Source organism: Vigna unguiculata, chromosome 9 (assembly GCF_004118075.2).
Source record: "Vigna unguiculata cultivar IT97K-499-35 chromosome 9, ASM411807v1, whole genome shotgun sequence".
Taxonomy (NCBI): domain Eukaryota; kingdom Viridiplantae; phylum Streptophyta; class Magnoliopsida; order Fabales; family Fabaceae; genus Vigna; species Vigna unguiculata.
In genome coordinates this window covers 33306183-33377258 of record NC_040287.1, presented here as the reverse complement: position 1 = coordinate 33377258, position 71076 = coordinate 33306183, and the positions used below count along the sequence as shown (strand labels likewise).

The 71076-nt window shown below is 29.9% G+C and overlaps 10 protein-coding genes across 13 annotated transcripts; 6 read left to right on the top strand and 4 right to left on the bottom strand.

Annotated features, from left to right (window-relative positions):
- Nucleotides 1–1400: 1400 nt before the first annotated feature.
- On the bottom strand, nucleotides 1401–3119 carry LOC114196203 (uncharacterized protein At4g08330, chloroplastic-like). The gene is made up of 2 exons (XM_028086769.1): nucleotides 2901–3119; nucleotides 1401–2062 (listed from the first exon to the last, which is right to left on the bottom strand). Exons 1-2 carry the CDS (start codon nucleotides 2999–3001, stop codon nucleotides 1666–1668), a joined length of 498 nt encoding a protein of 165 aa, XP_027942570.1. The 5' UTR covers nucleotides 3002–3119; the 3' UTR covers nucleotides 1401–1665.
- An 885-nt stretch (nucleotides 3120–4004) lies between these two features.
- On the bottom strand, nucleotides 4005–5354 carry LOC114196000 (photosystem II 22 kDa protein, chloroplastic). 2 transcript variants are annotated; one of them, XM_028086472.1, is made up of 4 exons: nucleotides 5005–5354; nucleotides 4808–4912; nucleotides 4474–4711; nucleotides 4005–4380 (listed from the first exon to the last, which is right to left on the bottom strand). In XM_028086472.1, exons 1-4 carry the CDS (start codon nucleotides 5212–5214, stop codon nucleotides 4133–4135), a joined length of 801 nt encoding a protein of 266 aa, XP_027942273.1. In that variant the 5' UTR covers nucleotides 5215–5354; the 3' UTR covers nucleotides 4005–4132. The 2 variants fall into 2 exon arrangements, with proteins under 2 accessions (XP_027942273.1, XP_027942272.1); XM_028086471.1 differs by having other exon boundaries at nucleotides 4808–4921; nucleotides 5005–5347.
- A 6761-nt stretch (nucleotides 5355–12115) lies between these two features.
- LOC114162437 (filament-like plant protein) lies at nucleotides 12116–16502 on the top strand. Of its 3 annotated transcripts, XM_028046327.1 has the most exons (6): nucleotides 12116–12391; nucleotides 12593–12671; nucleotides 12986–13137; nucleotides 13956–14280; nucleotides 14676–15937; nucleotides 16028–16502. In XM_028046327.1, the coding sequence occupies exons 3-6, from the start codon at nucleotides 13036–13038 to the stop codon at nucleotides 16379–16381; spliced, it is 2043 nt and encodes a 680-aa protein (XP_027902128.1). In that variant the 5' UTR covers nucleotides 12116–12391; nucleotides 12593–12671; nucleotides 12986–13035; the 3' UTR covers nucleotides 16382–16502. The 3 variants fall into 3 exon arrangements, with proteins under 3 accessions (XP_027902128.1, XP_027902129.1, XP_027902127.1); XM_028046326.1 differs by lacking the exon at nucleotides 12593–12671 and having other exon boundaries at nucleotides 12117–12391; XM_028046328.1 differs by lacking the exons at nucleotides 12593–12671; nucleotides 12986–13137.
- Nucleotides 16503–17930: 1428 nt separating this feature from the next.
- Nucleotides 17931–20492, bottom strand: LOC114196145 (TLC domain-containing protein 2). The gene is made up of 3 exons (XM_028086696.1): nucleotides 20071–20492; nucleotides 19206–19486; nucleotides 17931–18575 (listed from the first exon to the last, which is right to left on the bottom strand). The coding sequence occupies exons 1-3, from the start codon at nucleotides 20318–20320 to the stop codon at nucleotides 18258–18260; spliced, it is 849 nt and encodes a 282-aa protein (XP_027942497.1). The 5' UTR covers nucleotides 20321–20492; the 3' UTR covers nucleotides 17931–18257.
- Nucleotides 20493–28600: 8108 nt separating this feature from the next.
- LOC114162150 (proteasome subunit beta type-3-A) lies at nucleotides 28601–33205 on the top strand. The gene is made up of 5 exons (XM_028045938.1): nucleotides 28601–28984; nucleotides 29894–29983; nucleotides 30708–30792; nucleotides 32219–32313; nucleotides 32863–33205. Exons 1-5 carry the CDS (start codon nucleotides 28689–28691, stop codon nucleotides 32909–32911), a joined length of 615 nt encoding a protein of 204 aa, XP_027901739.1. The 5' UTR covers nucleotides 28601–28688; the 3' UTR covers nucleotides 32912–33205.
- A 4212-nt stretch (nucleotides 33206–37417) lies between these two features.
- On the bottom strand, nucleotides 37418–39710 carry LOC114164541 (40S ribosomal protein S3a-like). Its single transcript, XM_028049251.1, has 6 exons — nucleotides 39500–39710; nucleotides 39309–39414; nucleotides 38765–38902; nucleotides 38485–38670; nucleotides 37906–38106; nucleotides 37418–37680 (listed from the first exon to the last, which is right to left on the bottom strand). Exons 1-6 carry the CDS (start codon nucleotides 39556–39558, stop codon nucleotides 37585–37587), a joined length of 786 nt encoding a protein of 261 aa, XP_027905052.1. The 5' UTR covers nucleotides 39559–39710; the 3' UTR covers nucleotides 37418–37584.
- Nucleotides 39711–39865: 155 nt separating this feature from the next.
- On the top strand, nucleotides 39866–41280 carry LOC114164636. Its single transcript, XM_028049374.1, has 2 exons — nucleotides 39866–40215; nucleotides 41096–41280. Exons 1-2 carry the CDS (start codon nucleotides 40064–40066, stop codon nucleotides 41163–41165), a joined length of 222 nt encoding a protein of 73 aa, XP_027905175.1. The 5' UTR covers nucleotides 39866–40063; the 3' UTR covers nucleotides 41166–41280.
- Nucleotides 41281–47597: 6317 nt separating this feature from the next.
- Nucleotides 47598–48847, top strand: LOC114195988. Its single transcript, XM_028086453.1, has 2 exons — nucleotides 47598–47696; nucleotides 48097–48847. Exon 2 carries the CDS (start codon nucleotides 48105–48107, stop codon nucleotides 48765–48767), a length of 663 nt encoding a protein of 220 aa, XP_027942254.1. The 5' UTR covers nucleotides 47598–47696; nucleotides 48097–48104; the 3' UTR covers nucleotides 48768–48847.
- A 5744-nt stretch (nucleotides 48848–54591) lies between these two features.
- Nucleotides 54592–55770, top strand: LOC114196018. Its single transcript, XM_028086504.1, has 2 exons — nucleotides 54592–54698; nucleotides 54997–55770. The coding sequence occupies exon 2, from the start codon at nucleotides 55005–55007 to the stop codon at nucleotides 55704–55706; it is 702 nt and encodes a 233-aa protein (XP_027942305.1). The 5' UTR covers nucleotides 54592–54698; nucleotides 54997–55004; the 3' UTR covers nucleotides 55707–55770.
- A 3178-nt stretch (nucleotides 55771–58948) lies between these two features.
- Nucleotides 58949–59810, top strand: LOC114164517 (E3 ubiquitin ligase BIG BROTHER-related-like). The gene has a single exon (XM_028049228.1). The coding sequence runs from the start codon at nucleotides 58971–58973 to the stop codon at nucleotides 59664–59666; it is 696 nt and encodes a 231-aa protein (XP_027905029.1). The 5' UTR covers nucleotides 58949–58970; the 3' UTR covers nucleotides 59667–59810.
- The last annotated feature ends 11266 nt before the right edge of the window (nucleotides 59811–71076 follow it).

The window sequence follows — 71076 nt, the reverse complement described above, 5'->3', positions numbered from 1 at the left end:
TATATCCAAAAAGACTTAAAAAAAAACATTATCACTTAAGTGTAATTTTTTGAACAAAAATTGCAAACCTTTGTACTATTTTTTATAAACCAAAATGGCAAACTCATTATAGTGTAATTTTTTTGACAAAAATTATAAATCTTTCAGTGACACACAACTTTCCAAGTTCCCATACATCCAGAAGACATATTGAGTTGTGGTAACAATTCCAGAAGCAATTTTTATTTTTATAATATTTTTGGACTGCTCTATTTTCTTCATATTACTCGATGTGGAGACTTTGATAAATACCTAACTGAGAACCAACACAACTACATTCTTAAAGAGGTGCAGGAAGAAAACTGTGGGGGTGTAGGAAGAAGCACCCAGCTAAGTTATAGTTTTAATTCAAGCATGGGTCCATAAAGTCAATCCACTTTCACTTCTCATTTTGTTGAATACGTCTTTTAGGTCCAAAAACATATAGTTTTGGATTCAAATCTATAATTGTCTCCCGATAACATCAATCAACCTAAGATATTCGAACGTTTCAATTTCACTCAGAAATGCTTGTCATCTCTCTTTATCACTAACCCATACACAATATGCACAGACACCAAGAGGTGTGTGTCAAGGAGAGTAAATATGCATGAATAGTTGATTGAAGGGTGAGAAAGGAGCATCACCCAAAATCACTTTGAAAAAAAATATATCATTGTACTTTACTTTTTCTTCAAAATTCACTGTAGTATTTGTTAGTAATCTAAATATAAATTGAAAGTCTCGTAGAAAAAAAAAGTAAAATTGTATATTAAAAAGAAACAAGTCCCACAAATATTAAACTTTAAGGTTTTATGTTAAGAACATGATTAAGTTTCTTACATAACTCATATCTCAGCAGTGATTAATCTTTCTCTGATTTATTTTGGTATCCAACTCAAATAGAGATAAGTATGTCTCCTTGTAGTAAGACCAACCACAATTAGTATTAGTGAAAATGTGTTGGTAAAACCTAACTCACTTGTGAGAGAGACAGATAAGAAGAATTCAAATATGAGTTAGAAAGTTCTAGGAAGATTAACCCTTAAAAGTTTGAAAGTAATGTCAGATTTTTTACATGAACAATTTATACTTGGAAAAAAAAAATAAAAAAGTGAATGTGGCTGACCCCAGCGTCTAAATGTCTAAATTGATATGAATATGATATCATTCTTCAAACTATCTTTATATTGATTTTTACTTTTGGCGTTTACCCAAGACATGCATACATTTATGGACATTGAAATGAAAGTTTGCTAAAATAATACTATACTATACGATTGTATATCAACATTATATTCATAGTCTACAATATAAAATATAATAAAATGCGAGGACCACCAGAGTAGGAATCATCAACTTTGAAATCTGATAATTCAATGTTAGATAATAACTTCTGATTTACCAGGTATCACACCAATTGATGCTATGTCTCAGTTTTTTCCAATTGAATTTCACATTCCAAAATCCAACAGCTACAACTTTTATATACAAACACACTGGAACAGGGCAAAGACAGAACTTTACGTATATGAATAATGAGTTCACACCTTAAAAAGAAAAAAAAAATCACAAACTTCTTGTAGTCAGTGATCATTATTACTATGTGGTAAGGAATGGAACAATTTTTGCTAGGTAATTAAAATGTCAAGCTGACACGGTGATTCCATATTCTTGAGATGAAGGTTGCAAGGCACGAATGCGAATGTCATATTTCATTCGAGTTGAGGCTTCGGTGGCAGGTGATGGTTGGGCTCCGTTTGAAAGGAGGGGAAAAGACGATGAAGTGTGATCATTGTAGGAATATCCAACATGGTTGCAACATTTGCGACAGAGAAGCTTGGTTTTTTTGCGGAACAAACCCCACGAGTGCTTAGAAAAAAATGGCGCACATTCAATTTCATCAGCACGGGTGAATCTGCTGTCATCAACGTTGAAGAATGATATAATACCTCGCCTTATGGATTTCCCATATTTTGAACCGATGGAGGATATGCTCCGGTTAGAGGATGATAGGTTAAGCTCATACCCACAAGTGCCACAACTGCAAAAACAAGAATTTGAAAATTCATTCGCATTGGATTTGGACCATCCCAATCATCACCCACCAAGTATTTGTGAAATGGTCAAAAAGAAAGAAAAGTAGAAGAGGCAAATTTGACCATAGCATACTGTTACAACACAAGGCAAAATTTTGCGACGGTTTACTGAGAAGTTGGTCTCGTTGTTTTTTAGTGAAACACATAATCAGTTTTTTTTTAATAATTTAGGATGCGTTTGATTTTGAAGATCGATTTGAGAAATTAATTTGAGTGGAATTAAGGGAAAAAGAAAGGTAAAGAACATGGGTAGTCGTGTTCAAATTGTATAGAGATGCCAAATAAACAATTCGACTAACATGGAAGATAATTATGTTTCTCAAGTTTGTGATGATCATGAGTTTAATCTTTGTGTGTGTCACGAAGAACATCTATTAAGATAAGTCAACCCTTTTAGATGGTAGTATTTGACTATCCCCGGAAATACTCTGGCCACTCAAAACATGTTAACAACCAAAACCTTTTCCATGAAAAAGGCGAATTAGATACCATGTTATGTTACTCTTTCATAGCAACAATCCCAAAAAAGAGAAACAAATTGAACCACACTTAAAGGAAAGAAACATTAACCCTAAAGAATCCGAAAACATGTGATGGATAGAGCATAGAGGAGGGAATATAAGTGAAAGGAGAATCAAGTAGCCACTGCTTTTCAGTCATTCAGACTTGAAAAATGACCTACCAGGTATATTTATTAGGAAAGAAGCAAACATGATATTGCAATTATTGTGAAAGAAAAAACAGAAGAAGAAAAAGAAAAGCAAAAAGAGATGGAGAAAGAACCTGTAGTGGACATCCCTCTGAGAAGAGCAGGAATAGGTGTAGGAGGAGGAAATTGGATTGTGATGAACTTGTGATTTTTTGTTAAACACGGAATTCTCCATTTTGAGATGAATCGAGTGAGCGAATGAGAAAGATAAAGAGAAAGAAAAGTTAATAATAACAAGAGGAAGAAGGAAAGAAACTGCCTTATTGGAAGTTATGGTTGTGCAGGTTCGTGTCCCTTATAGAGTCCACCACCACTTTGACTCTACCCAAACCAATTCACACGTCCTTCTAATTTCTAAACATTCCTTAAGACTTTTAATTTTTTATATACTATATTTATTTATTTACTACTTACACAATCAAATGGTCGTTTTTTACAATTTTACAAATCATATTTAGAATATATTTAACATTTTTTTTATATTTACAATTCATACCACTATGCCCGTAATTGTGTCCATTATAATTAATTAGGGTCACCAATTACTTCCCGAGTTAATTACACATTTGCTTAGTCATTGTAGCAATTGACGGGATTAAGAAAGACCTTTCATGTCATACGTTTAAATTAGAAAATTTGTGATGTAATAGACATTTTTACGTTTTTTTAAATAAATAAAGTATTTAAGCCATTGCAATATACATTTATTCACTTACTTTTATGATTAATATTGCTGACTATTTGTTAATTTAAAATTAAATTCGTAATTAGACTAAAATAAGACGCGGGACCAATCTCGTTAAGTTATTTCTTATCGTAAGACAGGGTTTCTTTTTGTAGTTGCTTTTGTTAAGTACATGTTAACGAAGGTGAGAAAATGTATGAAATTTAACGTGTTCGTGACATTTTTCGCTTTCTAATCTTCTTTGTTTTATAATAAATTTATCATAGAAATTTTATATGCTACCGCCCATGATGCAAGTGATTTTGTTTTATTTATGGAGGCGTCGACCAAGCATTATTAATATCTACCACGTATGTCAAAACAAACAAACAAAACAAATTATTTATATTTTCTTAGTTTACGTGTTGCGCCGACACCAAGCAATGGTTAATTCCCACACCGGTAAGCTTGTTCGGTGACACGTGTAACGTGTGTATGAGGAAGTAGGATATAATAGGGTAAAACAGATCAGAAAAGTGTGATGATTTTTTTTTTGTTGTTGTTGTGAACTGAATGCATTGATGATAGATAAGGAAGGAAGTATTGTTTAAACAGAGATAAAGAAAGAAAAAGAGCTATTCTCTATTCATCATCCCCCTCATCTGTAACGAATTTGCCAGTTCCAGGATTCAAAGCTGCAACGAAGAAGAAAAGAACGTTGAACAAGACAAGGGGTTCGATTTCGTTGATCGGTACACCGGTCTCAATGTTGAGCTGGGCGAGTGCTCCCTTCCCAGTAACAATTTCTCCAATCAGAGAGAAAACGAATCCCAATTGAGCCAATCTTCCCACAAATAGCTCGTTAGCTTTCGTGAATCCAAACAAAGGACCTGAAAAATAACCCAACAAATGTTACTCTTCTATAAATGTTACTATAAGAACTCCGAAATTGAACAACATTGTTTGTTTCGAAAGTGAGGTACCTGAACCGAGACCAAGTGCTTCTCTGAAGCCTTTGCCTCCGGGAATAACACCTCCGGTGTTGGGTTCCTCATCGTCAACAAATTTCCCACGGTCACCTAAACCTCCGATAGCTCCCAGCAGCGTGAAAAGGATGAAAAACAGAAGAAGTGGCTCTGCTTCATAAATGGGAATTCCAGTTTCCAGATTCAATTGTGCAAGAATCCCTTTCCCAGTTACTCCTTCACCCAACAATGATGCCTACACAAATGTTTTTATAAATCTTCCTGACTCACAATAAAATATGACGTCATGCCACTGTTTATTAAATTACAAGGTAAGATTTATTTTACTAACCGCAAAACCAAGCATGGCAACACGACCCACAAAGAGCTCGTTCTGCTTAGTAAAACCAAACCCTCCAGAAGTACCAAAGATACCATCTTCAACCTTTTGCTTTGGCTTTACAACCTCAATTAATGAATACACAACGTAAATCTCGTAATTTTCTGAGACACAGGTTTCATTTACATAAAAGAATGGAAAATGAGTACCTTGGTCTTGGCAGGAGGGGCCTTGGTCTTTGATTTGAAGAGGGCGAGAGTTGTGAATGTACGAGGTGAAGAAGGGAAAGGAGTTGAAGATGGAAGAGGGTTGAAGGAGAGTTGAGAGAATTTAGGCCTCAATTGGAGGAAAAGATCCTTCTTCAAACCCAGGGAGTGGCTGCTAGAGACACTGGACATGAGCAACATGGTTTGCGCCATTGGTGGAGTATGAAACGAAGTGTTACCTTACCTCGGTGGTTTGGTTCAGAATGTTGGGAATGGTAGTGTTGAATATGTTAAGGTAGGGTTTACCAAAATGATGATAGAAGAGGAACACCATCTATAATTTAACAAGGGTGTGGATGTGGTGTAATAGTTGATGACAGGCAACAAGAGTGACCACGTCTCCAACACTATTTGTGGTATGGTGATAATGTTTTCATTTCAGGTTTTGCAAAAAATAATATTCATCTCCTTTCGTTTCCTGCCTCAAACTTAGTACACTCACTCACTTTAGTTCATTTCGCTCTCTGTATTTTATTTTCTTGGTTCAATTTTATTAACGTACAAAATAATTGAAGTTGAAGTTTTTGAAAAGCAATGTGTCTAGATTCTTCCAAATTCTAAGTTGGGTTTTATTGCGGTCCAGAATCTGAAGAAAGAAGTTAGTCAGTTGTAGCTATGAGGATTGGACAAGGAAATCTCAACTCCACAAATCCTCTTTTGACACGTTAACAACCACCGCTGGATATTCCTAGTACACAGTTTTTGTTATCTTACCATCAAAAAAATACTTCTCTAAAATAACGGTTTAATAATTAACGCACGTGAAAATGTATCCACAACCTTCATTCATAACTTCACCATACTTTGTAAACTATTTTTAGTGGAGATTTTTTCCTCTCTTTACTTATTGGAAACATCTCTTAGTAAACAAAAAAGAAATTTGTTGTTTTATATAACTAAATAGATTTGGTAATTGTATGATGTACGATTTGTAAAAGATTTTATAACATGTTTTACATTGTTTTTAGGTAAATTTTTACATTATTATTATTCATTTATTTTTAATACAGATAATTTTGTTTATTTCCCTTTTTCCTGGCTTTTTTCATCTTTCCTTCTTCTTCTTCTCAGTCCCTTTCTATCCTCCTAACAAACAAAGAATGAGTGCAAAAATGATAAAGTTAGTGAAACCACCCACGTGGCACAAACAAATATGGAGATTTCTTCCTACACCTTCAAAATTTCTTCTACAACTCCAAAAAAAAAAATTAAATTCCAAAAATACTCTTTGATTATTTAATTAGACTAACTCAAATTTCATTTCCAAATTACTTCCAAATATCGACTTTCAATAAAGAATACCTATGACTGTTAACATCCGGTGAAAATGACAGACTTTCAAATGTCAAAAATATATATAAATATATATCGAAAGTCGACTTCCATATATATATATATATATATATATATATATTATAGATATCGATGTTCGATATTATATAAATATATATGTTCAATTAATATTTGGAAGTACAAAATTTTCACTGATATTGATATGCAAAAGCATCTTTCATCGTAAGTCTAACATCCAAAAATAATTTTGAAAGTGAGATCTGCTCTACCTTGATTAGGGATGTCAAAAATATTCATATCCGTGGCAGATAAAACCCGCAATGGGTAAGAAATTGATATTAAAAATGGATACCTGCTATTCGTGGGTACGGGTATTTTTGATACCCGCATGTTAACGAGGCGGGTACAGGTATCATAGTATCCGTACCCGTGGATACCCGTACCCGCTAAACTTTAATTCACAAAAATACCCTTATATATATATATATATATATATATATATATATATATATATATATATATATATTAGTAAAAAACATTTTGTCCTAATTTTTTATAAGCTGCACATTTTGTCTTTTGTCTTCATTAGGGATGGCAACGGGGCGGGGCGGGGACGGGTTTCGCTATCCCATACCCATCCCCGCATAAAAAATTCATCCCCATCCCCATACCCAAACCCAACGGGTATCAAACTTTTTTCCCATCCCCATCCCCACCGGGTAACGGGTATAATCTCGTACCCATACCCGTACCCGTGTTCTAACTACTTCAATATTAATTTTTATAAAAGAAAAAAAATTACGGTAAAGAAAACATAATATTATGAAATATTCAATATTAGGAGGATTTTCTTCGATGCCAAATACCTTAAAATAAATTATAATTGTTTACATTTTATATTAGAATACCAAATAAAATTTCATGTGAACCAAAACATTTGTTAAATTTGCAAACTACAACATTGATGAACTTAGTTGATAAAATTAAAAAATATTTCAAAAAATATAAAAGGAAAACAAATATTTAAATTAAAATATATTTTAAATGTTTGTTTACTTCAATTTTTTAAATTCTAATGAATATCTTTTTTATACACTAATAAAAGTTATAATATATCACTTGATCAAAATGACACAAAGAATAAATAATAAACATAATAATAAAAGGAAAACAAATATTCAAATTAAAATATATTTTAAATGTTTGTTTACTTCAATTTTTTAAATTATAATGAATCTCTTTTTTATACACTAATAAAAGTTATAATACATCACTTGATCAAAATGACACAAAGAACAAATAATAAACATAATAATAAAATTTTGACATAGATTTTGTATCTTTTGAACTTCAATATATGTTGGATAGTGACAAAAAAATATTCATAGCAATTACATTAAATTTTTATATTGTAGTAAATAAAAGTTATTTATACAATTAAAGTGGAAAAAATTACAGTATGATTAATAGTGAGTTATAAAATAACAAATAATTAGATAGAATATATCGAAATATTATTCTACATGATGAAAATAAACAATAAATAAAAATATTAAAAGACTAACAAATGTGTGTTTTAGAAATAAGTTGAGAGACTATCGAAAGAAATCGCACAAAGGAAATCAAATGTATAATTAAGGTATGATAAAATGAAAAATACCTTACAGAACTAATTATTAAATTATGTTTGAAGTGGTTAAAATTAAATAGAAATATCATTAGTGACCAAAAAATTTGTCATTAAATTACATATAAATTAGTAATTAAATTGGTCACTAAATCAAGTACAGATTCGATCATTGAATCGGTCACTAATTTAGTCATTGATTCAGACAATAAATCAACTACTACCACCAATGACGAAAAATAGTGACTGATATGGGTTACTGACTAAATCAGTCACCATTTCATGTTTTTCTTGTAGTGAATTATCATATACTATTCCTAAATATCATTATATATATATATATATATATATATATATATATATATATATATATATATATATATATATATATATATATAAAATTTTAACCACTTCAAACAGAATTTAAAGTGAAAAAATTACATTATGATTAATAATGAGTTATAAAATAAAAAATAATTAGATAGAATATATCGAAATATTATTCTACATGATGAAAATAAAAAAAATAAATAAAAATATTAAAAAACTAACAAATGTGTGTTTTAGAAATAATTTGAGAGACTATCGAAAAAAATCACACAAAGGAAATCAAATGTATAACTAAGGTATGATAAGACGAAAAATATCTTAGAGAATTAAGAAAACTTTTCAAATATTAACATATAATTAATGGTTGAAAAATAACGAAAATTATTTTAATGAAACAAAAGAGTTCTTCAAATTAAACAAAAATTAATAATAATAATAAGTAAAGAATTTTTTTTATATTATCTTAAATTGAGAGTATAAACATTCTCATGTGAAAGAAAAATTTATAATAAATAAAAATATTAAAAAATAATATAAATATTCAAATGTGAGGCATAATTTTTTTTTTAATTAACATACATCATTTTAACATAATTACATAAAGGTTATGATAAGATAAAAAATATATTGGAGATGAGAATGAGTTTCATGACAAATGAAATAATTAAAAGAAATAAAAAATAGAAAAAAAAATATATATATATATATATAGGGGTTACTTGATTAATTGTGAATATTTTAATAATTTAAACGAGAATGGAGATATGGCGGGGACGGGTATTATGGCGGGTATATGTACATCCCCATACCCATCCCCATACCCAACTGAAAAAGTCGGGGATTCCCCATACCCATACCCATACCCAGTCAATGCGGGGCTTCCCCGTCAAAACGGGGACGGGTTCGGGCAATACCCATGGGGACGGGTTTATTTGCCATCTCTAGTCTTCATTCTTCCAACTTCAAGTATTGGTACGTTGTCTTCTTTCAAGTACATCCCTTTACATTTTTCTCTTTCCCTTCTTTGAAATTGGGCATATACATCAAACTACCATATATAGATAGTGACATTTATGATATGCTTGTTGTCAAATGATGAAATCAAAATAAAATATTTGACACGTGACAGTTGAAGTTTATTATTTGATTATTTCAGGAATCAATCGGAGAAAGTGGACTTGTTGATCAAAACACTAATTAAAGAATTTTCATGAACGTCATTTTATATTTATTTTTATAATTATTTGGATTTGTATGGACTTGAGTTAGTTTGAAATTTATTTAAAATTTATGACAGTGATGTATTTTATTTTATTTTATTTGAATTTATGATTAAATATTTATTTTTTAAATAATTTTGTAAATACCTGCGGGTACCCGTGGATATCCGTGGGTATGAAAAAAATAGATGGGTACCCGCATATAACGGATATCCGACGGATATGAGTACGGGTACGGGGCGAATATTTATCCAGCGGATATTGTACGGGGGAGCTACTACCCGTACCTTACCCGCCCCGTTGACATCCCTAACCTTGATCAAATAGTCAACGAATATTTTTAAAATTTGAAAAATGTTTGGGCCACAGAAAACATTTTGGAGACGCAAAAAGAAATCCCCATAACTATTGGTTATGAACTTCTCCATATCCAACTTGTAGCCTTCTATAAATTTTCTGGACATAAAAAAAAAGTATTACATGTAGGTCTTTGAAGATGGACCAAGCTCAGTTCAAATGTTGATGGGCCTGTGGTCGATTCAATTGTTAAAGGGTTCTTTCTTCCTGCACCGCCATTTCCTTTCTGCACTCCCATGAAAGTTGGAATGCCATGGGACACTCTCGGTCAATAAAATATAAAAAAAGAATTTGAATTAATTATTTTAAAAGGTATTTTTGAATTTATAAATATACCCAAAATAAAATTTTTAGAGTATAAAAAAATTTGAAATAACTGTTTGTAATATATTTTCATATCAGAACAATTATAATGATTTTTGTATAATAATTACTATAATCATTGTATATATTTTTTTTCTAAATCATGTTTTCCAATAAAGACCCATTCCAATAAAGATCCGTTGAAATAATATAAGTATGTACGTGAATTGTGAGAAAAGTTGTGTTGACTAGTTAGTCAAGCATGAATCCTCCCATTCTCATCTTTATTTTTCATGAATTAAATGTTTTTATATTGTAAGGATGAACAATAATTCATAATAAAAAATATGTGGAATAGGTTGAACATTTGACTCTAGCATAGATCAATTTCCCATAACAGGTAAAAATGTGAACGTATCCTTTTTATACTATCCTGCAATTTGCATTAGTTTTTTTTTTATTATGTAATATTGTACATGTTAAATATGATTAACCATTTTTATTCATTAATATCATATTTATAAATATAAATGTATATTTTATTTCATGATTTATTTTAATATTTGTTATCACAATAATATGTTTCATTTGTTTATTTATAGTAAATAATAAATTATTAATATTTTAGTATTTTTAATAGTAATATTTGTAATAAATTCTTTTTTTTAATATATTTTAATTAGAGATTAATAAATTGTAAAAGATTTTTAATTTATGCGGGTCGATTTTCAAATCTACATTTATGTGAACTAGACCATATTTTTAATTCACAAATCTCATGTGAATCAACTCTCCTCCATTTATTTTTGTGGGCTAAATGGGAGGATCAAAATGAGTGAGTCACCCTTCTTATTACTCTTTGTTGATGTTAATTTCATATACAATATAAAGAAGCAAGAAACCAAAAATATTTAAACTTCGTGTAAGTCAAAATCAAATTATTTATTTGTTACAATCAAAACACAAAACACTATACTTTGTTTTCTCAATCTTAAAATCATTTCAAGGCCCCTTAGAGGTAGTACAAAGTCATTTTCATCACAAAGCTACTCCTTATGCTACACATTTTGCATTTCAACTTCTCTTAATCATAGCCTAATTCATATTGAAAAGCATATATATAGAACAAGAGTGAAAGAGTTTTATAAAATAGGTTAAAATAGAGATCGTTGCCATATTTTAAAAGAAAATGAATATAACCTTTTTAAGTTAACAAAATTATTGGTTTAAGCTTTTGAGTTAAAATTTTCAAACGTATTTGACACATAAAAAAATTAATGCAATTGAAATATGAAAATTATATTTATTCATTTTTAAAATATAAATATTAAATTAATAAATAAATAAATTATTTAAAGATTAAAAATATATTTCACTTTTATAAAAATTAAAACTATATTTGATTTTAATTTAAAGACTAAATTTTATCCGGTCTTTTTTTTCTTATGGTAGTGCTTATAGGAATATTTGCCTATGATTTTATTGTATGTTTAGCTTGGAAAAAAATTAAAAGTAAAGAGAAAAAAAAATAAAGTAAGACAATTTATAAACTGTTTGCCAGAAGAAATATACAAAAGCAATAGGCAAACAAGAACAAAAATCAAAATATGATTAATTAATGAAAACTTATTTTATGAAAACTGATCTTTAAAAATTTAAACTTTTTCAGTGACACATAACTGCAACGGAAAATAAACAGAGCAGGTAGATGTTAGGGTTTTAGACAGATTATTAAGAAGGGAAATGGACAGTGACCTGCATTAATGTTTTTTCTTATTCGGAATCCCCCATTTATAGTCCTCATCCATGGCGGGAATAAGAGAAGCAAATTTTCAAATATGAAATTAGATTAAAAAAATTTCTCAAAAAGCTGAAAAAAGTGATCTTGGTCTTTCTTGTCATACACACCTTGACCTTGAATTTCACAACTGGACACGAACAGTCACGTGCCCCTCCAATATTTTATTCGAAGAGAGAAGAAAAGGGCAATCATAAAAACAAAAATTAGAAACTCCCATTACATGCTTCTTGTTTTGTTTCTCAGTAGCAGTTATCATTTTGTATGTTTCTATGAGGTTACTATTGGCCATTCTACAGATTTTTTGTCCACAGATTCTGAACTGTTCATGTTTACAATTTCATAATTTTTTGGGTTCCAGCTACCGTTTAACCTGTCATTCACACAGTGAAAGACTCAAAGGTACTTGATCTCTTGTTTCCTCAACATTTTTCATTCATGTTTTAAAGTTCCGCTTTGAAAGAAGTAATTTTTTTATCCAATTGTTTTGTTTATGGGAATGTTGGAGGCAGTTTGTGTTCTGTGGCAGAAAAACTCTCTCGTCTTGCGATATTTTGCATTGCCTGTCATATCATTTACTGTTTCATTACCTTCAATCTGTAGATTTGAGGCGAAATGCTACGAAATATATGTGAATACGAATCTCAATAATGCTTCAAGAACTGCGTATTTTTAAATTAAGGTTCATTCTTTAGTCATATACCTCGTGAATTTATTGTCGGTGTGTTATGAATTATACACAAAGATGGTCAGAAGAAAGAAATGTTAAGCCATGTAATCCTGTTTTCTTTGTAAACAATTGAGAATGTTGAAGAAGAAATGTGTTTTTGAGTTTGACTTTCCACTTTCTCATGTATAACTGAAGAGTCTGTTCTCTAACAAGGTGAAACGTTAGCGAAGTTTGTTTATAAATCTCTTCATTATAATCTTGATCCTTGAGAAAGTTTTTTGTTCTTCGTTTTGGGCAAGCTTCTAACATCTGGGTTTTTCCCGCAGATGAAATGCTTGCAGTTTTCAAGTTAATTTCAGGTTATTAGTTAGAGGGGATGATGGGGGAGAATAGAGGGTTATGGGAGAGGAAATCTTGTGGTGAAACTGAAAATTCAAGCTCTGCATCATCCCTTTCTGAGGAGCAATTAGATGAAGAGGTAAGCAGTTTACTACTGTCATTTTAGCTAACTGAAACAAAAGATAAAACCTCCAGAAGCCTGGTACATTTGCTGTTTTCGAAATCATTCTACTAAGCTGGGGTTACAGTGATATCAGAAATGTTCAGTCTTTGTTCCTTCTTGAAAATCTGGGGTCTTGTTGATATGATATTTAACATTCACAAGTCAAAAGTTTTAAATTATAATTTGATTACTGTTCTGTACTAAACTTAGAATTCATCAATTAATGGATGAATTTTACCAATCAATTACTGCTATTAAGATGACATTCACTTGTTTTACTCCCCCGTTATCTATCGTTTTCTGTACTTAAATGTCATTACATAAGATAAATAATAATATAGACAAATGTCATAATGCTTGTAACACGAGTAAACCTGGAAGATTGAAAGAGTTGTCAAAATAACGAGTTCATCCAATTGAGCCAGGTTTCACATATTGCTGATATTGGTCCCTTAATTTATTTGCAGAGGTAATTACTGTCTTGATTAGAAGGTGATACTTACAGAGTCTGTCTCCAAAAAGAAAAAAGAACAACTTTGTTTCCTGTTACATTGATAGCAATTGTTTGAACAAATGAACTAAGACAAGGCTAACTATGACTCGTACATGTCTTTTCGGATGTATGTAAGTTCAGTACAATGAAGGATGTATATATTACCAACTTCACTGCCATACATTAATGTAAATGAAGCATAATTATCATTTCTTTTGAGCTGTTCATCGACTGAAGGTTGATATTTTATCTTGTTACTTTCTTCTACTTTATGCTGAGTATATTTTTCTTGTTTCTGCAGGATGAGGCATTGAATGAATCTCCTATTGAGCATAACCAGTCACCCGAGGTCACCTCAAAAATTGCGGTTATACCTGAAGATATTAATGATATGTCATTTATCAAACCACAATCACCTGAAGTCACCTCACATGCAACAGAGAATGTAAATGATGGCTCAACAGATGAAGATGTAAATGGAGCAATGATAAGTATATCAAAGGATAGAGATGTACCTGATGGATTGAGGAATATGTCAGAAAAGCTGTCTGCAGCGCTCGTGAATGTAAGTGCCAAAGAAGATTTGGTTAAGCAACATGCCAAAGTCGCTGAAGAAGCTATTTCAGGTACATTTATTTCTAATGATCAGTAGTTACCTCTCTATTCTTACTTGGATATGCTTGCTGTAGCGGAACTTGTGTCTAAACAATTCATCCGTTAAACAAGTAATAGCAAACCGAAGGATTTCCCAGTCCCCATATTTTTACTCTATAATTCTAGTCCATAACTTTTTACTTAGTTTATAGCATTCATCTCCGTTTTCCCACAAGTGCCTCATTATAGGCTGTGGTATCCCTAACTCCCAGTACCCCATAACTACATAAGTTGTGTCCATAGTATTTTGGTATCAATGGCTTAGATATGATCAGCAGAATGCTAATGTTAAATGATTGCTGAATATGTATTTCTTTTCTTCTGTTTCTCATTGTCTCTTAACTGGATAATTTCCATGAACTTATAGGCTGGGAAAAGGCTGAAAATGAAGTGACAAGTTTAAAGAAACAAGTCGAGGCACTGACTCTCAGAAATTCAACATTGGAAGATCGAGTCACACATCTAGACAGTGCACTTAGGGAATGTGTTAGGCAGCTTAGACAAACAAGGGAGGAGCAGGAGAAAAACATTCATGATGCTGTACTAAAGAAAACACATGAGCTGGAATCTTCCAAAGCTACACTAGAGAAGCAGCTCATGGAGGTGCAGAGCAAATCAGATTTTTCGAATGCTAGTTCTTCGACATCAATTGATTTTGACAAGTACCAGAAGGTCGAATATTTGGAGAAAGAGAACACGGTTCTCAGACATGAGCTCCAAGCTCTATCTGAAAAACTGGAACTCAGGACAATAGAGTGGAATTTAAGTACTCAAACAGCTGAGATGGCTAGCAAGCAACATTTAGAAAGCATCAATAAAGTGGCCAGGCTTGAGGCTGAGTGCCGGAGACTGACAAACATGGCCTGTAGAGCTTCCACTACATCATCCTTGTGTTGTGTTGAATCTCTCAAAGATGGTCAATCAAACACTGGAGAGAGGACTACAGTGGAGATTGATACCACAAAGAAGAGTGGCTCAGAACCAGACATAGATGAATTAAGTTGTTCTGATTCATGGGCATCTGCACTAATTGCTGAGCTTGATCAGTTCAAGAATGAAAAGTACAAACAAATTTCATCCAGTTCCATTAACATTGATCTCATGGATGATTTTCTTGAAATGGAACGACTCGCAGCACTCCCAGATACTAAGAATGAGAGCTTTATCAAAGAGTCAGCTGTTGCCAATGATTGCATTCACGAAGAAAGCTCCACCAGAGAAGAGTTTGACGCTAGCAATCGGCAAATTGATGAACTAAAAGAGAAGCTAGAGAAGGCCAAAGAAGAGAAAGAGGAAGTGAAGGCATGTTTAGTAAAAAGTGAGTGTGTCATTGAGATATCACAGCTTAAAATGAGGGAGGCAGAAACAAAATTGGAGGAGTTGCAAAGAGAGTTAGAGAACGCCTACAAATCAAAGCAAGTGTTAGAAAATGAACTAGCAACCATGCAATCTGAGGCTAAATCAATAACTGCAAAAGTTCACCTAATAGAAGCAGAAGTTGATAAGGAAAAGGCTATATCAGTCGAAATTGAAAACAGGTATAAGGAATTAGAGGAAGAACTAGAAAGGAAGAAGCAGGAAGAGAAATTCGGGTCAATAACCTCATTCAGTGAAATGAAGCTCAAGCAGGTTGGTAATCATGAACATGAACATTAACATCTATATTAAATTTTCCTAACATGAAAACTCATTTAATACTTTTTACATGTTCTACGCCAGGAGGACCTAGCATTAGCTGCAGGAAAGCTTGCTGAGTGCCAGAAAACAATAGCGTCTTTGGGGAATCAATTAAGTTCACTAGCAACACTGGAAGATTTCCTGATTGACACTACCAGCATTCCAGAACTTTCTGCAACTCCATCACTCATTGCTAGAGACGGTGCAGTCATGTTGAAGTCGAATTCAAATGGCACATACTCAACAAAAAGAGATTCTGGTTCTTCAAGTAAAAATGAAGAAAGCTCACCGCCACCCTCATCAACTAACTTGCCAAAGCATGATTCTGAGAAGAGCATAAATGGTTTTGTAAATTTGTTCTCTCAAACCGAGATTGGACTCCAACTAGAAATTTAGTGGGGACTAAAACTATAATGATGGAACGCCTTCATTTACTGCTATCTATCATATAATATGACAATCAATTTTTTCGTATTCTTGTGTTGAACCATGGATTACATTCTTTATGGTTTTGCTACGTAAAACTATTTCTGTATTCCCTTAGTAATCGTAACAAAAAACTAACAATAACCGAAAACTAAAATACATTTGGGGTGAGAGAGGCTCGAACTCTCGACCTCAGGATTACTCAGAAGCTATGAGACCTACGCGCTAGCCAACTGCGCCACCACCCCTTTGTTCAAGGCTTTCTCATTCAAACGATCTGACCTCATCTTTTCAGAAGTTAATATTGACACTTTTGCTGCCTAAATATAATTTTTAATCAAGATAGTGGTTGATTGTAATTAAATTATAAAATCATGTTTTTATTTTAATTATTAGTGTTACATAGTTATATAATATTATTATTTCTGTTGTTAATGCTAGTTAGATTGAATTATTTAACATCAGTTCGCTCTATAATTGTTTTCCCCTAGAATATGTTTTTCTTTTTTATGTCCCATAGTTGTAGTTATTTAAGGAACGGAACATTAATTGTACTTCTGTGCTATGAAAAGCACGCAACCGAATATTAAGGTGTTGCCTCTGCAGTAAAACAAAGTATTTAAATTAAAAGAAAATGAAGAAAACATAGATACTTGATACAGAGAGAGAGCAAGAAAGATAGAAAATAAAAGGCTAGGAGGAAAGTACTCAAATTTGTTATGAATTTACAATTTAAACGAGTTTATTTGTTTTTCTAATTAACTTATTTAAATTCGTACCAAATTTAGTCAATGAATCATTAAGTTTAAACTCAAATGTAATTCTTTTCCAGCTTTATTCAATAATGATAATATTTTATTAAACTTCAAGTATTATTTTTTAGATTGTTCACCGTAAAGTTACGTTTTTATGAATTTATATATAATTATATCATGTATGTAATTTCAACTTATTCGGCACCACTAGGGTATTATTACATTTTATGATTGTGATTTGGTAGTTTTTTTTTTATGATGCGGAAATATTGAATTATATTACAGTAGTAAGAGTATTATGTTATGGATACACATTATAAATACAATTTTTGATATTTATTTTTATATTATATATTTTTACTAGTTAAATCTGAGTCGAGTTTATGATATGATGACTGCTCTCAAAAAAGCTAAGTACTACTTTTAATAATTAATGGCATGGTATTTATGCGTTTTAATACATTAAGTTTTCAAAGTCTCAATGTGACATGTTATATTTTTTAAGAGAATTTATTTTGGTCATTTTAAACAAAAATGTTAATAAGCTAATCGAACCCCTCGGCGTGTTAAAAAATTGAATGATCTTAAAGATAGACAGCAGAAACAAATCACTTTTAAAAACATAAACCATCGTATTAAACTTTTAGAAAATTATATTTACGGACACGTCAACTATCATATTAAGACTTAAAATTAAATGTACCAAAACAAAAAGGACAAAAATAACATTAGACATTACACAAATTTTCAGAAAAAAAAAAATATATACTATTCTAAACTCGTGTGTCTAAATCCAAGTTATTTCAACCCGAAACGTTATTCTTGGTTTGGAATAACCAAGGAGGAGTTGGTAAATGGCAACTTACCAGGATACAACATGCTGGAACTTGATGCTTCGAAATAATTCTTAGAAGAAATTACAGATAATCTATCTGTGTTGTATTTAAAAAACTAAGAGGCTGAACATATTCATACACAATCACTCTCCATGCATGCTGCATCGTTTCCCTTTGTTTTTTCCCATTAGCTGAAGATTAAATATTGTTGTACATACACCAAAAAGAGTACAGTATTGTACTTTTTCTCTTTTGTCACTCACGGTGGTCATGAAGATTTCGCTGTTGGGACTTCCTTTCTCTCTTAAAAGCTTTGAGAAGATCCATGCCAAGACCAATGTTGAGCAAATTCATCCCAGCCATGCCCAACAGAGCCAGTGGTAGCTCTACACCCTTTTGAAATTTGTGAGCATCCTTCATGAGCTTGGCTGTGATGAGAATGTGAGGTACAGATCTTGCCACACAGAAGGTGACCCAATTCAGAAACCATTCTAACTTAACAAGAATGCTCTTTGCATCCCGAATACCGGCCATTCGTCTCACTTTTCTCACATGCAGAAAGATGGAATGCAGCTGAGCCATACATCACAAATAAGTAAGTATTCCTTAGTTTCTACATTGACCATTGAGTATTATGTAGTCAGGGCTTAACAACACACTCATACAAATGAGAAATTATAACATCATTTGAGATGAGATAATCTCTGTCCAAACTAATCTTTAAATAATATGTAATCATGAGTTACTAATTCTTACTTACTAAAATGCTCGACTATGTCACATAAAAATTAAGAACGATGATATTTTAACTATTCAATTTTAACAATTTTCTCTTGCAAAATGAGGTGTCATCTTCTATGTGGATTTAGAATATTGAGAATGAAAAAATAGAAAACTAGTGAACTGCTTAAAATCTAACACCTAAAGTTGTAAGAGAAAGTTGTCAAAATTTAGTAGTTAAAAAATTATTTTCCAAAAATTAATGGGGATCATGTGGTTCACAACAATCTAACAATTTTTCTCATGGACACGGTGCTTTACCAAAATACCACCATCTAGCAATATCTTTCTACGAACATCACATACACATACAACTTAGAAAGGGGGGAAAACTTAGTGCCAAAATTCTAGTCTTTTGAAGAAAAAAATAAATAAACATTAGATATAAACAAGGGCAAGAGTTTCAAAGGAAGTGTGGCTTACCTCACAGATGAGAGTGAGAATAAGGTAGTTGATGGTAACATTTCGATACAAAGCAAGAGTGAAGCAAATAAGGAGAACCAGATGATGCACAAGGATAGAGGGGATCCAACCATTATACAAGCGATAATGAAGCATATCCCACTGATCATACGCAAAGTAACCACATGAGAAGCTCAATGCTTCAAAGGCCCAAGGCCAAGTATGTTCAACCAACTGTGAGTGGTCAAACATTCCACTTGGCCCATTATTACTTAACAACTCTCTGAACAAGATGAGGATCACTGCAAAAGAAAAGGCAATAACAGCAAGAACCCGATGAGAAGAGAAAGGAGAAAAGGTATTAAAAACCACAACATCTATACGGAATTCTCATCGATCCAACAGAAAGAATTTTAGCAAAGAACCACCAACAGAAATGCAGGAAAGTAGATTGAGGTCTTGTTTGGTAAGAAAAATGAAGAAAAATCGAAATAAGATCATTTCATAAACATAACCTAGGCTACGCATAACTTAAAATCAGCTCTCTATAAATGCTTCTACGGACAAACTTATTCAAACATGACCTAAATGAAAAACGAGAGGATTTTGGAGATTCACGGTAGAAAACAAGACTCGTAGAATGCTTGATTAATGGATATTATTGAAACACTCTCCCTCAACCGAGTTTCAATTCAAGCAAAAGTTTGTTGAAGCTGGTAGCACTCAGCTGTAATTCATATAATTATCATTTCTCTTTTACAACAAAATCAGTCGAATATCCCTAGAACTCTGCTTTCTGGTTATGGAAATTGGGTGGCCCGAAAAGCATCTAAACAAAGTCATAATAAAAAAAGAAGCGAAGTTATAAGAGAATTAGAGAAATGACCTGAAGCGGAAGTGACGAAAGAGTGGAGAAGAGAGACGGAAGTGTTAACGAAGAGAGGATCTTTATCTGCGGGGGAGAAGAATCGGATGATGCAATTAGATGTCTGATAGAAGATTGAACCTGCTACGACGGAGAGAAGCTCCCACCGCTGATTCAACAAAATCTGAAAACAAACGGAGCCTAACCAGAGAAGTAGAGTGCCAAAAAAGAACTTCTCCACCGCATTCCGCTTTCCTTCACCCATTGCCATTGCTGCTTTTGCTTCTTCTTCTTTTTCTTCTTCTTATTCCATCCAATCCAAACAAGCCCCTACTTTTATTTGGTGCTCTTCTCCACTCCAATCTTCAGTCTTCTCATGTCAACTGCAACAATAAATTTGTCTTAATTGCTTGAATCGAAGGGAATGGTATCGTACCTGCTCTAATTTTTTTTTTTTTATCTTAATTCCTTTTATCATATTCTCACACCTAAATTTTAAATAATATCTCAATATGGATAATTATATAAATTATTAACAGATTTATATTATTTTTTAAATATTTAATGGATATGCATGTACTTTTTTATAAAAGAATTAAAAACTATTTGATAAAAACAAATTAAGATATTTTAATATTTTTTTAAAGTATATATACTTCGAGAGAGAAGAGTATTAGAAGAGTAAAATATTGCAACAACTAGTATGGTGAAAAAACACCAAAAATATGTTTTTAAAAAGTAGACACAGAAATAATGATCTATTAATTTCAATAAATGTTTAAAGATAGAGTTTCAATTGACACATAATAGTAGTAATTTCAATTTTTTACTTTTAGTTGTTGGTAAACCGTGACTATTTATATTTTATATTTTGAAGTAGAATCGTCAATTTAATCCAGTTTAAGTTTGGTCTTAGTTCATATGGGATGGAGTCAAAAAGTTTATATGACAAAAAATTCTCTAATTAAAAAAACTTACAAGACTAAAAAGTTCACAAAAGTTATGTGAGTCAAAACCACTTTATAGGTTTTTATTTTAAACATGAAAAATATATTATTATTTTTAAAAATACCATTAAACTTTTGATTTGTGTATCCGGACCTACTTGGTCATGGACTCGAGCCATACTGTCTCGACTGTCACCACGGACTAGACCGTCTTAGCCTGTCTTAATCGTTGGCATATGTCGACTCATCTCGATCGTGGAATTGGACCGACTGGTCTTAGCAGTGGGCCCAAACCGACCCATCTCGGTTGTCGGGTCGGATCGGTCCATACTGGCCCATCTTGTTTGTGGATTTAGGCCAACCCGTCTCAGCCTTTAGCTCGAACTGACCTGTTTCAGTCTTTGGTCTGACCTGGTCCGATCATTCAGTCTCAATCTTCGATCTAGGTCAGTCTGAGATGAATTGACTTCATTTCTGACTCAAAAACTCAAAATATTATTTTTTAAAATTAATTAAAGTATTTTAGTGAGTCAAATCCACCTTATCCCTAATCCTAACCTACTTGAAAGGGATGTTTAAAATTGAAGGTTTTTTTAGCACTCTCATTTGAGAGTCCCCTCAAAAGGGGTTTAGGAAGAAATGAGTCAGAACTCACCCATCAGTCATTGACCAAATAGATATGTTTACTTTTAAGTGAAGTTTAAATTTTAATTTCTTGTTTTAGAAAGATATGTGAAACCTTTGCTCATTTACCATTTAACCTAACCGTCTGAACTTTCATGATCTGATTCAGTTTACAAAGAAAAGGATAATTTGATAAACTAAAGAGAAATTATAAAAACTAAATTCAAGAAGCAATACCCATATTAATATTTGTTAACGATCGATCCACACCTTTCAACAGAATGACAATATATCCAACCCTCAAATAACAGTACGGTATTGATTTTAGGTTAAAATACTCTGTTGGTCCTCGTTTTTGTCGCAGAATCTCAATTTGATCTTCGTATTTTTATTAGTCTCAATTAGGTCTTCATTTTTATAAGTTAGTATCAATTAGGTCCTTTCCGTTAGTAAAGAACTAACACCGTTAAATAGATGCCACGTGTCATCTCCTCGTTTTTTTGAATTTTTGAATTTTTTTTTGAATTTTTTGAATTATTTTTTAAAAAATATTTATGCCACGTGTCAGGTTTGTAGTGTATCACGTGTCAATCTAATATGGTGACACATGTCAAATTATTGTATGAATCTCAATTTGGTCCTCATTTTTGTTAATTTGATTTGATTTTAGTCCCAAATTTTTTTAAAAAATTTTAATTTCATGTGCTCCAAATTTAGAACAATTTTAATTTTTTTATAAATATAATGATGATACTTTTATTACAAGTGATATTTCTATTACATATTTTTAACAATATTTAATTTATTTAAATTTATATTTTACGTTAAACTTTATTTAAATTTTATTTTAAAATTATAAATATATAGATTAATAAATTTATATTCAAAATATTTGTATAATATTCAATATCAACAATATTTTAAAGTTCGTTTAAAAATAACAATTTTATAAATTCAAATGTAAAATTTTAAAATAATTTTATAACAAATTAAAATAAATATATTTAAAATTTTAATATTAAATACAATTAATATTATTAAAATATTTAATAAAAGTATCAATTTTAATAAAAATAATCATAACATTATATAAAAGTAAAATTTGGTCTAAATTTGGAGTGCGTGAAATTGAAAATTTTTAAAAAAATTTGGGACTCAAATTAAATCAAATTAACAAATATGAGGACCAAATTGATATTCATATAATAATTTGACACGTGTCACCATATTAGATTGACACGTGGCATATTATAGACGTGACACGTGGCATAAATATTTTTTTAAAAAAATTAAAAATTCAAAAAAAATTCAAAAAAATTCAAAAAATTCAAAAAAACGAGGAGTTAACACGTGGTACCTACTTACTGTGTTAGTTCTCTACTAACGGAAATTACCTAATTGATACTAATTTACAAAAATGAGGAGCTAATTGAGACTAATAAAAATATGATGACCAAATTGAGATTTTGCGACAAAAACGAGGACTACAAGAATATTTTAACCATGATTTTAATATTTTAAAAAGTAGGAAGTTGCAAATGGGTATTACTATGGGGTTTTGAATTTCATTCAAAATGTTTATTTTATTACGGTGAAGTTCTACCAGGTCACAGCATTCCCACCGGAAACATACCTATTATTCCAAAGCGAATCTAAACCATTCATTGCATACGTGAAGGGAATATGCTTTATTTGATAAGGATAATCCGTTTATGAAGTTATAACATATATTTCTTTTTTCCTTATTAATAAATTTGACTGCAATTTTATTTTTTAAATAACACAATGTTATTTTTATTTACATTACTCCAATTATGCTAAATTGATTTTTCTGGCACTTAAATATATACTTTTATTCTCAATTTTCAATATCACTGTATTTCTCTTTCTCCTAATGTATTTGTGTCGATATATTTAATAATTTATCTTGTTTAAAATTTGAGAACAACTTAAATATAATTTTTTTATTTAACTTTCAAAATACATTCTAATGAAAAACATAATAAAGTTTAAAATAGATAATAGGTAACATTTCATTTTAGTTCAAATTAATAAAATAGAACACTTGATCATAATATTCAAAACAAATAACACAAAATATAAAGTATATTAATATAATCTTAAAATGATATATGAATGTTAAATATAACATTTATACACTCAAACTAGATTAGCAAGCTCTATAAAAAATTAAATAGAAACTAAAGCTTCCTCGAGACATGTCACTACTCTGAGTGATGGTTCTTCATCCTCTATATGTACCTCTAAACCTTCAATTTTATCCGCTACTACCAAATAGGTGATTATTGCAAGAGAAAGAGATGGGCAACACATGAGAACACAAAACACACAAAATGGTAAGCTAGTGTACAAAAAATGTTATACTACACAACTAAAGCAATATTAAATACTATTGAGCATGGTTAACATACGAGAATACATATATACACAAATAGTTGACACTAACTCAATTATCCAAATACATGTCAATGACGTCGAACCCATTGTAGGTGTACACCTATGGTGGTTCCTAGACTCTGCAAAGCTTGGCCTTAAGGGGTTATCACCCAACCACCTACAAGGTAAGTCCCTTTCGCACCTATAACCAATCTAGTCACTAAGATCTCCTACTACTCCCACCGCATAACCTATTTTGTTATACTTGAGTATGAATACTTATTAGAGTTCAAGATATCTCTTTAGTGGCCTCTTTACGTCAAGGCATACGCTAAAATTACCACCACCAATAGTTTCTCCTTTAAATTCCTTAATCTCCATCATGATCATACATGTCCACAACATCATACTTATATCGATTATCAATCATTAAACCAATAAACAAAATAAACTAAGCCAAATAGCACCATCACAATGCATGAAAAGTAAAACACGGCCAACAAAGAAAATTGGCGCAGTGGTGCTTAATGCTATTTGCCTTGCAAAATTTGACGCTCAACTGCATCATGTCATCACTCAACACCAGACCATTCAGGAAAACTAGCACTCAACGCCCTAGAGCAAAAAAGGCTCCCAAATATACAATGCACAATAGCGCTCAGTGCCCCTTTGATACCACTCAACGTTGCACCAAATGACAACAACTTTATTTTGTGATGTTAAGTGAAATTGAACCTAATCAGTCGTTCAAATTTATACACATTCCTCAATACATTGATTCAAGGCAATTTTAACACATAAAAGCGAGTATCAACTTCTTCAATTGCTCATATTCTAATTTTGCCTCGATCAACATAAATTCAAACAAGCTCATTCAAACATCAATTAACACCCATGACACACCATTTACATAGGGGTGGCAAAACGGGTTGGGCCCAACGGGCCAGCCCGTCAGCCCGTGCTAAAAGGAACGGGCTGGGTTGAAGATTTCAATCCGTTAGCCTGTTCTGGCCCGTCCCGTTCAGCCCGTCAACTTGACGGGCCAAAGTACGGGCCAGCCCGTCCTAACCCATTGGCCTGTTGGCCCGTTTTAAAAAAATAAAATAAAATAAAAATAATTAAAAAGATTAATTTTTGAGATTATATATTTTAAATGTATAAATATATAATAGTATTGTAATTTAAATCATTAACACCTACAAATTAAGTTTGAATTATTAGTTATAATTGAATAATTTAATATGTAAATTTAATAATTATTTTAACTTATCTAATTAAAAACATTAACTAATCAATTAAAAGTTAAAATAATATTTTATTTAATTAAATATGACTTTAATAATAATTTATATGTATATATAAACAAATTTAAAAAATAAAACAAATTAAAAAATTTGAAAACTAATTAAAAAACAAAATATAATAAAAAATAAATAAAAAAACTAGACGGGCCAGCCCGGCCCGGCCCGTTAGCCCGTCCTATACGGGACGGGTTATGACTATTGGCCCGTTTCTGTTTGACGGGTCAGCCCGACCCGGCCCGTTTTTTGACGGGCCACATACGGGCCGGGCCAAAACGGGTTGGGCTGGCCCGTTTGTCACCCCTAATATTACATAAAAAGACACACAATCAAATTCATAAGAAAATCCTCAATTGCAATCAATTTGATAAACTCACACACCTTGATAGTAACTAGCTCCCCTTGCCTAACAAAGCGACTCAAAAGACCCAAACAATTATAAGAATACTAAAATACTTTTAGCTCCACATGATGCTCTATCTATACCTATGAACAACATAATAACGATTGACATACAGTTTTAATCACTAATCAACAGAGACTCATAGGGAAGGTTAAAACCTCACATGCAACCAAATGAGAGTCACATGCAAGCCAGAAAAGAGAAGACTTGCAGGAAAACGAGTGAAGGTTCAATTTACATGGTTGAAGAAACTTATCATATATAAAGGAAGAGTAGGCAAAGAGAATTACCTTAGCGTTTCCGATATTCAAATAGACAAAAAGAAGACGAAAACTCCTATAGAACAATTAGAGAACTAAATAGGTGGTTTCTAAAAAGATGATGTGTTTTAAAATAATGAAACTCTTTTATAACAAAACTATTTATATTAAAACATTTTAATATTACAATAATCAAGTTTCTATATTTGTAAATCATTATCACTTCTAAAATGTTATTTTCTAGATTATTTTCATAAGACATGCTCCATAAGTTTAAAAATATTTATTTTAAAATAAAAGTAAAAAAAATGTTTTTTTAATGTATGTAAAATAACATATATGAAAATAAGATTTATAGTTATGAATTAAAGCCGTAAATATCATATTAATTTATTTCTTAATTTTTGTAAGTTTTAAATTTTAACATTACTTATAACCTTTGGTTCACGAGTTTTAAGCTTTTCATATTATATGTAATTAATTAATAATTGCAAATTTAATCTAGTAAATGCTTGTAATTATGTTTTTCCTAAGGAGTTGGTATGTTAATTCTAAATGAGTTGAATAGTAAGTAGATTGTGTCCAACTTTTTTTTATCTGTTATAAAAATATTTTCATTTCTAGCCCAACCTAACTAAACTAGGATTGATCATAGGTATAAACACGTCATTGTAACATTAAGATTTTAAAAAGCTTTATTTACAAATTAAAATATTTAGTAAATTGAAAACACTATATTAAAATCACATAAATATTTGTTATCTTTAAAATCATATCAACATTATTCAATAGAAATTTCTTATAACAACCATATATAAAATTTAAAACTTTGACTTTTGCATTTACTTCGTTTAAATATAGCGTGATGCAGTATAAATTCAACCTAATACCGGGATTAAAATAATACAATAATTACGATAGTTTAGAATTATTTTTTACACAGTTAAATGTAGATATACACATGTAAGTATTATACTACTTTGCCTTTCGTAAGATGAAGAGTTTACCTTATGGTTTCACGAGAGATTTCAAACATTACAAAAATTAAATTACATTGATATTTGAATTATCTATAATTATTTTATAAATAGTTTGTTTAATGAAATAAATGAAACATCTTAGATTTCAATTTTCTTTTTGTTTGGATAAGTTATTTAACTAATATTTTAAACAAACTCAATTTTATGTTTGAATTTGAGTTGAGTTAGTTCGATTTTCGATTTATAACGACTCATTTCAACTATCGGTTTGGGTCGATTGCAGAAGATTCGACCAAGATTGATTAAGTCGGGTCTTTAGTTCGGGTTGACAATCTTAATTTTTAACTAGAGCTGATTGATTTCAACCTTCAATATTTGACTCCGCCTGATCTTCAGTGTGAGCCCACTCGACTCAAACTTCGATAAAAGCTAACTCGGCTTGATCTTCGGTTCAGATTGACTCGTCTCAACATTTGGCTGAATTGATTTTACTCAACATTTGGTTATTTCAAATCAGTTTGGCCTTCGATTTATGCCAAATCAGCTTGATGTTCACCTTGCATCAAATCAATTTGACTTTCAACTACCTGTCTCAACTTGGCTTGATCTACGATTTGATTTGTTTGACTCGACATAACTTTAGATCGAACCAAATCGATTCAACTTTCAGCCTATGTTAACTCAATTGACCCCTAGCCAACTCTAGTCTCATGGTGACTTAAATAAACCTTTAGTTCGTTCCACTCAACTCGACATCTCTAAGTGGAATGAGAAAAAGTGAAATTTCAAATTTGTTATAATTTTTAGAGTATTTAAAATTATTGTATTTGATTCATTTGAAAGACATTCTAAAAATTCTTAAATTTGAATTTTTGATCATTTTATCTAAATAATTTATTTTAGTATACAAAATTTAAATTTTTTTAAATGAATAAATTACTCTTCTAAAGTATCTCATTCAAACACAACATCAATGTCTATACTAATTTTAATTTTATATTTTTGTGAATATTTATAAATATTATTCACTATTTTATGCAGTTTTATTTATTATATAAAATAAAATAAATAAATATACTATTTATTATATTAAAGATGTTTCAATAGAAAAACATCTTATAAAATCTGACCTATCAAATATTTACAATGAAAATATAATGAGGAGTAGAAAATTATTATGTTTAATCTACTCCCAATATTTTCTTTTTATCATGCTTTAGTTATTTTTTTATATATTTTTTTTCACTATATTTTTGTTTTCAATTTTCTTTTACGTCAGCGTCAATCATTATGAAATTAAAATATCATTAAAAATTAAATAGAATTTTTTTTATATAATAACGGTACTATCTTAGTATATATTCTTATACAGATAATATAAATTTGATTATATAAGATATATGTGTATACCAATTTCTTTAAATTATACACATGCAAATGTATCGATCGTATTTAATTTAAAATAAATTATTATATAATTGAAATATGTTTAATAGATGTTAAAATGAGAGAATTAGATGACATATACTTAAAATATTAGAAATTATTTGACAATGTTTTACTTAACGAAGAATCCTATAAATTAATCCTCAATATTAATAGTATTAAAGTATATTAGGGTATGGATATAATTTACATATTTATTAAATCTAGCACCATGTTAGGGCTTAGTTCCAAACACTTCAATCAGTGACAAACTCAGAAAATTGGTTGATCAGTAGCGAAAGATGTCGATCTTCGAGTACAACGGGAGTGCCCTAGTGGCCATGGTGGGGAAGAACTGCTTCGCCATTGCCAGCGATCGGAGACTCGGGGTTCAGCTCCAGACTATCGCCACCGATTTCCAGAGGATTTCCAAGATCCACGACAAGCTTTTCATCGGTCTCTCGGGCCTCGCCACCGACGCTCAGACGCTCTACCAGCGCCTCGTTTTCCGCCACAAATTGTATCAGCTGCGTGAAGAGAGGGATATGAAACCCGAAACCTTCGCTAGCCTAGTCTCTGCTATTCTCTACGAGAAAAGGTGTGTCTCTCCATCTTAATTTTATCAAGTATTCTTAGGATTAGGGTAATTATGCACTTTTATCTGAGAACGAAAAAAAAAATGGTTGATAAGTAATGATGCTGTTACCAAACACGCCGAGAACTGAATCCTTCCATTCCATTATTGTAACGCTTTAGTATTCCAGACTGTGTTGTAGGCCTCGTGGTCAATCGCGGGATACCGTTAACTGGCATTTTTTGTTTGGGTTTAAATGTTAAATTTGTATAATTGATTCGTAGGTAAATTCTGTTTAGGTGGCGTTATGCAAACATTTTTTTTATGTAGAGCGCCGTCGTTGTACATTTTATTTTGGGATTGACTTTGTTGGATGTTCCGTTTATTCTAAAACTTGATTGTGGAACTCTAACTTTCATTAAAGGAATGAATATATATAGTATTGTTAAGATAATTATCGGGGGAGGAAGGGAGACTCGGTATTATTAAAAGAGTTTTGTTCTTATCAGCAAAACATAATGGTAATGATGTTGCTATGAGTGTGAGATACAGAAACAAAAATGATGTGTAAGACATATTCCTACAACAGTATGTCTCCTGTCAACAAACTGAAAGTTGCATCGTTAAGGATGTAATATCTCGTCCGAATCTGCTACTTCAAGTGTTTGACTGATGGTGTATGTTCAAATTGACTGTGAATATTTTCTAACTGAACATGCAGAGTAATTTAATATTCCTATCTTTTTGTGAAGATAAAATTGTTGTAACTCAATAAAACATTTGTGGAACTGCCCTGGCTTTGTGCATGGCTATGCAGTCTAAATGTGCTTTATTTTTAATTCGTAAGGTGTGGGAATGTGTTACTGAACTTGATGTTTAGTCAGCATGAACATCCAGTTTTCTGTATTTTAAATATGTTCTTTTACATTTCAGGTTTGGTCCATACTTTTGCCAACCTGTAATTGCTGGACTAGGAGATGAAGATAAACCTTTCATTTGCACCATGGATGCAATTGGAGCAAAGTAAGTTGAAGTATTGTATAATCTATGCCCTTATTTACGGTTGAGTGTTGAGGAAGGTTAGTGTTTTAGTGACATGCACATGATGTATACATTTCTTCTGAGTCATAATTCTATAACAGATTACACATATTATAATGCATTTAGCTGGAGACTGGTGAATAATAGCATCTGCAAATCTGAATAATTTGCTGAACTATATCATTTCTAGCTATTTATGCTACTCTAGAATTAGATATCAGAGGAAGTTTCTGAATATTTTCGTCTTTTTAAATTTGTATAACCTAATAATCATTGTTGTTGAGAGAAACAAAGTGGCACAACTGTCATAGTCAGACGTTGGTTTCTGCAGCTAAATATTTAGTGTGCTGGACGTTTTATTTCTTTTCAAACTACTAATTTGTTGGAAAAAATGTTTCTAAATTTTATTGAGATTTAAGCTACCCCTGCCCTGTGCCCTGAAGTGTTGTTGGATGAACTCTATCTACATAATTTTGAAATTTTGGCAGTGAAGCAATAAATAACCGATTTTATTTTCTCAATTGGATGCACAGCACACTAAGTATTCTTTAATCTAATTTTTTTCTAGATTTCTTTTTTTTTTTTTGAAAATCTGAGCAAATTTTTTCCCTTTAGTTATTAGAGCAATCTTTTTATTGTTCATGAAGCCATATGTTTTTTATGGTAATAGGTAATAACTTTTTTTTATGCTTTTTTTCTTTGGCAGGGAACTTGCAAAAGATTTTGTTGTAGCTGGTACTGCATCTGAGTCTCTTTATGGTGCTTGCGAGTCAATGTTTAAGCCTGACATGGTTTGTCTCAATATTTAATTTGGTGCTTTTGACATTGCCATTTTTTTTTTATATATATATAAAATTGCCAATTCTTGCAGTCATGTCTGTACTTTGCTTGTGTTTTAATACTAAATTATGAAATAAGTATATGCAAATGGACATGTTCACATGTTACTGAATCTTAATTGGAATAGCTGCTTGCATATATTCAGAATATCATTCATGTACAGTAGGTAGGATCACATGATATATCTCCTAGGAGCCAAGGATAGCCTAGAAATCAGAAGAATTTAATATCCTATTTTAATCCATATCTAGAAAAATGGAAATAAGTAAGCTTTCTTTTTTATTTATCTGTTGGAAGAAGTTAGTTATCCTTTTTTATCTTTATATCTGTATGTATAGGTGTATTAATATAAATATAAATACATATGCATGTATATTACCCCTCCCTTTAGAAAAAGAGGGGAGGGTAACCACCATGTGTAGGGAGTTGGCAGAACTTAAGGAGATTGGGTATTCTAGTTTTTTTGAGGATAATCAGGAAGGAGTATTTTAGTAATCCATCTTTCAAAGATGAACTCCTTTGGGAGCGCAGTGTTATATACAAAAGAACTCCATTAGGAGTCTGTTCTTTGTACTTTTATCCTTTTTATTTCATAAAATAAATAAACATTCTATATTCTTACTTTACATTAATTGGTATATATTTAATCTACCAATTGATAGGTACATGGGAAACCCACCTTCAAAAGCTAGATATTTAGGGAAGAAAGCGGAACAGTTAAATACTTCACTGAGTATCTCACTTTTTGATGTGGCATTTAGCCATCCCATAATACACAAGTCTTTATAAAAACTGTTAAAGTATCATTTTGTTCTTCTATCATAGAGCTTGTTACGTGTGGCTATCATATGCCGGCTCGAATTAGAAGTAGATGTGATGTATTGGAATTGTGTCAGTGAGACTTGTATTTGGAACACTGCTTTATAATAAAATCTTTTGTTAATAGTAGCTCTATGAAACTCCATTTTTCATTTTACCGTGAAGACATCTCATCATTCTATCACACTACACACAAATTAGCAAGTCATATATTTTCATTTTTTAATGTTGGTATTAGAAATGGGGTACGTACAAATAAGAAAAGGTTATTTCATGTGCATGTCTGCTTGATGTTGAAGGTTCTTTTAATACAGATTATAACAATTGCAAAATGCAAATCAGGTGTAATATGCCTAAATGTTGGGACAAAATTGTTGTATGAAATAAGATGTTCTGCAATAGTAGTATAGTACTGGATTGTGGGATTTAAATTAAAGTTGCTACAAATAGAGGCTTATTATATATTCTTGAAACTTCAAAGATGTTTAAATATTTTTTCATGATCTTTAAAGAGAAGAAGATTATTCATGTTCCCTTGGTTTCTTAATTGTGACTCAGGAACCAGAGGAATTGTTCGAGACTATCTCCCAAGCGCTGCTGTCATCTGTCGATCGAGATTGCTTAAGTGGCTGGGGTGGACATGTTTATGTTGTGTAAGTGATTTCTCCATTTCTCATCATAGTTGACCACAAGTTTTTGGCATGCTGTTACCATTTTGGAATTAGGCACTAAGCATTCATACTTTATACTTTATGTAGTTGATGATACTTTTACCAGATTCTAGAGAAAAGAGTGATAGCCTAATGAAAACAAATCCTTATCTACTTCCAAAGATGTTGTTTTGGTACATGTTACTCTAAATTTCTGTGGGTCACGAATAATTTTCCTAGTTATAATAGAATAGACACGGCTAAATATATTAGGTTTAGGTAAAACGAGAGTTACTGCGGTACTACATGGATGACATAGCAATGGCGACAATATAGAGGATAGATGTAATGATTTGAAAGAAAATCTTGTAGTTTTACTTTTTTTCACCATTATGACTTAGTTTTCTTTCTTACTATTTTTTTTTAATTTTCTTCTGCTAAACTAGAATACTTGCCTTTAGATGTTTATTCTGAATTTAATTTTTGTTAAAGACTCTCATTGGTATATTGTAATTGTTTTGGCTTACTAGTCTTTTGGTTTATTTGGTGCAGCACCCCAACCGAAGTAAAGGAGAGGATATTGAAAGGAAGAATGGATTAACTTTTAAGCGTGTTTGTTTAGGCGTACTACTGTCCGAGGTTCCTGAGCGTGAAAGGGGAAATTCGTTGGATAGACGTTCAATCCCGTTTCAAATGGAAAAACAAACCAAGTCACCCATTTCTTATTATTTTGTAACTTAGCTTGAATTTAAATGAAGATCGTTTACCATCAATTGTGCAGGATACCTTGTGATTGTGGCATTTAACCACATGCGTTTAGATTATCAGTGAAAAGTCACACTGTGCGAATTAAGTTATAATTTTATGAAAAAGTTACCTTCTCTTTCAAAGGAAAGAAAACAAGTGACATTTATTTCTCTCAAGCAAACATATCTAGAGTTAGGAGGACCGGCTGCAAATAGACCAGACCTTGCCTTGTTTACATTGTTTGTGCTAGGTCTAAGGCTAAGTGTATATGCTAAATAAGTGAAGCACTAGTTAAATACCAGGTTTCTTGAACCGTGTGAAAAGCAATAGAAGCTTATTAAAGAAAATATGTTTACGTAAAGAATAAACCTTAGTAATATATTTTTAAGTAGGGCTAGTTTTGTAAAAAATCTTACTAAAGTAAGTTTATAGATAGGCTAACTTATGGTTATGACTGGACCTACTCTTGTACTCAACGAAATAGGAGGAAAGGGTATGATTAGAAAAGAAATACGTGATGACCTTTCATCCCTGTTGGACCAAAATACCGAAAACGTAAAATAAAAGAGGCAAAACTTAAATCATAATGTTGCCTATTACCATACAAAATTAAGATTTTTCACCGTTGTGCACGACCCTAACTTCATGATGATCTTGTGCATGAGCATATGAGCATACTGACTTGTATGCAATGCAAGGCATGTTAACTCCTTACAAGATGGGTTGTTGCATGATTATAAGAATTCATACAGGTGCTGAACCGAGATTGCCGGAACGCACGTTATTATATTATTCGAAGCTCAAAATGGAGTTAAGTAACTTCACAGTGATCACAACAAAAACGAGTTAAAATCAGCTTGTTGAGGTTCTTAGATATATAAATGCCATGTACAAAAATAATGGGATCTAAATATGATGAAAATATATTTTAGCATTTTGTTTACAATTTTAATTTAAAAAATTACTTTCTGTTGCCTTTTTATTTATTTTATTTTTTTACAAAAATAAACAGAAAATAAAAACAATAAAGTAATATTTTCACTATATAATAAAATTAATATGCTTAAATCTGTAATTAGATTTCTAAAGAAATTAATAGAAGAAAAAAAACCTAAATACTAAAAACAGTTAACTACAACATGAGAAATTGAAAACACTTAAATTTAAAATCCAAAAATAATTATCAAAGTTGAAAAAATAAAATATTACGGTACGTAAATAAACCTTAAGACCTTTCATGAAATAATAGCACTATTACAAAATGACAACGTTATAATAAATCTTAACTATCTAAAAAAAAAATTAACACCCTCCACAACGTAAACAAAATTTATTAAAAATATAAAAAAATTCGAAAATTTTATTTTTATTTAATGTAATACATTTTAATTCTAATTTTATAAAATTTAATTGATAATAGTATGTTAAATATATCAACACTTTTTTTAAAATCGAGGTCCTACACACGTGAGTTTGATTAGTATAACAGTTCTAACAAGAATGGGTTGACTGTAGGGATGACAACGGGGCGGGGCGGGGACGGGTTTCGCTATCCCATACCCATCCCCGCATAAAAAATTCATCTCCATCCCCATACCCAAACCCAACGGGTATCAAACTTTTTTCCCATCCCCATCCCCACCGGGTAACGGGTATAATCTCGTACCCATACCCGTACCCGTGTTCTAACTACTTCAATATTAATTTTTATAAAAGAAAAAAAATTACGGTAAAGAAAACATAATATTATGAAATATTCAATATTAGGAGGATTTTCTTCGATGCCAAATACCTTAAAATAAATTATAATTGTTTACATTTTATATTAGAATACCAAATAAAATTTCATGTGAACCAAAACATTTGTTAAATTTGCAAACTACAACATTGATGAACTTAGTTGATAAAATTAAAAAATATTTCAAAAAAATATAAAAGGAAAACAAATATTTAAATTAAAATATATTTTAAATGTTTGTTTACTTCAATTTTTTAAATTCTAATGAATATCTTTTTTATACACTAATAAAAGTTATAATATATCACTTGATCAAAATGACACAAAGAATAAATAATAAACATAATAATAAAAGGAAAACAAATATTCAAATTAAAATATATTTTAAATGTTTGTTTACTTCAATTTTTTAAATTATAATGAATCTCTTTTTTATACACTAATAAAAGTTATAATACATCACTTGATCAAAATGACACAAAGAACAAATAATAAACATAATAATAAAATTTTGACATAGATTTTGTATCTTTTGAACTTCAATATATGTTGGATAGTGACAAAAAAATATTCATAGCAATTACATTAAATTTTTATATTGTAGTAAATAAAAGTTATTTATACAATTAAAGTGGAAAAAATTACAGTATGATTAATAGTGAGTTATAAAATAACAAATAATTAGATAGAATATATCGAAATATTATTCTACATGATGAAAATAAACAATAAATAAAAATATTAAAAGACTAACAAATGTGTGTTTTAGAAATAATTTGAGAGACTATCGAAAGAAATCGCACAAAGGAAATCAAATGTATAATTAAGGTATGATAAAATGAAAAATACCTTAGAGAACTAATTATTAAATTATGTTTGAAGTGGTTAAAATTAAATAGAAATATCATTAGTGACCAAAAAATTTGTCATTAAATTACATATAAATTAGTAATTAAATTGGTCACTAAATCAAGTACAGATTCGATCATTGAATCGGTCACTAATTTAGTCATTGATTCATACAATAAATCAACTACTACCACCAATGACACCAATGACGAAAAATAGTGACTGATATGGGTTACTGACCAAATCAGTCACCATTTCATGTTTTTCTTGTAGTGAATTATCATATACTATTCCTAAATATCATTATATATATATATATATATATATATATATATATATATATATATATATAAAATTTTAACCACTTCAAACAGAATTTAAAGTGAAAAAATTACATTATGATTAATAATGAGTTATAAAATAAAAAATAATTAGATAGAATATATCGAAATATTATTCTACATGATGAAAATAAAAAAAATAAATAAAAATATTAAAAAACTAACAAATGTGTGTTTTAGAAATAATTTGAGAGACTATCGAAAAAAATCACACAAAGGAAATCAAATGTATAACTAAGGTATGATAAGACGAAAAATATCTTAGAGAATTAAGAAAACTTTTCAAATATTAACATATAATTAATGGTTGAAAAATAACGAAAATTATTTTAATGAAACAAAAGAGTTCTTCAAATTAAACAAAAATTAATAATAATAATAAGTAAAGAATTTTTTTTATATTATCTTAAATTGAGAGTATAAACATTCTCATGTGAAAGAAAAATTTATAATAAATAAAAATATTAAAAAATAATATAAATATTCAAATGTGAGGCATAATTTTTTTTTAATTAACATACATCATTTTAACATAATTACATAAAGGTTATGATAAGATAAAAAATATATTGGAGATGAGAATGAGTTTCATGACAAATGAAATAATTAAAAGAAATAAAAAATAGAAAAAAAAAAAAAAATATATATATATATATATATATATATATAGGGGTTACTTGATTAATTGTGAATATTTTAATAATTTAAACGAGAATGGAGATATGGCGGGGACGGGTATTATGGCGGGTATATGTACATCCCCATACACATCCCCAACTGAAAAAGTCGAGAATTCCCCATACCCATACCCATACCCATACCCATACCCATACCCATACCCATACCCATACCCATACCCATACCCCCATACCCATACCCATACCCATACCCATACCCATACCCCCATACCCATACCCATACCCATACCCATACCCATACCCATACCCATACCCATACCATACCCATACCCATACCCATACCCATACCCATACCCATACCCATACCCATACCCATACCCATACCCATACCCATACCCATACCCATACCCATACCATACCCATACCCATACCCATACCCATACCCATACCCATACCCATACCCCCCATACCCATACCCCCCATACCCATACCCATACCCATACCCATACCCCATACCCATACCCATACCCATACCCATACCCATACCCATACCCATACCCAGTCAATGCGGGGATTCCCCGTCAAAACGGGGACGGATTCGGGCAATACCCACGGGGACGGGTTTATTTGCCATCTCTAGTTGACTGTGAATAGGATTCATTAAAGCCAATTGAATCCTATGCACACACAAAAAAAAACAAATATACAAAGGCAGCAAGCTCCCATAATAAGGTGCAAGAAATGAAGCAATTACTGGTGAGTAGAAGTTTAATTCTGATATGCAACATAAAATATCTTCATAAATAGTGTTCAAAGATTGCACCAGTTATTTATTGGAAATAACAACAAAATAACTAATAAGCCAACAAGAAAATTTGGCCCAAATAACAAATGTAGTTTCTAAATGTCAACAAAACTGAATTAGAAGTATTTCAAAACACAAAATTGCATTATGAGTCAATCAAGCTCCAACCACTTCAGTGGCTCCCTCAACCATTGTTTCATCGACAGGCCTATCAATTTTTGTACCAATATCTTCTGAGTAATCCCCATGAATCTAAAAGAATCGAAAACATGAAGTGTTAGTAAAATAGAGGGGAAAATGAATCCTCAGCGTATAAAAACTTTGGTTCAAACCATTAACAGTACACTCAATAATTCAATGATGGATACCACAATGATTGACTAATTTCATTCAAATACAGGAATCATTAACTCATTGAAACATTCATTGACATATAAGAACAGAGGGGTAAGAAATTTTTTAATGAAAAGGGTGTACCTCCATCAGTTTCCCTAGATCAAACTTCGGAGCTTTCAGGATTTTAACTTTACGAATGAACACATTCTGTAGAGGATAGACACTGGAGGTTGCCTTCTCAATCTCTTTTCCAATCATCTCAGGGATGAACTTACGGACCAGTTCTTTCAAATCGCAGGATGTTGCTTGGTTGATCATTATCTCCCTCATCTTTCTTCGAATCTGAAAAATTAAAGACGTGTTTTATGCAATTAAATATACAAAATCATCCTACGATTAAAGAAATAGAGAAAACATGTAATGATATAATTAAGATAGGCAAAACCCATCTTCCAATTCTCGAGTTCAGAAAGAGAATCTCGTAATTGCGACATTATAACAAACAGGTAATGATATAACTTAAGCTGACATCCTTCAAATTTCTGATATTCTCTTAGGCACTTTCGATATTGAGACAGAGATTCAATTAAAAAGCATGTTCAGACAAGTTAACCCAATGAAGGCTGGAATATATTCAAATCTCATTATATTTGAAAATCAGATTGAAAAGAAACCAACATTGCATATCAGAAGCAAGAAAGTGGATTTGATTATTTATACCTGTCTAACTTGGCTCGATTGTGCATAACAGGTCCTCTTCACCTGGTTACTTCGCCTCTTAGTAAACCCAATGCAGAACATCCTCAAAGTATAATTATCAGTGGTCTTCACATCGACATGAGCCTCGATTAAAGTTTGCCATTTTCGCACCAATGACCTCAACTTGTCGTTTGTGAAATCCATTCCCTACATTTACAGAGGAACAATCTTAACTATGATTAATATCATGTAAGTCAATTACAGTGACCAAAAGGAGGCTCAGCAACTATCATATTCATACCCAGAAGTTCGTCAGAACATTTCTCCCTTGAACATCCTCAGCCCTCAAACGAATCTTCTTGAAAGCATGATCCTCGTCACCTTGAAGATCAGCCAGCGAGACCTCAAACACTCGATGCTTGAGCCCATCCGAAGCAATCTGTAGTGTAAAACAGCCATCATGTCACCATCTATAAGCCTACATCAAGCTCAGTAATTTAAATTGCATCTAACCTTAATCACTCGTTTGTAATCGGACTTTTAAGTGTTGAGCGATGTCAACAAAATCCCTAAATTAATCAATGTCGTTTTGGTTCTTAAACATATATCAACGTTATCATTTAAATCACACGTTGCATGTGTAACCTGCTGGCCTAACGTGTATGATAAATTCCACTTTTAAGGCTTCAGCTTTTAGTTTTATTAGTTTCACGGATCCATACACAAAATTTCACTATATGTTAGTGAGAACACATGCAGATAAGCGAAGGATCATTGAAACGTAAATGTAAAAAAAAAAAAAAATTGACGAGAAATTATATAAAAAGAAAAGAAAAGTGTTATACCTTGGTGCCCTGAGTGCGAGTGACGAGAGTCTTGCCAACATTCTTGACCTGAAACACTGAAGGAGCCTTGATGTCGTACCAATCCTTCTTGGTAAAAGGATCAGCGCTGAAGAAGAAGACAAAAAGAGAGTTACAGAAGAAAGATACATGAAAATGGTGAAAGTTAAGAGGTGAAGGGAATGGACACTAACGCCTTCTTCTTTCCACCCTTCTTCCCTTTCGATATCCTCTTGTTCTTTCCCACTGCCATTGCGTCTTTGCTTGCACCTCTCACCAAATCAAATAGGTTTTCAGAATACAAAGGTATGTATAGTCTTTTTTTGGTGCTGCAGATATTTATGAGTTCAAAATAGGAATTTAAGGAAAAGTGTTGAACGCGTAATACGGAGTTATTATCACATATTATTTTGTTCAATCTAATTATTATTAAAACCAACAAATCATTTTTATTTATATTTTTTGTATCAATAAATTATTTTTCTCTTAAAATAATATACTTCTTTTTAACACGGTGTTAAGAATTGAATTTGTTGCCATTTTTTGTATTTCAAAAAATAATTCACGCATGATTGATTATTGTAATTGTAATACACAACAATTAAGTAAAGATTTTCGTTAATACATGAATAATGTGTGTATTATATAAACTATTGGGCTTCCAAAAGCCTTTAGAAACCTACCCTCATTTTTCGCACTACAAGACAGAAGAAATTTTACCAGAGATAACAGAGCGAGGATAAAATCAAAGAGAAAAGATGGGATTGACGAATTTCGTGCTCACGGTGGCCGGTGTAAGCGCCGTCGTTCTCCTCCTCAGGAGTGACGTGAAGCAATCTGCGTCCATCTTCAAGCGCAACGTGAAGCACATTCGTCACTGGCTTGAAGAAGAAACCGCAGCTTCTGCCGAGTCAGTCTCTCTTTTCTATCTCTCTTCCTCTTTCTATGTTAATTATTTGCTTAATTGATAGAGATTTAGCAATGAATCAGAAAAAAATTGTTGAAGAATCCTCCGGATCATGCAATTTTTTTCGCTTTATTCACAGTTTGTGCAAAATATTGAACAAACATGTTAATTTGCTTCGTCCTTCACTTGATTTATTTATCTTCTTGTTAAATTGGCCGTATCTTTTGGTCATTTAGGTCATTGCCATAAATATTTAAATGACAGCTTAGAATATTTTCTGATGATAATTTTTAATTACTTTGGGTTCGATTGCTTGTTTTTAGGTTGGAATTGGCTTGTCTTTTTCTAGTTTAAAATCCATCATGTTATGCTCTAATTATAAAGATAGAAGGGCAGAAGTAGTTTGGCTAGTTTTCTTAATTACTCTTAAACTATATAAAAACAAGACAAATCAAGTTTGTACTTGGTGTTTATAATTTTTTTATAATATATGATCTTTTGATGTTTTGGAGAACAGAGATGTGATAAGGATATTAATGGTTTGGTTTGAGTAGGATACTAAAGTACAAATAAATATATATATATATATATATATATATATATATATATATATATGTATATGTATGTATATATATGCATTAATACGTTGATGGATTACTCCAGATATCTATCCACTGATACTCAAATCTATTACCCACATTGAGTTTACTTGAATATGATCTGCTATAATACTGATGATTGAAAACCAGTAAGAAGAGTGTTATTTAAAAGTAAAGTATGCAATCGATCCCATAATTATAAAGTATTATTGTGTATCAAAATCTCTATATTAATTAAAATATGTAATTCATAGATTGTAATAAAATTTGTGCCAACTTTTCAGGGTTATAGAGAAGTCAACTCCTAAAGAACTGAAATCAAAGGTTCCTTCGAAAGATAATCATAAAGATTAAGGATGGCGAGCACTAGTGTTTGTTTTGGTGAGGGGTGTTCACTGAAGTAATTTTTGTTGTTTCTTAGTGTTTCTCTGACCGTATTTGAATGGATACAAGTTTTAACTTTTTACTATACTGAATTTTTAATCCATGCCTTTACTATACTGAAAGATCAATATATTTTTATACATAGGTTTTTAGGGATAATATCATAATCATGGTTACTCCACATTCTTAAGTTTGAGTGCTGAGAAGAGAACCATGTGGCTGTAACCTTCGTTCGACATAAATTTGTTGACTTGTGGAATGCAAATTTTTAGGCAATACTTTAAGGTTGAAATATATTCTACCATAAAAGATCTAAAGGAATCCTTGTTCTCCTTCCTATTTTTAAAATAAGTAATTTTACCCCACGGGATTTTAAAAGTTATAGTATATTTATTAAATAAATTTGAAATTATAAAAGTATAGTTAAATTTAATGTAAGTATTTTATTTTATAAAATTAAATAATAATCTTTTAAATATTTTTATGATAAAAATGTATTTAAGTTATATATATAACAAAATATATTGTATATAATTATTTAGACAGTAAATTAACATTGAGTTAATCAAAATTAAGAAATCAAATTTAATTTTTACTGATTACATAATGTAGAAAAATGTAAGTAATAAATTCTTTAATAATAAAAAAAAATAACAATATAAAAATTGTTTAATAAACACGTTAGAACAATAAATGTTAATTGATACATAAAATATAAAACTACAGATAATAGATTATGTATGCATAAATTACAAGATATATACTATGTAAAGATATAAATATTAGACGACGTAAAATAACATAAATAGTAAACGAACTAAAAATACAAAAAATCAACCATATGTTAGAGTTTTTTTTACAATTATTTTAGATTTTAAATTTTAAATTCAAACTTTTGTTACCATATATTTTGAATTTTAAATTTGAAAATATATTTCTTAGTTTTAGAAAAAATATTAAAATTAAAATTGTTAGTGACTTTTATATCTTTAAAAATATTAAGAATTTATAATTTTTACTTTGTAATATATGATGCGTATGTTATCAAACTTTATTATTATTTTTTGAATTTCAAATTTGAAAATATATATCATAGTCTTGAAAATATATTGAAATTAAAAGTTAGTAACTTTTATATCTTTAGAAATTTTAAGAATTTATAATTTTTATTTTGTAATAATATATTAATGTCTATGTTATCAATTTTTTTTTAATTATTGTTAAGTTTTTCTAAGAAACAGAGAAATATGTAACAGTTGTTAAAAACATTAAAAAAAATTAATTTTTTATAGTTTTTTGGATTTTGAAATTTAAATTCAAACTTTCATATCATATTTTTACTAATTATGTTTGCTATTTTGAGTTTTAAATTCAAAGTTTGATATCATATATTTCGAATTTTTATTTTTTTGTGTATAATATAAATCTTAATTTTTTAAAAAAATAAAAATTTCATTACTTCTTTTTATTGTGTAAATTTCAAATTGTGATATATTTTTCTAAATCGTTATAAAAATATAACTTGTTTTTTTTTCTTCTATTTAGTAGTTGGAAAGTAATTCTATAAATAATTTAAAAAAGAACATAAAATAGACATAAATCAATTGAAATATCTATAATTTAAATAAAAAATCATATATATATATATATATATATATATATATATATATATATATATATATATATATATATATATACTACTTTTTAAATGAGAATCAACTTCTGTTTGCTTCTTGTATTTTTACAATGAGTTTGGTGATCATTTGTTGTAAAGTTCAATACATATATGCTATTTGTATGTTGACATCCATTGGTTTGATTTATTGTACACAACATTGTAAGCTTATTGGGGGTAAAGACATTTTATAACACATAATAATATATAAAGGAAATTAAAAAATACTAAAGAAGAAAAATAACACTGAACTATAAAACATAAACAGTGCACCACTGACAAAGTTGTGATTGCCGACATATTACTGTAGGTAAAACATAGATACGCATAAGCTCAATGTATCCATAAATGTCAAATAAATTAATTTTTCGATTGGGATGTTGAGGTTGGTTGGCAAGATACTATAATAAGTTCCACGTTCTAGTTCTTGAGTGTTGAAAATACGTGAACCTTTGCAAGATACACATGAATGATTAAGCATTACTATTATTATTATTATTATTATTATTATTATTATTATTATTATTATTATTATTATTATTATTATTATTGAAGTTCAGATAAAAATTCAAATAAATAAAGTAATAAATAAATAAAAATACAGATAATAAATATGATAAATATATTAAATATGTATAATAGAAAAAATAAATGATGAAGAATAAACAATAATTATAAATAATAAATAACAAATAATATACAATAAATATATAAATATAATAAACAACTTATATTAATTTAAACTTTCTTAAGTTTAATTATATTTAAATTCAACAACATTAAATATAATTATTTTATTATTTAATTATTTTTTAACTTTTATTGTTGAACATTAAATAAAATATAAAACACACTTGTAAAATATTTATGTACATTTTTGTCTTTTAAATATAATAAAATTGTATTAATAGTGATTAAGTCATTTAATTTAATATCACATTTATCTATATACTTTTTATAGGATTCAATGCATATTAATTATCTTAACCAATATAATGGTTAAGAAGACTCTTTATCTGTGAGCACAAGTATTTTTGTTATCTCTAGTCAATAAATATCTTTATATATCTCGCGGCTTAGCAAAAATTTAAAACATTTTCAAAATAAAATACAATATAAATTAAAATATAATTTTAATTAAATATAAACTTATAAAATATAATTTTAATTTTAATTTTAATTAAATTTAACCTAATAAAATATAATTTAAATTTTAATTATAATTTTTTACGTATAAATATATATTAACATGATATGACACTCGCACCTAGAGATGGCAAATAAACCCGTCCCCCTGGGTATTGCCCGAACCCGTCCCCGTTTTGACGGGGAATCTCCGCATTGACTGGGTATGGGTATGGGTATGGGGAATCCCCGACTTTTTCAGTTGGGTATGGGGATGGGTATGGGGATATACATATACCCGCCATAATACCCGTCCCCGTCATATCTCTATTCTCGTTTAAATTATTAAAATATTCACAATTAATCAACTCACTCCTATATATATATATATATATATATATATATATATATATATATTCTATTTTTTATTTCTTTTAATTATTTCATTTGTCATGAACCTCATTCTCATCTCCAATATATTTTTTATCTTATCATAACCTTTATGTAATTATGTTAAAATGATGTATGTTAATAAAAAAAATTATGCCTCACATTTGAATATTTATATTACTTTTAATATTTTTATTTATTATAAATTTTCCTTTCACATGAGAATGTTTATACTCTCAATTTAAGGTAATATAAAAAAAATTCTTTACTTATTATTATTATTAATTTTTGTTTAATTTGAAGAACTCTTTTGTTTCATTAAAATAATTATCGTTATTTTTCAACCATTAGGTATATATGTTGATATTTGAAAAGTTTTCTTAGTTCTCTAAGATATTTTTCGTCTTATCATACCTTAGCTATACATTTGATTTCCTTTGTGTGATTTTTTTCGATAGTCTCTCAAATTATTTCTAAAACACACATTTGTTAGTTTTTTAATATTTTTATTTATTGTTTTTATTTTCATCATGTAGAATAATATTTCGTTATATTCTATCTAATTATTTTTTATTTTATAACTCATTATTAATCATAATGTAATTTTTTCACTTTAAATTCTATTTGAAGTGGTTAAAATTATATATATATATATATATATATATATATATATATATATATATAATGATATTTAGGAATAATATATGATAATTCACTACAAGAAAAACATGAAATGGTGACTGATTTAGTCAGTAACCCATATCAGTCACTATTTTTCGTCGTTGGTGGTAGTAGTTGATTTATTATCTGAATCAATGACTAAATTAGTGACCGATTCAATGATCGAAACGGTACTTGATTTAGTGACCAATTTAATTACTAATTTATTTGTAATTTAATGACAAATTTTTTGGTCACTAATGATATTTCTATTTAATTTTAACCACTTCAAACATAATTTAATAATTAGTTCTCTAAGGTATTTTTCATTTTATCATACCTTAATTATACATTTGATTTCTCTTGTGCGATTTCTTTCGATAGTCTCTCAAATTATTTCTAAAACACACATTTGTTAGTTTTTTAATATTTTTATTTATTGTTTATTTTCATCATGTAGAATAATATTTCGATATATTCTATCTAATTATTTGTTATTTTATAACTCACTATTAATCATACTGTAATTTTTTCCACTTTAATTGTATAAATAACTTTTATTTACTACAATATAAAAATTTAATGTAATTTCTATGAATATTTTTTGTCACTATCCAACATATAATGAAGTTCAAAAGATACAAAATCTATGTCAAAATTTTATTATTATGTTTATTATTTGTTCTTTGTGTCATTTTGATCAAGTGATGTATTATAACTTTTAGGTATAAATACACATTTGGTACCCAAACTTTTTCGGAAAGTTCAATGTGGCACCCGAACTTTAGGAATGTTCAATTTGGTACCCCAATTTTCTAAAGAGGTTCAATTTGGTCCTCTCCGTTAAGTTGGAGTTAACACCGTGTCCGTACAGGACACGTGTCAAGCCATGAAATTTTATTTTATTTTTTAATTTTTTTTTTAAAAAAATTAATTTTTTTTTCAAAAAATTTATAAAACTGTCACGTGTCAGTTTATCATCGTGCCACGTGGCAGCTTACAAGCATGACACGTGGCAGTGTAATAGTTGTTTTCAATTTAGTACCCAATTTAAATTTTTGGTTCAATTTAGTACCCAAATTTTTTAAAATGATCCAATTTCGTCCTTTCCTATTTGAGACCAAATTAGTAAATAAGCTTAATTATAATTTATATAAACATGTTAAAATAATTGTTTTGAATTTATACATCAAATCACTACACCTAAATATTCAAATTATTTTACTTTTTACAAGTGTAAAAAATTTCATGTATAAAAAATTACAAAGGTTAAAATGTAAAAAATAAAATAATTTCAGTATTTAGGTGAAATGATTTGATGTATATATTAGAAAAAGTTATTGTAACATGTATATATAGGTTGTAATTAAGCTTATTTACTAATTTGGTCTCAAATGGAAGAGGACTAAATTGAATGATTTTAAAAAATTGGGGTACTAAATTGAACCAAAAATTTAAATTGAGGTACTAAATTGAAAACAACTATTACACTGCCACGTGTCATGCTTGTAAGCTGCCACGTGGCACGATGATAAACTGACACGTGGCAGTTTTTTTAAATTTTTTGAAAAAAAAAATTAATTTTTTGAAAAAAAAAATAATTTTTTGAAAAAAAATAAAAATTTCATGGCTTGACACGTGTCCTGTACGGACACGGTGTTAACTCCAACTTAACGGAGAGGACCAAATTGAACCTCTTTAGAAAATTGGGGTACCAAATTGAACATTCCTAAAGTTCGGGTACCACATTGAACTTTCCGAAAAAGTTTGGGTACCAAATGTGTATTTATACCTAACTTTTATTAGTGTATAAAAAAGAGATTCATTATAATTTAAAAAATTGAAGTAAACAAACATTTAAAATATATTTTAATTTGAATATTTGTTTTCCTTTTATTATTATGTTTATTATTTGTGCTTTGTGTCATTTTGATCAAGTGATATATTATAACTTTTATTAGTGTATAAAAAATAGATTCATTAGAATTTAAAAAATTGAAGTAAACAAACATTTAAAATATATTTTAATTTGAATATTTGTTTTCCTTTTATATTTTTTTGAAATATTTTTTAATTTTATCAACTAAGTCCATCAATGTTGTAGTTTGCAAATTTAATAAATGTTTTGGTTCACATGAAATTTTATTTGGTATTCTAATATAAAATGTAAACAATTATAATTTATTTTAAGGTATTTGACATCGAAGAAAATCCTCCTAATATTGAATATTTCATAATATTATGTTTTCTTTACCGTAATTTTTTTCTTTTATAAAAATTAATATTGAAGTAGTTAGAACACGGGTACGGATATGAGTACGAGATTATACCCGTTACCCGGTGGGGATGAGGATGGGAAAAAAGTTTGATACCCGTTGGGTTTGGGTATGAGGATGGGGATGAGTTTTTTATGCGGGGATGGGTATGGGATAGCGAAACCCGTCCCCGCCCCGCCCCCCGTTGCCATCCCTACTCGCACCATTTATAAAAAAAAAAATATTAAATTATCCGCTTTGTCCGTCACTACTACTCGTTCACCTGATTATCCGCGACAACCAAGACTGCTTCTTTCGGTTTTAGCGATGAATTGGCTTATACTTAACTTCACGACCCTCTTCACACCCTCCTCATCTCCTCCTCGCGAGCACCAGGTACTCTCTCTGCACTTATTCTTTTCGATTTCTCACTTATTCCTCTCACATTCATTCAACCATGGATTATTACACCTCTGAACCTTGGGCCACTTTAGCTTCTGTGAACAAAATCTATCCCTTTTTGATTCCTGTATGACACCTTTTTTGTAAAGGAAATCTTAACAATGATGAATGTTGTTGTCCCTGTTCAACTTCACCAAAATAGTTGCATTGCTCGAGCATTTCGAATTCTACACACACTTTGGTATTGTTCCATCTTTCACTTTTTCGAGTTTAAAATCTCTTCCCGAACATCTTGGGCATGTATCGCCAAATGGCTCAGGTCTTCTTTCACTCTAACAGTATCGGTTCTTCCTTTTTTCTGATGTGTGACTTACATTTCTTTTTCCTTCTACAGATAACACCATGGCCTTGTCACTTAATGAGATAGCTCGTCTGCTTAAAAACTTACAAACCCAAGAAAATGTTCCGGCGGATTCTGAAAAGACCGAGTCTCAAGCTCCAAAAAGGCGTCGTCTATGCAGAGATGACGGAAGCCAACACTGGGTCTCGCACGATCCAAACAAGCCATTGCAAGAAAAACTACCTTCTCCACCTGAAGACCAAGCTGCTCCTACTGGTGAGACAAACTTTTTCGATATACTTGAAACTCTGATTCGTGCGGCAGGAGTCCAATCAGAAGAAAGATCAAAAGCCTTGAGCCAAAGCCAAGAGGAGCTTGCCATTGCCAACAAGAGAATTGCTGACTTAACCAAACAACTGGATTATGCTCGCGAAGAATGCGATAGCCACTACGCTAAACTGAATCTGACATCGAAGGATTACGAAAAGTGTAGGAACAGGAGCCATCAGGATAAACTAGAGTGGGAAGCCCAAGAAAAGGATCTGAAACGGGAGAAGTCCCAACTCTCATCTGCTCTGGAAGAAGCCAAAGACGAAATTGCTCGCTACTTTATGGATGGCTTTCAAGGAGCCATTGAGCAGGCTAGTATTTTATTTCCCAACACGGACTTCTCTGCACTAGACCCCTTGAAAATAGTAGTAGATGGCAAAATTGTATCTGAGTAGAAAAATGTTTAAGTACAATCAGGAATTGGGAACAAAAGTTTGTTTTGCCTTGATCTTTCTTTACTTTTGGAACATGTAAAATCGTGACTTCTTTTTGATGCATGTAAATTCCTGACTTCTTTCTTAATGAATCTTTGATCTTGAAGGCTTAATTGACTCTTTCTGCTGGTGGTAACTAAGGTCACTTGGAAACGAGCTTAATAGACAAAGAATGTTATTTCACCCTCTTCCAGCCGCTCCATATGCTTACACAACCTTGCATATAGTGAAAACCATTGTTCACCATTTGTAAGTTATCTTGTTCATTCATCTGTCCTTCATCATCATTACCAAATCGCCTTTTATGTATAAATATAAGTGTATAAACAATGCGTGATGCACCATTCTCTTCTATGTAATCTGTATGCCATAAATCCATTCACGCAGGAATGTGTTTTTACTTTTATATCAAATATAAATATATTAATTAGAATTTGTAACTAATAGATTGTGACAGGTGTTTTGGATGTTGAGAAGGCTATAATGTTCAAATCAGAAACATTTATTCACTTCTTGTTGGTAAATTACCCGTTGTAAATTGTAGCTATTTTGTTAGGGTTTTCTTTTCTCATCTTTCGAACTTTACTTGGGTTTATTGGATTAAAATGATATAGAGAGTTTTAGGGTTGTTAAACGATTGTATTGATTTAATATGGGGATGCACAAAATGATATAAAATATAGGTATAATTACTGATTTCGTACTCCAACTTTTTTGTTAAGTTCAATTTGGTATCTAAACTTTTGTTTGTTCAATTTAGTACCCAATTTTCTAAAGAGATTTAATTTGGTCATTTCCGTTAAGTTGGAGTTAATACCGTGTCCGATATGGACACGTGTCAAGCCATGAAATTTTTAATTTTTTTTTCAAAATTTTTTTTTCAAAAAATTTAAAAACTACCACGTGACAGTGGTAATAGTTGTTTTCAATTTAGTACACCAATTTAAATTTTTGGTTCAATTTAGTACCCCAATTTTTTAAAATAATCCAATTTCGTCCTTTCCAATTTGAGACCAAATTAGTAACTAAGTTTAGTTATAACTTATAATACATGTTAAAATAATTGTTTTGAATTTATACATCAAATCACTACACTTAAATATTCAAATTATTTAATTTTTTACAAGTGTAAAAAATTTCATGTGTAAAAAATTACAAAGGTTAAAATGTAAAAAATAAAATAATTTAAGTATTTAGGTGAAATGATTTGATGTATATATTAGAAAAAGTTATTGTAATATGTATATATAAGTTGTAATTAAGCTTATTTACTAATTTGATCTCAAATTGAAGAGGACGAGATTGGATCATTTTAAAAAATTTGGGTACTAAATTGAACCAAAAATTTAAATTGGGGTACTAAATTGAAAACAACTATTATCACTGCCACATGTCATGATTGTAATTTGTCACGTGGCAGTTTTTAAATTTTTTTTTGGAACAATTTTTTTTTAAAAAAAAAATTAAAAATTCCATGGCTTGGCACGTGTCCTGTACGGACACGATGTTAACTCCATCTTAACGGAGATGACCAAATGGAATCTCTTTAAAAAATTGGGGTACTAAATTGAACAAATGAAAAGTTTGGGTACCAAATTGAACTTAACGAAAAAGTTGGGATACCAAATCAGTAATTATACCTAAAATTTATCAAAAGTTATGGAGAATACTTTAATGTAGTCTTCCATTTCTGTATGAGTTCCCGTGAGTTTTAAAGAAATCGGTAATAATTGTTCTTGATCATCTGCTACAGCTATATGTGTCAATTTGGCCCTTAGTCCATGGGTCAGCCTTGACCCACTCTTCAGTAAACCCCTTTTTAGGGGCTCCCAAATGGGGGCCCAAACAAAAGCCTCAGCCCTCAAAGTCCCCTCTCTAGTGGATTAGGGTCAAGGCTAAGGTGGGTTAGGCTCCCCTTAAAAATATTACATTAAGCTAGAGTCAAAGATCAAGTCAAGTGACCCAAACGAATTTGAAGACCCAGACAGACCCAACGAGTCGGATGGGCCCGAAGACCTAGACGAATTCAAAGACCAAAACGTGTCTGACGACCAGGACGGGCCCGACAACCCGAATGAGCATGAAGACCCGGACGTGCTCAATGACAAGGACAAGCCATACAACCCAAAAAATTCAGATAGGCACGACGACCCAAAAATACCCAACGACCTGAATGGACCCGATGACCTTGACGGGCCCGACGACCAAAATGAGCCCGACGACCCGTATGCGCCCGACAACACGAACAGGCTTGCTGACCCATACGAGGTTGACGATCAGAACGTGTCCGACGACCAGAACGAGCCCTAAAACCAGAATAAGCCCGAAGACCCGAACGAACCCGACGACCCAGACACACCCAACGACATGAACAGGCCTGACGACCCGGACGGGCCCCATGACCCAAACAAGGTTGAATACTCAATCGGGCCCGATGAGCCATACGTGCTCGACAGACGACCTGAACAAGCACGATGACTCGAATGGGCACGACGACCAAAATGAGCCCGTTAAGATCATTTGGGTTGTTGGGGCTTTTGAAATATCAGTCTCGTTCGGGTCGTTGAGGCAGTTCAGGTCTGGACACCGTTCGGGTCATTTGGCACGTCCAAGTTGGGGGGCTCGTCCGGGTCGTCGGGTCCATCTGTGTCGATGAGCCAGTTCCTGTTGTTGGGTGCGTCCGACATGTCGAGCCTGTTCAGGTCGTCGAGCACGTTTGGATCGTCGGGCCCGCCCGACTCGTCCGTGCTGTTGGGTTTGCTCTGCCAATCTGAGTCGTCAGACACAACTAGGTCGCCAGAAAGTTTAATAATATATTTTAAAAAATAATATATTTTTCGTGTTGAAGAAGAAAGTCCATGGGCTAGCCTTGACCCATAAGGCTTTTGTTGGGTTTTTGGCCCTACGAGCTTCTTTGATGGGGCTTGTTTTCAATGTGGGTTGTTTTGGCCCTAACTCACATGGGCAACGTCATTAAATCGTTTGCTTCTGGCATAGGACAGGCTATTAGAAAACTATTTAATTCTCCGATTTCATCCCTTCCAAATTCAAATTAAATGAAATTTTGATATAAATAGTATAATAATATTTTTATTAAAATTTATACTTTTATTAAATATTTTAGCTATATTAAGTTTATTTAAATTTATATTTTACTTATATTTTTGTTTTAAAATTTTAAATATATTCATTTTAATTTGTTACAAAATGTTTTTAAATAATTTATATATAAATGTTATAGTTGATTTAAAAATAACAATTTTATATATTTAAATAGAAAATTTTAAAATAATTTTATAACAAGTTAAAATAAATATATTTAAAATTTTAAAATTAAATTAAATTGAGTTTAATGTAAAATATAAATTTAAATAAACTTAATATTTTAAAAAATATGTAATAAAAATATCACTTATAATAAAAATATCACTATAATATTTATATATGGAAGTGATAGGTGGCATATAATTAACGCGCTTAGCACCATATTAACGATATGAACCTAATTGTTGCACATTTTCAAAAAATATGAACATAATTAAGATTAAAAAAATTTGGGAACTATTTGACATTTTGGTACAAGAACGTGAACCAATAAAATATTTTAACCTTTTAGTTTTCACCTTTTTTTTATCTCTTTCTCCTTCCTCCTATCTTTCTAACCTCCCTCCCAGGACATTAAAGATTCATTTCTTAATATTTAAGTTAAATAATTCTTCATACTAGAGGTCTTCATTTTTGTAACGAAATCTCAAGTAGGTCCCCCTTTTTTTATTTGACTAAATTGAGTTTTTATTTTGGAAAATTCGTTGCAATTAGGTCTTTTACGTTAGTAGTACATTAACAATATTAATTATGTATCACGTGATTTTTTTTATTTTTTTTAATTTTATTTTTATAATTTATTTTAAAAAATAAAAAAAAATTGTCACGTGTCAATCTAATATTGTGCCATGTGATAGAGACAATGTGATTTGGTAGTGGCAATGCCACATGCCATTATTGGATGTGAAAAGTCTCAATATAGTCCCTGTATTTGTTATTTTATCTAATTTGGTCTCAATTTTTTAAAACCGAATCAATTTTATCCCAATATCAAATTTATTTTTTATATAAATTTTACAATGGTATTTTTGTTATAATTAATATTTTTAACAAAATTATGTTTATTTAAATGTATATTTTGCATTGAAATTTATTTAAATTTTATTTTAAATATTTATGTATCTATAATTTATAAATAAATGTTAGAGTTCCTTTAAAAATAAAAAATTTATAAATTCAAATAAAAAAATTTAAAACAATTTTATAACAATTTAAAATAAATATGTTCATTTTAAATTTTATAATTCAATTTATAAAGTTGTTATTTTTAAACCAACTCTAACATTTGTCTATAAATTATTGATATATAAATATTTGAAATCAAGTTTAATGTAAAATAAAAACTTAATTTGAAATATCATTGTGACGTTTATATAAAATAAAAATTTTGTCTCAATTTGAATAGGGACTGAAATTGATTTAGTTTTAAAAAAAATTGGGACTAAATTGGGACAAAATAACTAAGAATTACATTGAGATTTTTCACATCCAATAGTGACACGTGACATCACTGATACATCACACTATCTCTGTCACGTGGCACAATGTCAGATATACATGTGACAATTTTTTTTATTTTTTTAAAGTAAATTATAAAAATAAAATTAAAAATAAAAAACCACATAGTAACACGTGACACATAGTTAATATCGTTAATGTATTACTATCGAAAATAACCTAATTACAACGAATTTTTCAAAATAAAAATTCAATCGAATCAAATAAAAAAGAAAAAATCTATTTAAGATTTAAAGAATGAGAACTTCTATGATTTAACCTATCGGATTTTAAATGGTTCTTCTTACTTACGTGGCCTCTCACTTTCTTAATAATAACATCCTATAGAAAGTTATATTCCGACTCAAAAAGTAACTTGTTTCTAGGGGTGGCAAAATGGGTTAGACCCAACGGGCTAGCCCGTCAGCCCGTGCTAAAAGGAACAGACTGGGTTGAAGATTTCAATCCGTCAGTCCGTTCTGGCCCGCCCTGTCCAGCCCGTCAACTTGACGGGCCAAAGTACGGACCAGCCCGTTGGCCCGTTTTAAAAAAATAAAATAAAATAAAAATAATTAAAAAGATTAATTTTTTAGATTATATATTTTAAATGTATAAATATATAATAGTATTGTAATTTAAATAATTAAGACCTACAAATTAAGTTTGAATTATTAGTTATAATTGAATAATTTAATATGTAAATTTAATAATTATTTTAACTTATCTAATTAAAAACATTAACTAATCAATTAAAAGTTAAAATAATATTTTATTTGATTAAATGTGACTTTAATAATAATTTATTTGTATATATAAACAAATTTAAAAAATAAAACAAATTAAAAAATTTTAAAACTAATTAAAAAAATAAAATAAAAAATAAAAAAACTAGACGAACCAACCTAGCCTAAGTCGTTAGCCTGTCCTATACGGGACGAGTTGTGATTATTAACCCGTTTCTATTTAACGAGCCGAAACGGGCCAACCCGGCCCGGCCAGGCTGGCCCATTTGCCGCCCCTACTTGTTTCAAAATGCTGATCCAATAGGTATTTGATCCTATTGGCCTAATTAGCCCTGGATTTATTACCGTACAATCACTCTTAACCTATCAAAGCCCTCGAACACCTTTATGCCCCATAACTTAACCAGAATTTGAAACGCTTCAATTTCCGGTGATTTACTTCAACGTCTCTTCAAACGTCACATATTTAATACAAACTCGACACTGCTTCTTTTAACGTTAACTTCCCAACCCTTCACAATCCTCTTCACACCCTCGCCAGCACTAGGTACGTTCTCTGCACTTACTCTCTTCGATTTCTCTCTTATTCCTCTCACATTCCCCGCACATACACTTTGTTACATCTGCAAACGTGTTCTTTTTTGTTTTTTCGAGTTTAAAATCTCTTCCCGATCATATTGGGCATTTATCAATAGCGTAATTGGCTGAGGTCTTATTTCACTCTATCAATCATCACACAAACACTTGTGAAAATCCAATCTTCCCCGATATCTTAGAAGGATTTTCCCTTTTCTTCCTTTTTCCGATTTCACACTTACATTTTTTTCATGTTTACCCTTCTACAGATAACACCATGTCCATAGCACGCAAAGAGATAGTTGGTGGGCTTAAAGAGTTACAAAGCCAAGAGAATGTTCGGCCCGACCCTCGAGCATTCCCTTCCCATTTGTTTGGTTTTTCTCATCCTCTTAAAAGGCGTCGTCTAGGCATAGATGAAGTCGCTTCAGGAAATCCAGCGGCAAACCCAACCGGAAGCCGACACTCGGTGTCGCACGATCGGAACAAGCCATTGCAAGAAAAACTACCTTCTCAACCTGCTGACCAAGCTCCTCCTACTGGTGAGACAAACATTTCCAATAAATTTGAATTTCTGATTCGTGCAGCAAAAGCCCAAACAGGAGTCTTGAGCGAAAGCCAAAAGGAGCTTGTCATTGCCAATAAGAGAATTGCTGACTTAACCAAACAACTGGATTATGCTCGTGAAGAATGCGATAGCCACTACGCTAAACTGAATCTGACATCGAAGGATTACGAAAAGTGTAGGAAGAAGAGCCTTGAGGATAAACTAGAGTGGGAAGCCCAAGAAAAGGATCTGAAACGGGAGAAATCAGAACTCTCATCTGCTCTGGAAGAAGCCAAAGACGAAATTGCTCGCAGCTTTATGAAAGGCTTTCACAGAGCCATCGAGCAGGTGAATATTTTATTTCCCAACACGGACTTATCTGTAGTAGACCCCTTGAAAATAGCAGTAGATGGAAAAATTGTAGCTGAGTAGAAAAAAAGTTACAGTCAGGAATTTGGGAACAAAAGTTTGTTTACTTCTTTTTGATGCATGTAAATTCCTGACTTTTTCTTAATGAATCTTTCTACCGGTAACTGAGGCCACTTGGAAACGAACTTAACAACAGCACTAAAAAAATCTTATCAATACACAAAGATTGTTATTTCACATACCTCTAGCATATAGTGAAAATCATTGTTCACCATTTGTAAGTTATCTTGTTCATTCATCTGTCCTTCATCATCGTTACCAAATCTCCTTTTATGTATAAATAGAACTGTAAAAACACTGCCTGATGCACCATTCTCTTCTATGTATTCTGTATGCTATAAATCCATTCACAATATGTTTCGACTTTTATATCAAATATAAATATATTAATTAGAATTTGTAACTAATAGATTGCGACAGGTGTTTCGATATTGAGAAGGCTATAATGTTCAAATCAAAACATTTATTCACTTCTTGGTGACGAAATCTTTATAGAATAAAAATAGTAGGTTAAAGAGTTGTTAGCATTTTCTCTATTTATTTATTTTTGCTTTTAAAATAGGCCAGGGACTTCGGTGGCTTTAAAGGTAATATGGAAAAATATGGGGAAGCACAAAATGATATAAAATAGATCAAAAGATAGGGAGAATATTTAAAAGTAGTGTTCCATTTCTGTAGAAACTCCCATTAGTTTAAAATAAATAAGTAGATTGCTTACTGAATTCATTCCCATTAGTGTCCAACTCAAACCCTCAGTGAATGCCCTTAAATTGGTAATAATTGTTGAATTCACCCCTATAACATTATATAAGTTGCAATATATTATCTTAATAACAGTTTATATTATAATTTTTAATTATAAGATTATTTAACCTTTTTATCGGTATGAGATCAAGTTAATATTAGTGATTTAATAATAATTATATAAAAATCATACATATTCCTTTATTTACTATTTTTTCATTAATAAACTATTGGATATTAAAAAATAGTTATATATTTTAAAAAAATACTTAAGAATTTGATGGTTTAGGGTTTATACATTCCCAATTTGATTTACTTGAAATTTTATAGTAGATTAAAAATAAAACTGAATTACATTTAATTTAGATAACTATTTAATAAAAAGAGACTACTAAATTCATACCACCAATAGATATATCAACGGGACGAGCAGGTACATGCAAGACCACATATTATAATTTGACGAATTTTCCATATGATGCATGCATATATATAAAACAACCAATGTCTTCATTTTACAACGAAAGTCGGTAAATGAAAGCGCATTTCCATTCAAATTAATTTGGGTTGGTTGATTTGTATAAGCACCCATCACCAACAAATGTAAATAGTAGGAGGAGATTACAGTTTCTTCAGTTCCAAGCATCAACAGCCGTCAGATCTGTAACGCCAAAAGCACACGGACAGTGATTTCCACCCGCTGTATATGACTATCTTTCCGAGCGTTTAGAAGCTTTGCACTTCAAGATTCAGCAAGTGTGTAGTTACTCTTTCGCGCCTGTGTAAATTACAGTTTATCTATTTCGCTTCTTGAATTTGTTAGGGTTTTCTTTTCTCATCTTTCTAACTTTACTTGGGTTTATTGGATTAAAATGATATAGGGTGTGAATCTGTTTTAGGGTTTGTTAAACGATTGTATTGATTTAATATGGGGATACACAAAATGATATAAAATATATCAAAAGTTAGGGAGAATACTTTAATGTAGTCTTCCATAATTGTTCTTGAACATCTCCTACAGCTCTATGATTCTTGAATATGGGCAACGTCATTGAATCGTTTGCTTCTGGCTTAGGACAGGGTATTGGGAAACTATTTAATTCTCCAATTGAATTTCTTTCAGGAAAGTCTTGCAGGTAAGGCCATGCATGGTTGTTCTACTCTCATTATGATTGATGTATACATTTCTTCACTTTTCACTTCATGCTTGATGTATTTGTCTTTGGATACGTTTCAGTTCGGTGTGTGGACCAACATGGGATTTCGTGTGCTATATCGAAATTTTTTGCATTGCCAATATCCTGAAATTAACCATGGTATTTATGCTGTCGTACATTGGTGAGTTCAACTGTTTGGTAGATGGTATCGTATATATATGTTCTGTTTTAGTATTTACATGAGCCAAAAACTATTTAGTTTGACATATTTGAAATGTGGTATGCCTCTGTTGTTTACTTGCAGTTCTGCTGTTCTTATATCTGGTACATAAATTGGGCATATGCGGATGTCTTTGCCGTTCTTCGTGCAAAATGATGTGGACATGTTTCTCTTCTTGTTTCCATGTCTGGGAATATTCCTGCACTTTCTTTTGTATTAAGATGAACAATACCAGGAAAACAAGAAGAACAAGAAGGGTCAGAGTGGACATGAATAAAAATTTCTACATTAAAACTGGAAAAGAAGATTACAGTGATGAAAGTATAACATCTGCAAAAATGAGCAGATTAATTTCGCGTAGGAGAGATTATAAAGCTTTCCACCTAAGGAAGTCTTTGCAACCTAAGAGACATCATGCTAGAGTTGAAATTAGGAGAGATCTTAGATATAAGAGTAAAAGGAATCGTAGTCTTGGAGTACCTAGCTACGCAAGCAATGCCATTAGAAATGGCAATCACATAGGAACAGTCAATGATATCAAGGTATCCCATACATCTAAGTTTGCAAGAAAAGGTATAACTAGAAGGAAAAGAGTTATGCGAAGGAAGAGAAGGTAGAACCGTTTAGTTAAGGTTACATATACGAACCAATTTGTATCAGTGTACGTTTCTGATTTGTTTCGAAGAAAAACAAAAACATATTTTTTGGTCTACTTGCTATAAATATAGGGTACAAGGCATAAAGTTAAGAAATTACTTTTGACAGCCGCATGTCCAAAACACTTGCTATTGAAGTGTTCTTCTACAAAGCATTTTTGTTTATTTTTTATTGATTTCCGTATAATTAGTAAGTACTAATAATTCAAATAGTAGCACATAAATAAAGGTTAAGAAGTGACTAATGGATAGCTTCTTTTGTGGAAGAAGGTATATTGCAACTTAGGGAAAATGTATTGATATTACTTTGCATAAAGGTTGTCTTATCCAAAAAGAAAGTCCAAAGTTTATGATCGTTACATTGGCAATGCCACGGTGGGATACATTGGAATAGACAAGAATCTGGATTAAGAATCCATGATAAAGGGTTACCATTACTTTACATTGAAGTTTGTTCACCCCCAAAAGAAATCTCAAAGTGTACATTTCTATGTTCTTCCACTCAAATACCCCAGTCGCATTGATTTGTCATCAACCCACAGACTTCATTGGAACACCTTTTTCTCCTTCAATGGAAGGTGAAGAGGGAAAACAGTGCTCCCACAAAAACCCTTACGTTGAACTAGAAGAAGTTGACTTCGATTTTATTCTAGCATTGAGCATGCAGGAACAAGAGAGAGAGTTCACAATGCTTTCAACCATTGAAAGTGAAAGTGATGAATATCTGAGTGACTCCTCTATTGATAATGATGATGATGATGATCCTGACTTCGTAGAGAGTCAAGAGTTTGACTCTGATCTTCAGTTTCTTGAAGATGAGGAAAGCAATGATAACGATGATGATGAAGAAATGGAAGTGGAAGAAGATGAGATTGATCCAGACGAGTTATCTTATGAAGAGTTGATGGAGTTGGGAGAGTTTATAGGAGAAGAAACGAGAGGATTATCCGCAAATGAAATCTCTACGTGCTTGAACCCATATACTTGCCAACGTGGTGAAAGAAAAAGTGGAATCGATCGTTGTGTGATTTGTCAGGTTGAATATGAAGATGGTGAAGCAGTGGTGGCACTTCAATGTGAGCACCCTTATCATGCAGATTGCATAAGCAAGTGGCTTCAAATTAAGAAGGTTTGTCCAATTTGTAGCAATGAAGTTTCAACTCCAAACATGGCTTCCAACACTTAATTCCTTAGCTCGAATTGTTTAATCAACGACTTTGTATAAATTACGCATTACGCACAGTAATCTGGATTTGCATGAAACTGTAGTTGATTAAATAAACAAAGCATGGAAACTTTAGATCATTACAAATAATTACGCAAAATTAAATTCCTCGTTGTTATAAATCCTTCTATTTTATATTGCACTCCTTGAACAACTTTTATTTTAACTTGAAAGCTTATAAATGCCCAGACATGTTTGCAGTTGTAAAAATCCATTTAAACAATATTCCCTAAATTCAAACGAAAGTATTAATACGTATTTTGCAACTAATATACAGAAAAAAAAAGTGTTTTTTTTAATTCTCGCACAAAACTTATAATATATAATTTAGCCTCCGAAAATTCATGATGTAAACTAAATCATTAAGTGATTTAATCCCTCGTCAATTTAAATTACGATTTGTAGGAACAAATTCTACTTAGTTAATAGTTACAAGGGAAAATTATACACTTCCATTTTTTTACTTTCATATTTTACGCCCTTCTATGGTTTAACGTCAATAATTCTTTCAAAAAAAATAGCAGTACAATTATTCATATTAAACTACGTAAGAGTCATAGATTCATTGTCCTAGTTTCGTCAAGAATAAATCAGTATAACTCTGCTTTTTGTAAAAGACTAATAATTATGCGCGGAAAATAGAAGAAAGGTGACTCAATTTTTGTCTTTTACTATTATTTAAGAACCAAAATTTTCTTATATTATGATCCTTTCTTTGTTATATATGTTACCATTTGCTATTCCTGCTGCTGCTGCCTTGCTTTATCTTTAGTTTTTTTCTGTGCTCTTTTTTGCTATTTGGATCTGTTTTACAAACTTCTGCCTAAACTCTTTAAAAGAGAAAATAGAATGAAAAAAAATTCTTAAAGGTTAATATTAGTTTATACACAAATTAATAATATTATATATAATATTTTAAAAATTAACTTATATATAAATTAATTTTAAATTTTTTATAAGTTTATTCATTTATTTTACTATCTGACAAATACTTAGGTGGAAACTTCTTCCAAAAACCTTTTGTAAAGTTATTGTGTAATTCTGTGAAATTGTACGTTTACGGTTAATTTTCTGTAGTATTTTTTTTAATACAGTTTGTATGCGCGTAAAATTGACAGAGAGATAGATAAACCCAAGTACTTTGATTTCCAAATTGGCATGACTACAGAAATTTGAACTTGGGCTTGATTTGGCCCATCTAAATTAAATTGAATTGGAATGGGCTGAGTCAGCGAGTTACCCAAGTCTTTGTTATAGGACACTTCTTCCTCTACCCTAAGGATTTCTTCAACAATTCCAAAATTTTAATATTCTCAAATAACCATTTGACTTTTACCTAGTTCACCAACCTGCACACAAAAAAAAAAAATTCTCTGTTAAGATGAATATTCTTCACACATGTAATTTTTAACTTGTAAATTATAAATGATAAATTAAATACTATTACGACGTAAATATCTACCCTAAGGTCAATATTGTTTATTCATTGAATGTTATTTTCATTTGGTTATAAATGATAAATTAAAACCTATTTGCTTTGTAAATTTTTATCGTAAGGTCAATGTTCTTTATTCATTGAGTGCTATTTTTTAATGGTGAAATTACAGGTGATCAATTACAGACTATTTTTGCAGTAAAGTCTTATCATGAAGTCAATAATTTTTATACGTTAAGTGTTATTTTCAATTGGCAAATTATATAAGTCCTAAATTAAAAAATATTTGTGTAGTAGATTTATTTTTACTGTTAATATTCCTTATCTAATGATGCTATTTTTAACGGTTAAAATTACAAATGATAAAGTAAATATTATTTCAGTTGTAAATTTCTATCTTAAGGTCAATATTTTTGTATTCTTTAAGTTCTACTTATATTCTCTCATATTTGTTTATCGTTATAATTGATGTAATATATTTTATTTTGAACATAAGATATTACATTTTACTATTTATAGTATAAATGTGAATCTATATTTACATCTTAATCTACAAGTCAATCCCTCGTTGAATTAGTTCGTCCAACCTAATCAATAAATAAATTTATTTGATAATAATAATGAACTAATCCAAATAGATTAGAAGATAATGGATCGTTGACTCGTCTACTTTATTACAGGTTTAATTTGTTGAAAGCTTACCAATTCGGTTTAATGCGTGTGTTTATTTCTTTGCTTCTATTTTTGGGTTTCTTAATTTTCTACATTATGTAATTTGTTAGTTAAGCTATCTATTACATACTATACCACTCGTCTTACAAAATACCCCAATAAGAAAGAAAAAATGTGACTTTATTTATTATTCTTTTAATTTCCTTTTTGTTATTTTTCTCTTAGTATCTTATAATAAAGGATTGGATGGTTGTTGAGACTACGTTAATATTCATATTCATATGTATTTTCCTTTTATAACAACTAGAAAATAATGAAGTACATGTAAGAACAATATCACTCTAAAATTACACTATTAAGCAAAGTAAAGGAGATGAAAACGAAAATACCTTTGTGTAAAACTAAAAATTTATTTAAAATGTTAAGAAGTAAATTTTAAATTTTATTTAATTACACATGAGTTTATAAAATAAAATTTTTATCATCTTACGTATATATTATAAAATTGTTTTATCTTTAATTTTAACCTAATACATTATTAATTCATTCTCTTTGTTCAGAGTTATATATAGAGTGATTACAGAAGTTAGTGATGTATAAAAAATCAGCACTGGTTTAAGTTCAAATAAAAAATGAGTTTCTTCTAGACACTAAAAACGACAACTAGTGTCATCAGAAAAACATCAAAGTTTATTAGAAAGAAAATAATGATTTTTCATCATTATGTAATATGCATGTTTGACGGAACATGTAGGAGAGCGAGTTCTCTGTTCCTTTGGAGTCTGTCGACTCTGCAACTAGCAAAAAAGGGTATATAGATATCACACTTTCAGTGCATTCTAAGTGTTAGCCACAGAACAATCAACTTCAAATGTGTAAACAGATAAGATAAGGTACAAAATTCACACACAACAAATAAAGAATGAAATAGACAAACATATCAAATTAATATTAGACTACTTTGAAATAACTATATATTTTTTTATTACAGTTTAAAATTGTACATAAATTGATTCAAAGCTTATCTTAATAGGAAAATTGTAATAATGCATACAGAGTCATTCCTCCCCTCTAATATCACGTCCAAAAATTAAAAAAAATAAATAAATATATATATATATATATATGAAAAAACCTATCATAAATAAAATATTACAGTTTTTATCCTAAAAAATCATCTTATTAACACAAAAATAAGATCAACACAAAAATATAATGTGAAAATTCCCAATCGAAAAAAATTTATGACCGTTATTTAAAGACAAACAGAAAATAAAACTATATATGTAAAAATTTGTATAACACATACACTATCCTTTCATCTCTTTGACTCAATACACCCATACTTTTCAAAACAATAATTTAATCCAAATTTTACAACACTCTACTACAAGAATATAAAAAAAGTCAAATAGAAGTTTAAAACATTTTTTACGAAAACAAAAAATACCATAAACTTAGAATCCATTATATAGCCACCGATACCAACACTCCCTAATTTATCTGTAAAATTTTTTCAAGACCTATTATTTTCACGAGTCCAACGATAAGTAAATATTTTAAATTAATTTTCAAAAATAAAGTAGAGTGTCTTATTCTTTTAAAATTTTAAACATGTAAACTTACATAAACTTAATTACTTTAGTTTACAGTGCTATATGTTTAAAATTGAATTGAATATGTAATAAGAAAAAAATAGTGTAACCCTTAATTCACGTAAAAGTTCAAAAACATAAAAATAGAGATCCAATAACAAACTTTCTACCATAATTTAACTTTTACAACATTCTATCTACTATATATAAGAGATCAAATCGTATCTACTAAGATTCCTTCTAATAAGAAGTGATGATACGTATAAGAAAAACATTTAGTAAGTAGAAAACAAGGTGATTAAGCAATAATTGGAGATTAAACACAAAATATGTGTAAGTGATTAAACAATATAATTTTGGAAGTGGGTGGATAGTGATGGATAGAAATGGGTACACACTAAAACAAGTGTATAGTGTGGGATGGAGTGAGTGAGAAAAATGAGGGTTTTAATGACGGCTAGCACGTATCATGTGATAGCATATTCGATAGAAGGTTGTGTTGTTTGATGAAGATATATAATGTGATGAGTCCAAAATAAAAGTCAAAAAATTTGCCGCCCCAGGCATGACCCACACCAAGTTCCTCATTAAATACGAAAGGTGTGAGTGAGAAGAAGAAAGAAAGAAAATGTGTTCATTTCATGTAGACCATAGCTGTTACTGTTTTACAGAACCATCATTCTCATGAGGCCCAACCTGTTTAGCCATGTTTCACTGCTGCCATTTTCTCAAAGAAAATAAAATTTTTTACTATCATCACTTTTTAAGAATATAAAGTAAGAGAAATGGTAGGCCTAAAAAGGGGAATACTGACCTCTACTTTGAAAGGTCAAGCCAACCCACAATCTACATTCAATTCAACCTAATTATCATGTCTTTTCATGCTTATAATAAACTTCAAACATACACATTATAAATGTCAAAAACCTCATTAAATAGGAAATTTTCATCCAAATAACACACTTACATCTAAAATTTATTCGTTGTACCAAATATTTACATACATAATATGTTTTTCTTTCAATTCAAATTTCAATTTCTGAAAAACGGAATTATGTTTTTTTTTTCAATTCTTTTGTTTGAAAATTTCTTCCTTTTTTATTAAATAAAAAAATTAATTTTAATTTATTTACTTTTTCTAACTTGATTTTGAATTAATCTCTTCTCAAGGTTCATAATTTATTTTATATAAATTAATGTTTCGTTTATAAATATTTGATACATCGTGCTATTTAGATAATATGTTAGTTGATGTGTTATATAAAAAGGTAAACTTTAAATTTAATTTAATCATACAAAATTAATTTATAAAATAAAGTTTATATACTATAAATTTATCTTATAACTAATCGACGTGAGACTTCAAACATACCATTTTCATATTATAAGATATATAATCTTGTACATGAGATTAAATATTAACATATGATCAGATAGTAAGTGAAATAATAAACTTAACTAATACCAAATTTTACTAGAATAAAATTCGGTATATAATGAACAATTCAGACGTTGCTGATTTTATTATATGAAAAATGATATATAACTTTACAAATTTATTTATTATGATTAGATAGGTCCTTAGACTAAACTATAAGATGAGATTATATTTAATTATGTTTTGCATGATGAAATGCACACTAAGTTAATTTAATTTAATAATGATGTTGAGATGAGGAGCAAGTTGTAACAAGGATTATTCTTAGAACACAAAGTGGTTAAAGATGTTCCCCACTAATTGTGAAATATTACTGGAAAATATAAAATTAAGTTTGGCATAAACCTTTTGCCTCCACACAAGTAGAAGTGAATTACCGACTCCAAACCCCACCCATCATGTACTACCTTATTCTGTTTTTGCTATGCTTTGTGTTTTTAATGTTCTTTAAGATTGTCCTTTTCATTAATTCTTTATTTGCGTTGAAATCTTGTGAGGAACAAGTCAGGGACTTAAATAGCGATCACAACGTAATCATCGAACATCACGTTTTTCTTAAACTAAAAGAGTAGTAAGAGAGTTGAATATTAAAAGAATTCTGATTCAGTTTACAGAATGAAGAAAAAAGGCAACAAAATGAAAGAATAAATGGCTAAAAATAGTTTAGTGAAAATAAATTAAAAATAGTTTAAAATGGTTGGGAAAAGATTTGTTTAGGTATGAATTAGCCCTCTTGTTGATAACGAGGTTAACCTGATATTAGACTTATCGTTTGCGTGATTATTATTGTCTTACTATGGATTCTTGTTTGCACGTTTTCAGGGAGGTTAATTATTCATCATGCAATATAAAAATTAGATTAGCTTCGTGATGTGACTAGTGCAACTTTTCTAATAGTGTAAAAATGATTCTTTGTATAAATTTTCTTCCTCTCATAGTTAAAGTATTTTTATATATCAAAATAATATTTGCAATTTTTCTGATAAATTTACATACCTACACTAAGTATAAACAATTCAGTAGTGATATTTGTAACTCTATCATTTCTGTGTATTTGTTTTCGCTCTATTTTATATTTATTCGAAACAAAGCATAAATGAGATGGTTGGTATTCATTTTTTATGAGAAAAAAACTCAAATTATCTTTTGTTAAAGAACATTATTATTTTATTATCGGTAGAATTTATATATACATGAACAATCCTCTTATTGAAAATAACGCAGGGGTAAAGGTAGTAAAACGGGTCAGTTTAATATTTTCTTGTCTGTGAAAAATGATCAGATTTCGTTGGTTCGTTACTGAAAAGCAAGTTAGAAATTGTAATATGTCTTGCCACCGAGTTGATGGGCTAGCGAGTTAGTGAACTAGTCCGTCACTTTATTTTTTTAATTTTCTTAATCTTTTATTTATAAAATTTATTTATATATATATATATATATATATATATATATATATATATATGAATATTTAATTATATAAATATTTTTTAAGCTTTTAATTGATCGATTAATATTTTTATTGGATAGATTAAAATAATTATTTCATTTAAATGTTAAATTACTCTATTATAATAATTAAAATTAATTTATAAATATTAATGATTTAAATTATAATAGTATTGTATATTTACATCTTTAAAAAAATATAACAAACAATTTAATCATTTACTATTTTTAATTTAAAAAATTAAAAATAATAATAATAATAATAATGAGTCATCCGATCAAGGACAGATTAACCCGCCTCTAACCCGTCAAGCTAGCAAACTAAGTGAGTTAGATCAAAATAGACTAGCAAGTTTAGAATTTCAACCCATCCCACCACGTTTTGACAGGCTAATCCATCAAGCTCAATCCATTTTGTCTTTTTATTAGTAGTGGAAACATCTATCGAGTGTGTAAGTATTTTGTCTTGTCTATCAAGAAATTGATTTTGCATTTTGAAAGGAAATTACATCATTTTCACTCATAAAGTTCATAGAAGTTTTGCACCTTTCCATATTAAAATTATTTAATCATTAAATATTCAAATTAGTTCATAAAAAAATTAGGATGTGCCCCTTTTATTGGATCATTTTATTTTGCACATATCTTATTAGAACAAATTAATTTTCAATTACTATATTAGTCCTAACATGAGTGTGAAGGTTAATAAAAGTCTATTTCATTAACTAATTATCGTACCATCATAATTAACATTAGGTATAGACGTCTAAAAAAATTATTCTTTAATATTTAAGTTTCTTTATCAAGACATTAATTTCCACTTCAACAACTTGTCATGTTGTGAAATAGACTATCTTATGGTCCCTGAAAAGTTTTTCATTTTAATATATACTTTTTCGCTAAAAATTAACCTTTTTTTATAATGTTTTGTCAAAATCTTATCAAATATTTGCATAGTTTGGTTCATACAATCATTTAAGATAAACCTGAACCATAGATTTAACACGAGCCTCTTGCAATCATTTTTAGCGCATCATTCTTCATCACTTTATTTGGACTCTTGATTACACCTTTCCTCAAAGATAAAAACCCAATAATGACTATGACTATTTCATTTCTTTTGCTTAAAACTCATTAGCTTCTTTTATTGTTATGCAAGGTTCATCCCTACCTGTAATAGTTGTTAAATAACAAAAAAATTAGTTGATATTTTAAAAAATTATTAATGTAAATAGATGTAAACAAAACCAATACAAACAAGACTATCACTTGAGTCATCTAGTAATTGAGAATAACAAATTCTAACAATAAATAAATAAAATTATTCATTAGAGTACTTTAAATATAAGTTTAAACTTGATTAAGGAAACCGAGTTATATTTTTAACAGCACCTTGGGACAGATAATCTTAATTTTGGATGTGAGTGGGTCAGAATATTAATTTTTTTTGTCGAGATTGTGTTTCGTTTGAGAATATTTAAAATATTTTTGAATTTTGATAATATAGGGACATTACTAGCTGGTAATATATATATATATATATATATATATATATATATATATATATATATATATATATGAATTGAGATGTTGAATCATTTACAGTAATGGATATGATAAATAATATAGTTTTTGCAGGTGAAATTATAAGTGAAATGTATCAAGTGAGACAAATTCATTTAAAATGTTATAATTTTAAGTTTTAAGAGCAAGGCTTAAATATCTTTTCAGTCCTCATTTTTGTAGTGTTTGTTGTGAATGGTCCTCATTTTGACAGAATGTTTAAGATGATCCTCATTTTTACCAAATATTTAAAATGGTCATCATTTTCCCAATTCGTGTTTTATTTGGTCATTTTGTGTAACGCCGTTTAAATCATTAACGGAGCATTGTACAAGTGGCACGGTTTGTAGAAGGGTTTGTTACGCGTACTGTATAGGTGTGGTAATTAACGTTAATTTTTTCAATTTAGGGAAAATTTTGCAATTAGGAAAATTTCTTCATCTTCGTCTTTCTTAAGCTCGGATTTGCAGAGGAAGTAGCTAATACTTATCATTTCATCATTGGATTGCAGTTGCGCTCTTTATTTCAATTTTACATATTGGACTTTAAAAGATTACACACAATAACGTGAACCCTATTACTAATTGCAGCCTCTTCTCAGCAACCTTCAATGACTTCTCCAAATTATTAATCTACCTCATTTGTATATCCTTTTTATCAACACCACCATTTGAAAACATTGCAACCCACATTATTGGAACCAACTCTGTAAATCAATAAACAAAAAATTAAAACCAATTTATTATTAACACAAAAATAAAAACAGATTGTACCCAACATTTTCTACCAATATTATTTGGAGTTCTTGCCATCCTCAAAGTTGTCATCTTTCCGCAGCTACAAATCGGGGTTAATCCATTTCTCGTTGAACCACCAACAGTGCACGAAGTGATACAACACGGTTGCCTCCAACAATTACGACCAGAGGTAAAGGAAGAAGATTGGGACCGTAACATACCTATATAATGGGATTGCAGGAAGAAGAAGATTAACTGGAAAATTGAAATGAAGAGCGCAAATGCAATGCAATGATGAAATGGCAAGTATTAGCTGCTTCCTCTACAAATAATCCGAGCTTAAGAAAGACGAAGATGAAGAAATTTTTCTAATTGCAAAATTTCCCCTAAATTGAGAAATTAAGGTTAATTAGCCATATGTACAGTACACGTAACACACCCTAATACAAACGTGCCACATGTACAATGCTCCGTTAATGATTTAAACGGCGTTACAGGAAAGGACTAAATAAAACACGAATTGCGAAAAGGATGACCATTTAAAACATTCGGTAAAAATGATGACCATCTAAAACATTCTGTCAAAATGAGGACCATCCGCAACAAACACTACGAAAATGAGGACAAAAAAGGTATTTAAGCCTAAGAACAATTTGGTACAATTGTGAAATTCAAAAAAAAAATCTTATTTATGTATTAAATCACTAATTTGTTGTTGGAAGAAATTTATTTAAATATAACTCTTGAGTTTAAATTTTTTGAAGGATGCGTTTATTTGGGATGAGGAAAGTTTGAGAACAAATAAATAAATGTAAAGTTCAAAAATCAAGATGCAAAATAATAGAAACCAAGAATTGAATATTTCTTTGTGAAGTGCAAAGAAAGAATTAATATATTTATAATTAATTTTAAAAAAATGTTATTACTAATTATTAAAATATTTAATTTTTGCAACACAGTAAATCATTTAAAAAAATATAATAATAATAATTAAAAACTTATTTTAATAAAATTATTCTGAAATATAACTTTTACCTTTTAAAGTTGTATAATAATTTCTACTTTAATTTAAAGTTGATTTTATCTTTATTTTATATTTTCAAATTTTATTTTTTGCATTACATTTTTTAAAAAATTGATTTTTATGAAATATTATTCAAGTACCAAATTATAATATTAAAATTTTATAAATTAAATTATTCTTTTAATCCATAAAACTAATGACATTATTTTTAAACTTTCTTAAATTTTTCTCTCTTTTATCACAATCTTTTCCTTAATTATAATAATATCTCTTTCTCTTCAAAATCACTCATTTCCATCCTTCAAATTATCATCCCATTTCTAATTTATTTATTTTTAAAATATGCAAGTATAATTTTCCACAAAATAATATTTTAAAAAAGTTTTAAAGTGAAATATTTCGGTACACTGAACAAATTTTACGTCGCTTACAAATAAAATAAAAAGAAGTTTAAATACTCATTCCTTTTTTTATTTTCTGTAATGACATAATGATAAATATTAGTTTTATATATTTATTTTGTAATGACATAATGTAATTGATACTGGAATGTTATAATATTTCTTTTAAAGATTTGATAAGAGGTATTTAAGAATTATAATGATATACATATATAATGCCTAAATTAACAAAATTAACATGATCATGTTAAAAAAACGGTATAAATTTTCACAAATTGTTTTATTATATTTGATTTAGTGTGAATATAAATATTAGTTATATATATATTTGTCTATTTATTTTGTGATGATAAATCTTAATGTAATTGATACTGGATATTTAAGAATTATAATCGTATAGATATAATGCCTAAATTAACATGATCATGTTTAAAAAAACTTTAGAAATTTTCACAAATGGTTTTATTAAATTTGATTTAGTGTGAAACAGATATAATCATATAGCAATGGAAAAACGCATTCCATGTGTTTGATTGAAAATGTCATTGAAGTGTCAGCTACTTCTTCAGATAAGGATAAATTAAATTCCCTGGACCAGAAACAAAATCACAAATTCAAAATAAACTGCGGACAGCTGTCAAAAATAGATGTTAGGAGACTGAATTTTTGTTTTTTAAGGTGACAATTTATAAGTTTTTACATTATGTATATATTATTTTATTTTCACCAGTAATATATTTAGAGTTAGTGTATATATATATATATATATATATATATATATATATATATATATATATACTAAATATTTATTTTTTTAAAACTCAGATTAGGTATTATTGTATATTTTGACATTTTAATTAAACTACCATTTCAAAATATACTAATTATTTATCATTATTTAGCATTACATAAAAATGTTATTAAATAAAACAGATCAAATTTAACGCGTATAAAAAAATGCAAAAATTATTATAAAGGTTTTTTTTAAAAAAATCGTTATAATCTTTTTAAAGCGCTTTTCATTCTATAATAAATTAATTTTCCAAAAATCACTGATAAT

Excerpts from the sequence above, each read along its gene's own strand:
- LOC114196000 (XM_028086471.1), bottom strand. The coding sequence starts at position 5,214 with ATGGCGCAAACCATGTTGCTCATGTCCAGTGTCTCTAGCAGCCACTCC. Across the intron at positions 4,922-5,004 it reads CCCCTCCTGCCAAGACCAAG|GTTGTAAAGCCAAAGCAAAA; the intron begins GTACTCATTTTC and ends TCATTAATTGAG. Across the intron at positions 4,712-4,807 it reads TTGCCATGCTTGGTTTTGCG|GCATCATTGTTGGGTGAAGG; the intron begins GTTAGTAAAATA and ends ACATTTGTGTAG.
- LOC114164541 (XM_028049251.1), bottom strand. The coding sequence starts at position 39,558 with ATGGCAGTGGGAAAGAACAAGAGGATATCGAAAGGGAAGAAGGGTGGA. Across the intron at positions 38,903-39,308 it reads CTCGCACTCAGGGCACCAAG|ATTGCTTCGGATGGGCTCAA; the intron begins GTATAACACTTT and ends TTTACACTACAG. Across the intron at positions 38,107-38,484 it reads AATCGAGCCAAGTTAGACAG|ATTCGAAGAAAGATGAGGGA; the intron begins GTATAAATAATC and ends TTAATTTTTCAG.
- LOC114162437 (XM_028046327.1), top strand. The coding sequence starts at position 13,036 with ATGATGGGGGAGAATAGAGGGTTATGGGAGAGGAAATCTTGTGGTGAA. Across the intron at positions 14,281-14,675 it reads CGCTGAAGAAGCTATTTCAG|GCTGGGAAAAGGCTGAAAAT; the intron begins GTACATTTATTT and ends ATGAACTTATAG. Across the intron at positions 15,938-16,027 it reads GTGAAATGAAGCTCAAGCAG|GAGGACCTAGCATTAGCTGC; the intron begins GTTGGTAATCAT and ends GTTCTACGCCAG.
- LOC114162150 (XM_028045938.1), top strand. The coding sequence starts at position 28,689 with ATGTCGATCTTCGAGTACAACGGGAGTGCCCTAGTGGCCATGGTGGGG. Across the intron at positions 29,984-30,707 it reads ATGGATGCAATTGGAGCAAA|GGAACTTGCAAAAGATTTTG; the intron begins GTAAGTTGAAGT and ends TTTCTTTGGCAG. Across the intron at positions 30,793-32,218 it reads CAATGTTTAAGCCTGACATG|GAACCAGAGGAATTGTTCGA; the intron begins GTTTGTCTCAAT and ends ATTGTGACTCAG.
- LOC114196145 (XM_028086696.1), bottom strand. The coding sequence starts at position 20,320 with ATGGCAATGGGTGAAGGAAAGCGGAATGCGGTGGAGAAGTTCTTTTTT. Across the intron at positions 19,487-20,070 it reads TTTCGTCACTTCCGCTTCAG|TGATCCTCATCTTGTTCAGA; the intron begins GTCATTTCTCTA and ends TTTCTTTTGCAG. Across the intron at positions 18,576-19,205 it reads TTCTCACTCTCATCTGTGAG|CTGCATTCCATCTTTCTGCA; the intron begins GTAAGCCACACT and ends TGTATGGCTCAG.
- LOC114164636 (XM_028049374.1), top strand. The coding sequence starts at position 40,064 with ATGGGATTGACGAATTTCGTGCTCACGGTGGCCGGTGTAAGCGCCGTC. Across the intron at positions 40,216-41,095 it reads GAAACCGCAGCTTCTGCCGA|GGTTATAGAGAAGTCAACTC; the intron begins GTCAGTCTCTCT and ends CCAACTTTTCAG.
- LOC114196018 (XM_028086504.1), top strand. The coding sequence starts at position 55,005 with ATGTCCATAGCACGCAAAGAGATAGTTGGTGGGCTTAAAGAGTTACAA.
- LOC114195988 (XM_028086453.1), top strand. The coding sequence starts at position 48,105 with ATGGCCTTGTCACTTAATGAGATAGCTCGTCTGCTTAAAAACTTACAA.
- LOC114164517 (XM_028049228.1), top strand. The coding sequence starts at position 58,971 with ATGTTCTTCCACTCAAATACCCCAGTCGCATTGATTTGTCATCAACCC.
- LOC114196203 (XM_028086769.1), bottom strand. The coding sequence starts at position 3,001 with ATGGAGAATTCCGTGTTTAACAAAAAATCACAAGTTCATCACAATCCA. Across the intron at positions 2,063-2,900 it reads CAGAGGGATGTCCACTACAG|TTGTGGCACTTGTGGGTATG; the intron begins GTTCTTTCTCCA and ends TTGTTTTTGCAG.